The following is a 72,089-nucleotide window of genomic DNA, read 5'->3' as shown; positions in this document are numbered from 1 at the left end:
TTAAAATACAATAACTCTAAATTACTCTATATTGCAACCCACCCAAAATTTATAACCATCAAACTTCATTCCTCTTCAATGTGACATGAATTGCAACCTCTTTTGATAATTTTGACAACATTTTCTTCACATCTTCATTGAAGTATATTGTATGAATGATGTCTCTTGGTTCATATCATTCTCCACTTCTTCAAGAGGATTCGTCCTCGAATCTATTTGTGAAACTTTACTGCAAAACATAAGATATGAAAATACAAAGGCCCTCACAACAATCTCTCATGTGTATACACTCAAGGATTTTTTTTTAGGCCACTCTGTTTGCACTCATTTACACAAATGAAGCTCTCAATCTCACCTCTCAAAATTTAGAATAGAGCAAAGATTGAATTTTGAACTCTGGGTCGATTAAAATATAAAAACATGAAAGTAAATAAAAATCAAATTGAAAAAAAAAATGCAAAAGAAACATATATCCGATCTTGAGCCTGAAGCTCTGATACCAAATGATAAGATAAGGAATCAATACAAGGGGAATAAGATTCGGATTACCTTGTTGATCGAATATCTCAAGGCAAGAACATTGTTTGAGATTCGAATCACTCCACAAGCAAGATCGATCATGTCTAGCTTGAATGATTCTTTTTTATCAAATATCTCAACGCAAGAACACTTGCTTGAGATTCGAATCACTCCACAAGCAAGATTGATCACGTCGAGCTTGAATGATTCTACATGCAATCTAAACTACATAGAATTGCAAAGAAACTTAGCCATTGGCTAAAGAAGAGCACAAATGCTTCTTTTACTCTATTTTCCAAGTCTTCTTACAAATACAACATACATGGCTTTATATAGCCTCAAAATGAAACTACTAAAGGCATTCTAAGAGTTGTAACATTCCTACTTTATGGCCATAATTAGCCATTATGTAAATGTAACCGAAATTAAATAACAAGTCTTAAAATACAATAACTCTAAATTACTCTATATTGCAACCCACCCAAAATTTATAACCATCAAACTTCATTCCTCTTCAATGTGACATGAATTGCAACCTCTTTTGATAATTTTGACAACATTTTCTTCACATCTTCATTGAAGTATATTGTATGAATGATGTCTCTTGGTTCATATCAAGTTCGTAAGACCTTTTTCCCTAATAGCTGGAGCTGAAAGAAAAGATTTTGTATCCAGCATAGGGGTAAAACATTAAAAGAGGTTTTTCCCTAATAGCTGTCGCTGAACGAAAAGAAATTCTATCCTCCCCCCTATTTTGAGGGATAAAAGAGTCCATTTTCCCTGATTTCCCGGTATTTTTGGGGTCAAAGAGTTCCAAATCGGCTGAATGAGACTGATTTCACCCTTTTGAGTGTTAGGACCATTAATGCACTAATTCTATCCCCTGTCTATTTTTTGGGATAAAAGAGAGTAAAGGTAATTCATTCACTATTAAGGAAAGACGAAACGAAACTCAACATGAGAGTGAACTGGAAGTCAATCCTCAAGAGTCATTCTATCTCTCCCTTATTTTTTTTTTATTAAAAAGTCTATCTTTACCCTATTTTTGGGGATAAAAGAGTCCATTTTCCCTGATTTCCCTCAGGAACTCGACTGTAAAGACTAAAAAAACTAGATTCATCCTATCCTCTCCCTATTTTTTGGGATCAAATCGATGCTTTACCCTATTTTTAGGGTCATTTTAGAGTAGAGGTGATAAGCGCCTACAATGCTGGAATTTGCAAAGCTAGAGGTCCTTCTAGAATCCTTGCAAAACGTTCACAGAGAAAGCGAACTTAACGGATTGATTCCAACCAAGAGCTGGTTAGAAGATGAATGACTCTTAGATCGAACTTGGAATCTATGATGGTCACTCTTAGATACCAAGACAATTCACTCCATAATTAGCTTGATCAAAACTAATTCAATGAATCGGTTTAAACATCAAACCTAAAGCAAGATTTGAAAAAGAATAACACCAAAAGGGTATCAAGAAAACACAAAGGTTTTTTCTGTATTCAACCAAAATCACTCAAACATGAATATTACATGCCTTTAAATAGGCCTAGAAGATAACCCTAACAAAATAAAGTTCAGCCACCAACCACTCATAAATGCTAATAAATGCTATTAAATACAAATTGAAGAATATAAGGCAATTCATACAAACTATTAATAAATGCTATTAAATATAAAATGAAGCAAATAAGGCATTAATAATTTCCTTAATTGGTAATTCAACTACCAAAGGCAAGTCTTCTAATTACTTTCCAATATCAGCCACTCCATTATCTTCTTGATTTGATATGCGAATGCTATAAAGATTTTTGGGCACAAAAGTCCTTGTTTCAACCGGTACACTAGCTAGCTTTTGAAGATGCAATGTATAGGCCTCTTGAATCTTCTTAACCTTGCTTCTTGTAATCGGTCCTTCGGGTACATGCACGTGATCAGTTGTTGGATTCATATCAAGAGGTAATTCCGATGAGAATAGAGAGACTGAACAGGACGGACTATTACTGATTTCACTCTTTTCCTCTCCTGTAAACACTCCTTATTCATTCTTTCTCTTCCCCTTCACCTCCCCTGTCGGTTTCACAGCTTCGCTCCTGCCCCTCTCCCTCTCGGTCTCGCTCTTGAACTCTCCTGTAAACACTCAAAAAACAAAAATGATCTTATCCTCTGTCTATTTTTAGGGATCAAAGTCTACCCTTCCCTTATTTTTAGGGAGAAAATCCAGTAAAGGTAATTAATAAGTCAAGACTATCGAAGAATCAATTCGACTTAACTGTAAGTAAATCCGAAAGATTCCTTCTTTCACTCTTGAACTCGGTCTCGCTCTTTCACCCCTCTCCAACTCTGTAACGCTGCTTCAATTCCATTGCCTGAACCTGATGATGTCCCTTCTCCCTATTTATTCCTTCTTGAATGAACTCGGAGGTAAAGAAGTTGCTCTTTTCTTGAACTCGGTAATGAGGAAGGAAAGAGAGAGAAGCTCATGAACCTGAACCTGAACCTTCTTGAACTAATGAATCTATTCTATTGGTCTCACTACTGAGCCATTACTTATTTATTCACTGCTTCACTCCTAGACTATTTATTCTATTACTTCTTCCCCGGCCGGATTTCCCTCCTTAGCCTGGAACCTCTATTCTTATTCGCAGTAACCGAAGAAAGACTGAACCTCAAACCTACACCTCGGCTTCTTGATCTGATCTTGATCTTCTCGCTACTTACTCCTATTAATGATGCTTAAGCTTTTCCTCCATTCTATGACCTGACCTTATTTCATCAGGATGTAAAGCTATTACCTTCCCGACTCCTATTGATTCTGTTTCCTTATTCATCAAGTCTAAACTTCTTATTCATGAGACTTTACAGTGAAAGAATAGGGAGAAGAAATAGAAAGCAAAAGAGAAAGAACAGAAAAGAGACCTACAAGGATAGTCAGTCAAAGGTTCAGGACGAGAAAGAAAGGATATAACGAACGAACGGTGCATTGAACGATCCAACAGTCAAAAGAAAGAGAAACAGAAGGCGGGTTCGAAAAAGCAAGAATCGAATCAGATTGCAGTATTGAAATCATAGTCTAATTGATTGAAATAATCTATTCATCCATTTGACGTTCATTATCATTCTATACATAACTTGGAATTTCCTCTCACAGTCTCGCAGCTTCGCTCCTCTCCTTCACCTTTACAGTTAAGCATATTCGTTCTCTTCTTTTTCTCCTTCTTTCTTCTCAATTCCTCTTCTTGAGATATTTCTTCTTGAGATTTGGAAATGAAAATGAAAGAAAAACTCACACGTAACAAAGCGGCGACTTCGCTACTCTCGCTATCGGTCTCGAATCACGGATTTCCAAGAAGAGAAGATTAGTTAGATCATTAAAAAAAGGAAGACAAAAAGGAAAGATTGAGTAAGATGGATGCGCAGAAGAAGAAAATGAAGAAAGAGAGAGAAGCTCATGAACCGATATTACCTGACCTGAACCTATTTACCTTGTTCAAGAATAAATAGTCCCTAGTGAAAGAAGAATCCATGAATTAGCAGCTTGAGAGGAGAGTCAATTCAGTCAATCCTGAACCTTTGACTCGGCTTGCTGGGTTGGAAGGAAAGACGAAACTAAAGAAGAATTAGACTTTACAGTTCAAGGGAGAAGAAAATGAAAGATGAATGAGACTGTAAACACTCCTTATTCATTCGACAGAACTCAAACACTTGTCCCTCCTATTTATTCCTGCTTTATGACTCTCCCGAAACAGTCAAAGATAAAGACTCCTTTCCTTATTCATGAGAGTTGACTCCGTAACCAGATTTCCCAAAGTCAAAGGCAAAGAGAACCAACCTCTGCCCCGGAACCACTAGAAGTGAGTGTTTTCGCGCATTCACCTATCTATCGGTCTCATAATGGAATTGCCAGCCGCCCTTCTCCTCGTCGCTCTTCTTCTCCGCTCTCTCGTAAAAAATCTCTGTCTGTTTCATGTCTTCTTCCCTCTCCCAACCAGCCGCCCCTCTCCCTTTGGTCTCGCGGTTTCACCCCTCTCTCTGATTTTCTTGTCTGGTTACTTCGCCCCTCATATCCACCAACTATTACTTTGTGTCTCCTTATATATAACCTTTAGTGTCGGTAAGATATTGATTTATAGATTCTCCTTGCCCTATGCTCTTCTTTCTTTACTTTACCTTTCCAGTGTTTGTGAAAGTCAAGCCTAAAGATTCATTCTCGTTCACTGAATCACTATTGATATGAACCAAGAGACATCAATCATACAATATACTTCAATGAAGATGTGAAGAAAAGGTTGTCAAAATTATCAAAAAGATGTTTCAACTTCTTTCTATATTTTCCAAGTCTACCTTACAAATACAACATACATGGCTTTATATAGCCTCAAAAATGAAACTACTAAAGATATTCCAAGAGTTGTAACATTCCTACTTTATGACCATAATTAGCCATTATGTAAATGTAACCGAAATTAAATAACAAGTCTTAAAATACAATAACTCTAAATTACTCTAAATTGTAACCCACCCAAAATTTACAACAATCAAACTTCATTCTTCTTCAATGTAGCATGAATTGAAACATCTTTTTGATAATTTTGACAACCTTTTCTTCACATCTTCATTGAAGTATATTGTATGATTGATGTCTCTTGGTTCATATCATTCTCCACTTCTTCAAGAGGATTCGTCCTCGAATCTATTTGTGTAACTTTGCTGCAAAAAATAAGTTATGGAAATACGACGGACCTCACAACACTCTTTTACACAAATGAAGCTTTCATTCTTACCTCTCAAATTTTTTAGTAGAGCCCAGATTAGATTTTTTTTATTTTGGATCGATTAAAAACTAAAAAGATAAAAACAAAACAAATTGAAAAGAAACGCAAAGGAAACATATATCCGATCTTGAGCCTGAAGCTCTGATACCAAATGATAAGATAAGGAAATCAACTACAAGGAGAGTAAGATTCGGATTACCTTGTTGATCGAATATCTCAAGGCAAGAACACTTGATTGAGATTCGAATCACTCCACAAGCAAGATCGATCATGTCTAGCTCGAATGACTCTTGCTGATCAAATATCTCAAACACTTGTTTGAGATTCGAATCACTCCACAAGCAAGATTGATCATGTCGAGCTTGAATGATTCTACATGCAATCTAAACTACATAGAATTGCAAAGAAACTTAGCCATTGGCTAAAGAAAAGCACAAATGCTCTTTAACTATATTTTCCAAGTCTACCTTACAAATACAACATACATGGCTTTATATAGCCTCAAAAATGAAACTACTCAAGGTATTCCAAGAGTTGTAACATTCCTACTTTATGGCCATAATTAGCCATTATGTAAATGTAACCGAAATTAAATAACAAGTCTTAAAATACAATAACTCTAAATTACTCTAAATTGTAACCCACCAAAAATTTACAACAATCAAACTTCATTCTTCTTCAATGTAGCATGAATTGAAACATCTTTTGATAATTTTGACAGCCTTTTCTTCACATCTTCATTGAAGTATATTGTATGATTGATGTCTCTTGGTTCATATCAACTATACTTCTTTGATTTCCCTTAGCAAGTCTTTCATCAAGTCAAGACTCAGAAAATGAAAGAGCAAGATCAATTCAAGACTAAAGTAGGCTAGTAGTCTTACCGCTTTTCTCCGTAACCTTTCCAACTCTTCTTTCACAGAGGGAAAGACTGAACCTCACTCAAGCTAGCTAGCTATACTAAACCAGAACCTGAAAGCATTCCCTACTCTAGACTTACCCCAGAACCTGAAAGCATTCCCTACTCTATACTTACCCCCGAACCTGAAACCAGTCCCTACTCTATACTGACACTTCCAACTCCCTCTCTACTTGAACTTAGAACTCTATACTTATTACACACACTTCCTCCTCCCTACTCTCTACTTGAACTTAGAACTCTGTACTTACTCATTAAGCGATAGAATTTCTTTGATTTTAGCTCCAGCTATTAGGGGAAAACCTCTTTTAATGTTTTACCCCTATGCTGGATACAAAATATTTGATTGAAGCTCCAGCTATTAGGGAAAAAGCGATTACGAACTTTTACAGTTATATGGAGATACAAAAGATTTTCTTTCAGCTACTGCTAAGGTTCAGGATCAAGAGAAGTTAAAGAATGACTCTTGAGGATTGACTTCCAGTTCACTCTCATTCATCTTGAGGATTGACTTCCAGTTCACTCTCATTCATCTTGAGGATTTACTGACAGTGAACGATCATTAATCTTGAGGATCAGAGAAAGAAGAAATCTTTCGGATTTACTTACAGTTAAGTCGAATTGATTCTTCGATAGTCTTGACTTAATAATTAATGAATTACCTTTACTAGATTTGATCCCTAAAAATAGGGGGGAGGATAGAATTTCTTTTCTTTCAGCAGCTTTCCTTAGGGAAAAATCTCTTTTAATGTTTTACCCCTATGCTGGATACAAAATCTTTTCTTTCAACAGCTTTCCTTAGGGAAAAAGGTCTTTTAATGTTTTACCCCTATGCTGGATAGAATTTTTTTTATTGAAGCAGCTTTCCTTAGGGAAAAAGCTATTACAAGGTTTTACAGTTATATGGGGATAGAATCAATTTCTTAATGGTCTTTCAAGTCTCATTCAGAAAGAAATAGGTTACGGAGCGAAGCAAAGCAATGAGACAGAGTTGGATAGAACAGAAGATTAACCTATTTACCCAGTTTACTGGGAAAGAATAACAAACCATAACATCAGGGAATAGACGGGAAGGTGCGAAGCGAAAATCCTTTCTCTTTGTTTCCAGGAGAGTCCATTAGCCTATAGCCTATTTACCTCCTGAAAGAAGAAATAGGTGATTGAGTGAATGAGCTTGACCTTCTTCTCATCCAGCCGCTCTACTTACTTACCTCTAAAATAGCCAAAAATAGCCTTCAAAATAGGGTAAAGCATCAAAAAAAGAATCAAAGGTCTTTAGACGAGTTCAATCTGGCTTATTCTTCTTTCGTCTTTCCTTTCAGTTTCAGGATCAAGAACCAAACCAAACACGTATTCCATGTTACCGAGTTCAAGAAGTAATAGTCCGGGCAATAGAATTGAAACTGCTTTACCTTTACCTTGTTTACAGTTCTTCAAGTGATTGAGTTCAGTCTTAATGTTGAGTCTTCTTTAGCCCTTTCTTAAAAGCATAAGGAGAAAGAGAAAAGAAAGAGAAGCTGCCGAGGTTACTGTTCCAGTGAGAGAATCATCAATAGGTAGAGTAAGTAAGAAGAGGCAAGAACCTTTCACCTATTTACCCAGGGAAAGAAGGAGAGAATATGCGAGAATGAATAAGGAGTCTTACCTTACTCTTTTGCTTTTATCTTGTGAAAGAAGGGACAGGATTGAATATGCTCGGACAGGTGAATGAGCTTCTCTTTCATTTGAAGAGTCTTGACTTTCAGTTTCAGGAGCAAGAAGAAATAAGTTCAGTAGCTCAGTAGAGGGGGAATGAATAAGGAGTCTCCCTTCAAACACACACTTACAACTCTATCTTGTCTTGCTTTCGTCTTTCAAAGCAGCTAAGACAATGGAATTGTGAGACCTAAGAATGAGCGAAGCCGTGAGACTGTAAAGGAAAGGAGATGAGTGAAATCAGGTTCATGAGTTTACAGTTCATTCATAAATAGGTTAAGGGGAAGGATCAGATCAAGAATAGTCTTTCCCTTGTTCCATCAGTCAAAGGTTTAAGGTTTTCTCTTTCTTCTTTCCTTCCTAATTCATTTATTCTTGAATTGTAAAGAGGTTCCGGTTCAGGTTCAGGTTTTCGGTTTCGTCTTACCTACTCCACTAAAAGCTTTTCAGATCCTTCTTCTCTCTTTTAGTATTATAAGTCAATCAGCTATACTATCTTCCTTGCATCTTGGTATGGTACAAATCGATTAGGAATGAGCGTAGCGCAGTAGCTGTTGTTCTTGTGGTCTGTATAGCAGCATAGAGTAGTAGTGATCTCTTCTCACCAACTGTCTATCCATCTTCTTATTCTTAGTTTAGTTTTCCTCTTGTATGTCTAGCTATCTGTCGCATTATCTATCTTACTGTGTTCTGCGAGGCTCCTCGCTTCCTTAAGCCACCATTCAGGAGTGGAGGTTGAGTTGTCGGAGATCCGTTGAGGCGGAGACTAGTGCCTGAAGAAGAGGGAAAAGAGAGTTCAGTGTTTGCAGCCTTAAAGCCTTAAATCAGGGGGAAGGAAGGCTTTCTTACCGAACGGTCTTCATCCTTTTGGGCTAGACAAGAACTTCGTTGGCAAAATGGATCGGATTTGGCTGAAGCGATCATTGCTGCAGAAAGCATGGTAGATGACATGGAAAAACCTACTCGCACAAACAAAGGGGAAACCTCTTCGAGGCAACAAGACGGGGGGAGTAGAGAGTAAAAGAAAAGAAAGGGGAAGAACATGCTACCATACCAAAGAGCTGAGAACAAGCCTGGTAAACCTAACAAAGAAGAGGGAGGGGGTTGCGGTTGTTTCATTTGTGGAGGACCTCAAAGAGAAGAGCCCGTGACTGCCAAAATCAAGATAAATTGAGTGCATTGATCGCAGATGACAGACAGGGAGTTCCGACCCACTCACACATTCAGTCTTTCTTCTCCCTGATGTGATAGGGCTCTAAAGCCAAGTGCTTGCTTCAGTTACAACCCTCCATTGAATGGGGTGGGAAAAAAAGGTTCGAAAATCTAGGTTTTTGCACGAGTCCAGTGGCAATGAGGAAAGGAAGGACAACTACAGAAGCAGGTCAGCCTAAGCTTAAAGTCAAGGAAAGGCCCTGTTCCAGTATTGGAGGAAGCATGGCATAGAAAGCCGGGTATGTATGTCATGGGTTGTAGGGAAGAGGTAAGACGTGTACATGAAAGCAAGCGAGTGTAGAGCCTAGGGGTGTCCACGGATAAACCACTCCAAAGTGATAATGTCTCAAAACGAGGAGGCCATATGGAAACAAGCTGTAAAACTTCCAAGAGAAAGAAGATTGACCCAATCAAAGATCAAATCTCTTGACTCTTGATCTTCTACAAATTTCTCAGCCGAAGGAGCTCTCTTTGTCTATTTCGTAGTCTCCACCCAGTGATCTTTCCCATTTGTGACTCTATAATGCATTCTCCTGCTGTTTGACTCTTCTCCGGAGCCATTTCCTTTTCTTTGTCATCTTCAGTATTCCCACGCTTTGTACACCTTTCTTGCCTGCAAAGAATGTCACCCTGGTGATGCTTACTTCAGAAAGCCATTAGTCTCACTCAATCAGTCCCTCTCTTCTTCTTCTTCCTCTGCTTCAGGCGTGGGCAGAGCTTTTTATGTCTACCCTATTCTGTTTCTTGACGAACTCCACCGCATCTTTCTCATGCCCTTTCTCCTTCTCAAAACTATCTTCCCCACTGACTGTGTCCTTCCGTAGATGGGATTGCCTTGATGATCACCTCTAATGCGGATTCTTTCCCGGGTATGTATATGGGTCTACCAGAACTGTCCTTCGATGGGATTCATTCATCGCTGTGGAATTTGATAACAGTTTGACCCTTCGCTTGTTGACATCAATGGGATCTAGGTATATAAGCGAGTATCTTTGGCTTCCGTTAATGTTCTTTGTTGAAAGGGGGATTGATTTTACCAGTGGTAGACGGATAACGGTTTGGATTGAGTACAGAGATGCAATGAAAATGATCCGGGTGTGAATCGGGTACTCGCCGATTAGGCCTCCAAGTCCTCTTCTTCCCCAATTTACCTCTCCAAGTAATTAAAAGATTGAATGCGTGTTGGTTTCTCTGCCTCTAACGGACAGGGCTCAACAGTTCACATTGTTGATTGGTGGCAATTCCAGACCTTTGGGTTTCTTCTCTCGGTGATTCCTATGGATACCAAGAAAGAAGGGGACTCTTTTTTGTGCTATTCCGAGGATGAAAGCATCAATGCCCTTTCCCTTTGATCCTCATGAAAGAAGAAAAAAGGCAGTAGGTAGAGATGACTCTTGGATTGGGAGGTTTAGCTGCATTCCTTCATATTTGATCTTGCTGCAATCTCTTCCTGATAAAGAAGAAAAGACTGACGGTCAGAAGAAAGAGAGAAGGCCTCACATGTAGAGTTCAAACGAGTAGAGTACCCTCATCTCACTTGCGGGGATAAGATTAGCCCTTTAACATGTTTACGAAGACCTCCTACATATTAGAGAAAGGGGGTTCGATCGAAACAGAATTGTTGGTGAAGGTTCAGGATTGAATGAATTTACGAGACTGGAAAGTGAAGGTGATATGGAAATCAACCCAAGGGAAAGTATGGAACGGATTACCTTGATGATCAAGAACAAGAGTAAAGAAAACTCGTTTCTAAACTCGTGATTCGAATCACTCCACAAGAGGTTTGATCAATACCACTTGAATGACTCTACATGCAAGTTCTAAACACAAGAATTTGCAAAGAAAGTTTAGCTCTCAACAAAGCTAAAATAGAAATTCTATTCTCAATTCCAAAATCTGATGTCTAATCAAAGAAAAGAAGACTTTATATAGCCTTTACAAACCTTAACCTATGTGATACATAACTCCAAAATTAAATGGGCTAGTAAATGAGAAATACCCATAACCTCCATATTAAAATGGCTGGTTAATGGTGGAATATAGTAACCTATGTGGGTTACAATATAACCTTAACTCCTATATTTAAAACTAGCTTAAATATGAAAACAAATAGTTAAACTATAATTAAATAATGCAAATAATAAAATGTGCTTATTAGTCATCCTTGGACTATTGATAAATTCAGCGGAGTTCATTAAATGCAACTTAAAGTGCATTTAATTCATCTCTGTCTTGAAGCTCAACTTTGCATAACATATAAGGGAGGTCACCAACGTCTTCTAGAATTTCCTTTGATGAGTTCACCATAGCTTTAATATAACTATATAAGGTTTGTTGTAGCTTCTTGGCTCTCGTCCTTGTAATTGGACCTTGAGGTATGGAAATTCCTTGGTCGTTGTTCATATCATTCTCCCCTTCTTGAGAAGGATTAGTCCTCGAATCCAAGCCATCACCTACATCAAAAGGACTCAAATCAGCAACATTAAAAGTTGCACTAACACCGTACTTACCTGGTAAATCAATTTTATAAGCATTGTCATTGATGCGCTCAAGAACTTGAAAAGGTCCATCTCCTCGTGGTAAAAGCTTAGATTTTCTTTGAGTAGGAAATCTTTCTTTTCGAAAATGCACCCAAACCCAATCTCCTGGCTTGAAGATGACAATCTTACGTCCTTTATTAATTCGGGTGGCAACCTTGGAATTTTGTTTCTCAATTTGTTCTTTTACTTGCTTGTGCAATTTATGAACAAACTCAACCTTGGTATTTGCATCAAAATTACAAATTCTTTTGACGGTATAGGTAACAAGTCAATGGGGGTTAAAGGATTAAAGCCATAAACAATTTCAAAAGGTGTGCATTTAGTAGTGCTATGAACAACCCTATTATATGCAAATTCTATAAATGGCAAACAATCCTCCCAAGTCTTAAGATTCTTATCAATAATAGCCCTAAGCATAGTAGTCATGGTTCTGTTAACAACTTCAGTTTGTCCATCCGTTTGAGGATGACAAGTAGTTGAATATACGAGCTTAGTTCCTAACTTACCCCATAAAACACGCCAAAAGTGGCTTAAAAATTTGACATCACGATCACTAACGATGCTTTTAGGAATGCCATGCAATCGTACAACTTCCCTAAAGAACAGGTCTGCAATATGTTTTGCATCATCAGTTTTGTGACAAGGAATAAAATGAGTCATTTTACTAAATCGATCAACCACAACAAAGATGCTATCATAACCTTTCCTAGTCCTAGGTAAACCTAAAACAAAATCCATTGATATATCAATCCAAGGACCATTAGGAACTTGTAATGGGGAGTATAAACCATGTGGTTGAAGCCTAGACTTAGCTTGTTTACATGCTATGCAACGAGCACAAACTTTATGAACATCATGTGATATGAACCAAGAGACATCAATCATACAATATGCTTCAATGAAGATGTGAAGAAAATGTTGTCAAAATTATCAAGCAATTCATGCCACATTGAAGAGGAATGAAGTTTGATTGTTATAAATCTTGGGTGGGTTACAATTTAGAGTTATTGTATTTCATTATTGTATTTTAAGACTTTTAATTTACTTTAGGTTACAATTACATAATGGTTAATTATGGCCATTAAGTATGAATGTTACAACTCTTGGAATGTCTTTAGTAGTTTCATTTTGAGGCTATATAAAGCCATGTATGTTGTATTTGTAAGTAGACATGAAAATATAGTAAAAGAAGCATTTGTGCTTTCTTTAGCCAATGGCTAAGTTTCTTTGCAATTCTATGTAGTTTAGGTTGCATGTAGAATCATTCAAGCTCGACATGATCAATCTTGCTTGTGGAGTGATTCGAATCTCAAACAAGTGTTCTTGCTTTGAGACATTTGATCAACAAGAATCATTCAAGCTAGACATGATCGATCTTGCTTGTGGAGTGATTCGAATCTCAGACAATTCTCTTGCCTTGAGATATTCGATCAACAAGGTAATCCGAATCTTACCCCCCTTGTAGTTGATTTCCTTATCTTATCATCATGTCTCATTTTAGGCCAAAAAAAATGTTCAGACAGCATATCATAAGTTTTAGAAACTCCATGGTGTGCCATTAAATCACCTCCATGAGCTTCCCTCACAAGTAGCTCACGTATGGAACAAGATGGTATGCAAAGTTTGCCTTTTCGGAACAAAAATCCATCTAAAAACAAGTAATTATCCACAATGAGTCCTTTTTCACAAGATTCAACAAAAGGAGCAAAGAACATGTCATGTTGATACAAATCCTTTATGTGTTCAAAACCCAACAACCTAGCATTCAAAGTATTGAGGAGGACATACCTTCGTGATAAAGCATCGGCAACAATGTTCTCCTTACCTTGTTTATATCTTATGACATAAGGGAATGTTTCAATAAATTCTAACCACTTAGCATGTCGTCTGTTGAGTTTATTTTGTACTCTCAAATGCTTTAAACTTTCATGATCCGTATGAATAATGAACTCCTTAGGCCAAAGATAATGTTGCCAGGTTTGCAATGCACGAACCAAAGCATAAAGCTCTTTGTCATAAGTTGGATACCTCAAAGATGCACCAGTCAACTTCTCACTAAAGAACATTAAAGGTCTTTGATTTTTCATTAATACAGCACCTATCCCTACTCCACTTGCATCACATTCAATTTCAAAAGTAGACTCAAAATTAGGTAATGAAAGCAAAGAAGCAGAACTCAATTTTTCTTTCAAAGAATTAAAAGCAAGTTCTTGATCTTTTTCCCATATAAAGGATACATTTTTCTTAACAAGTTCATTCAAGGGTGAAGCAATTGTACTAAAATTCTTAATGAACCTACGGTAGAAACTTGCAAGACCATGAAAACTTCTTACCTCACTTACATTTTTAGGTGTAGGCCACTCTTTTATAGCCTTCACTTTCTCCTCATCAACCTCAACACCATTTAATGAAACTACAAACCCAAGAAAGTTAACTTTTTCCATGCAAAAGCTACATTTCTTTAAATTTACATACAAACATTCATTTCTTAAAGTAGTCAAAACATTGCGTACATGGGTAATATGATCATCTAAAGATTTAGAGTAAACAAGGATGTCATCAAAATAAACAACCACAAACTTACCTAAGTATTCTCGTAAGACATGGTTCATTAGTCTCATGAATGTACTAGGTGCATTAGTTAATCCAAAAGGCATAACCAACCATTCATAAAGACCATACTTGGTTTTAAAAGCTGTTTTCCACTCATCCCCAATATGCATGCGAATTTGATGATAACCCGATTTTAAATCAATCTTAGTAAAAAGACTACATCCATGCAATTCATCAAGCATATCATCTAATCTAGGAATTGGATGCCTATACTTTATAGTTATCTTGTTTATAGCCCTACAATCAACACACATACGCCAAGAACCATCTTTCTTAGGTACAAGAATAACTGGAACAGAACAAGGACTCAAACTTTCACGTACATACCCTTTAGCAAGGAGTTCACTTACTTGCCTTTGTATCTCTTCAGCCTCCTTTGGATTAGTCCTATATGCTGGTCGGTTTGGAATGGGCGCGCCAGGAATGAAGTCAATCTTGTGTTCAATCCCTCTAAGTGGTGGCAAACTACTAGGCATCTCCTCAGAAAATAAATCTTCAAACTCTTGCAAAAGCACAACAAAATCACTAGGCAAAGAAGGGTTAAGCATGTTAGTAAAGTAACAAGACCCCTTGCACATAAGTACAAGAATAGTCTGGTTAGAGAGCAAAACATTCCTAGCCTCACTTGATCTAACATACAAGCTTATTGATTTGGCTTTTCTCTCTTTTTTTTCTCTAGGCTGAGTGTTACTCTCTTGCTTTTCACTCAAGCTCATTTTTTCACTTGATTCTTTTTCAATCTCTGCTTTTGCATCAGCCTCTTGTCTTTTCTTTTCAAGTTTGCAATGATCAATAAATACATCTTTTGGAGACAATGGAACAAGAGTAGTTTTTCTACCATTGTGAGTAAAAGAGTATCGATTTGCATACCCATCATACATTACCCGACGATCAAATTGCCATGGCCTCCCCAGTAGTAAATCTCCAACATGCATGGATACAACATCACATAAAACATCATCAACATATTTTCCAATAGTAAATGAAACAAGAGTTTGTTGAGTTACCCGTACTTTCCCACAATCATTCAACCATTGAAGCTTGTAGGGTCTTGGATGTGGTTGTGTCTTCAAATTAAGTCTTTTGACCAGAATGGAACTCACAACATTGGTGCAACTACCGCTATCAATGACAACACTACAAGGTACAGATTGAACAAGACAACGAGTTTGAAACAAGTTCTCTCTTTGGTCTAGGCCGTCCTCCTTAATGTGGGTGTTTAGAGCTCGTCGAGTAACCAAAGATATATGTGTAGGGTCCTCTTCGCTAAACTCCTCACTCTCATCAGTTTCCTCATTTATGTCGTCATGTGCCTCGTCATCCGTAACAATTTCTCCCTCCTTGATGGTCATAATTCTTGCATTTGGGCAATCTCTACTATAGTGTCCTACCCCTTGACATCTCCAACACTTTAAATCCCTATTTCGAACATTAGACTTTTCTACTTTTTCTTTCCCTGTTCTAGAACTCTCCCCTTTCTCAAATTTAGCTTGAGGCTTCTCATTAATCTCTGGATTTCTATGCTTATAATCAATGTTCTTACTATCCTTTTTCCATGTAGAAGTAGAATTGGGAAAAGTTTTAGAAGAATACCGTTGAGATCTTCTTTGGATTTGCCTCTCGATCTTAATTGCAATGTGCAACAACTCCTCAATATTAGAATAAGGCTGTAAATCAGTCTTGTCTGCAATCTCTGTGTTTAACCCATTAAGAAACCGCGCCATGAGAGCCTCCATGTCCTCATCGAGATCAAGTCGATCCATCAATGTATCCATCTCCTTGTAATAATCTTCCACAGACTTGCGTTCTTGTTTCAATGCTTGAAGCTTTTGCGCCATGTCCCGTTGAAAATATTGTGGAACAAAACGCTTCCTCATGGACTCTTTGAACTCGTACCATGAATCAATTGATGCTTCAAGGTTTCTTCTCCTACTTGACATCAATTTATCCCACCAAATTTGAGCATATTGTTTGAATTGAGCAATGCATAACAGTACCTTCTTTTTATCACTAAAATTATGACAGTTGAACACCGACTCCACCGTTTTCTCCCATTGAAGGTACTCAGAGATCGGTTTTGCCATAAAACTTGGGAAGTTTTAATTTGATGCTCCCCACGTTACGATCAATTCTATCATCATAAGGAACTCGTTGTTGTAAATTATGATACCTTCTTCCATGGTCTCGCCCTCGCATCAAGCCATGACCAACCGCATGTGGATTATCCTCGTGATGATCAGAATTGTCGCCCTCATATGTATCGATTGAGGGCGTAGGTTGTGAATCCTCTGTCGTGCTTGATTTTGAATCTCCAATCTTCCTATTCGATCAGTCAACTCTTCTATTCCTCGAATTAGTCTTTCCATGGTTCGTTGTTGTGCTTCTCTCAATCGTGCATCAGTAATGTTAGTATTGTCGTCTGGATTTTCCATGCTACAAAAGAAAGGTAAAAGAAAAAAAAAGGACCTCACAAGCGCTCCCTCACGTGTATTCACTCGTAAATGTACTTCACTCGTGTTTAGCACTCAACACTCGAATCAATGTGTCACTCCCTTACAAACTCACCCTCACAATTGAGCACACACAAATCACACTCCAAAAAACAAATTGGGATGTGAGACAAGCTATGTTGTAGAGCTAAGTGCAATTCAATGTGAATAGACAGCACACTCAATACATAAACAAGGGTATTGAAGGAGCAATTCGAATAACGACAAAGAAACGAATTACAGAAAGAAAATGATTAAGGACTAATTTAGACGTAGGAACATATGAGAGTTACATATAATAATCAAGAGGAAAAAAGAAAGACATTTAACATCAATATGCTTTCTTTCTTTCAATGGTTTTTTTTTTTCTTCTTATTCGCAAAATCTAATCAATTTACCAACAAGAAAATTGATTTAGAAGATCTTAAAGAAGAATATAGTGTTGATAAGATGGAGATCTAACACTTTAAAGAACAGAAAAAAAAATGTATTTTTTTTTTTTTGTTATATATTTTTGTGATAGAATATGAACATTCTACACAAACTGAGAAAAAAAAAATAATAAGAGAATTAAAAGAGATAAGCGCAATGAAACATATATCCGATATTGAGCCTAAAGCTCTGATACCAAAATGATATGGAAATCAACCCAAGGGAAAGTATGGAACGGATTACCTTGATGATCAAGATCAAGAGTAAAGAAAACTCGTTTCTAAACTCGTGATTCGAATCACTCCACAAGAGGTTTGATCAATACCACTTGAATGACTCTACATGCAAGTTCTAAACACAAGAATTTGCAAAGAAAGTTTAGCTCTCAACAAAGCTAAAATAGAAATTCTATTCTCAATTCCAAAATCTGATGTCTAATCAAAGAAAAGAAGGCTTTATATAGCCTTTACAAACCGTAACCTATGTAATATATAACTCCAAAATTAAATGGGCTAGTAAATGAGAAATACCCATAACCTCCATATTAAAATGGCTGGTTAATGGTGGAATATAGTAACCTATGTGGGTTACAATATAACCTACTCCTATATTTAAAACTAGCTTAAATATGAAAACAAATAGTTAAACTATAATTAAATAATGCAAATAATAAAATGGCTTATTAGTCATCCTTGGACTATTGATAAATTCAACGGAGTTCATTAAATGCAACTTAAAGTGCATTTAATTCATCTCTGTCTTGATGCTCAACTTTGCATAACATATAAGGGAGGTCACCAACGTCTTCTAGAATTTCCTTTGATGAGCTCACCATAGCTTGAATATAACTGTATAAGGTTTGTTGTAGCTTCTTGGCTCTCGTCCTTGTAATTGGACCTTGAGATATGGAAATTCCTTGGTCGTTGTTCATATCACCGCGCCATGAGATCCTCCATGTCCTCATCGAGATCAAGTCGATCCATCAATGTATCCATCTCCTTGTAATAATCTTCCACAGACTTGCGTCCTTGTTTCAATGCTAGAAGCTTTTGGGCCATGTCCCGTTGAAAATATTGTGGAACAAAACGCTTCCTCATGGACTCTTTGAACTCGTACCATGAATCAATTGGTGCTTCAAGGTTTCTTCCCCTACTTGACATCAATTTATCCCACCAAATTTGAGCATATTGTTTGAATTGAGCAATGCATAACAGTACCTTCTTTTTATCACTAAAATTATGACAGTTGAACACCGACTCCACCGTTTTCTCCCATTGAAGGTACTCCTCTGGATAGGTTTTGCCATAAAACTTGGGAAGTTTTAATTTGATGCTCCCCACGTTACGATCAATTCTATCATCATAAAGAACTCGTTGTTGTAAATTATGATACCTTCTTCCATGGTCTCGCCCTCGCATCAAGCCATGACCAACCGCATGTGGATTATCCTCGTGGTGATCAGAATTGTCGCCCTCATATGTATCGGTTGAGGGCGTAGGTTGTGGAATCCTCTGTCGTGCTTGATTTTGAATCTCCAATCTTCCTATTCGATCAGTCAACTCTTCTATTCCTCGAATTAGTCTTTCCATGGTTCGTTGTTGTGCTTCTCTCAATCGTGCATCAGTAATGTTAGTATTGTCGTCTGGATTTTCCATGCTACAAAAGAAAGGTAAAAGAAAAAAAAAGCACCTCACAAGCGCTCCCTCACGTGTATTCACTCGTAAATGTAGTTTGTAGGAAATCCCTGGGGAGTGAAGGGATAGGTGGAACAAGAGGGGATGGAAGAACTACTGAAAGTCATCCATAAGATGGAATACCTTTCTGGCTATACGGAAGGGGGGATGGCTCATCAATCAGAGGGTGGAAATTGACTCCAATCGGAAGACTTTCTTTTCCATAGGGATTGCATACCCGGATTAATCACTTCATGGTAGAGAACACGAGGGCTGAGCGATGATCGACCTACCTCAGTTTTTCATCGGTTTACCCGCTTGCTGAAACCTCCCTCCATAGCCAATTGAATGGTTGGTTGGATAGCCACTTAACTGTTATGAATAATGAAAGATGAGGAAGGAAGAGTAACCCCTGTAGTCACATATTACTAGACTTCATCTAGCCCACTCCCCTCCCTATCTCTCTCGACCCATTCACCGGAGTATGTTGGGCTGGAATGCTTCTATTCCTATCCCATCCTTGATTTATGATCTCTGGGCCTTCCCGCTATCAGTCCTAGTGCAAAAGCATATGACTGCGGAAGACTTCTTTCCCCCCTCAAATTGATAGGGGTAGGAATTCCTATCAGAGTCTCGAAGGTCATTTTGTCATCAGTGGAGAAGCATGCGTGATAGGGATACTCCTGTCTGTATGCTCATGTTCTGGCTTTCAAAAGACGAGTAAGTGCCGTGGGTGGAGGTGTAAGGGAGTTTCGGTAACAAAGCCCCCGGATTTCAAAGTGCAACCCTACCCTCTCGTATCTTTTCCCTATCTAAGCTATATCAACAAAGCCAACTAGAAAATCTGCTTGTCAATTCATTCTTGGTGTAATACTAACTCTACAATGATTTGTGTCAGAATTTTGCACTGATTAGGTGTGAGCTAACAGGGCTAGGGCTCATCTGTGTGTATTTGTCTCGAGCTTCTTGAACGAGGTAAAGCATGAATTGACTCTCCCTGAACAGTAAAGACTATCGATGAATGAGAGTGAACTGGAAGGAAAGAAGAAAGATGCATTCCCCGGAACTGTCAGTCAATCCTCAACTCCTTATTCATGAGAGTGAACTGTCAGTAAATCCGAAAGAGAAAACCGTCACCTTTATTCCCTTCTCTTATTGAAGGAGGTAAACTCGGCGAGCAGCTTCGCACCTTTCCGATTCATTCTCCTGTAAAGACCAACAAGAAATTCATTCTCTCTCTCCCTGATTTTTTTGATTCAAAAGTGTATCTTTACCCTATTTTGAGGGAGAAAAGTGTATCTTTACCCTATTTTGAGGGATAAAAGTCTATCTTCTGTCTATTTTTAGGGAGAAAAGTGTATCTTTACCCTATTTCAACAGTAAAGACTATTTATGACTGAGAGTGAACTGGAAGGAAAGACGAAAGCGAAAACAAGATGAATTCGACTCAACAGTCTGTCAAGACGAAACGAAAGAAGAATTTAATTAAACTTTACAGTGAAAGAAAGAAGGGAAAGAGAAGGGAGACGACACTATCGATGAATGAGAGTGAACTGGAAGGAAAGACTCAACAGTTAGTCAAGACGAAAGACTCAAGATTCGTCATCGTTCACTGTCAGGAAAGACTATCGAATAATCAATGAGAGAGAACTGTCAGTAAATCCTCAAGAGTCATTCTTTAATTGATCTTGATCCTGAACCTTAGCTGCTTTTCAAGACTCAACTCAAGATTAATTCTTTCTCTTCCCCTTCACCTCTCCAACTCGGTTTCACAATTCCATTTCCTTCGCCTGTCGGCCGCTGCTGCAGCTAATTCATTTACTGAGACTCTCCACTCCAGATGAATTGGAACCCCTGGCCCTGTACTATGACTGATGAACCTGAACCTTACTGTAAACAAAGACGAAGACAGAGTTGTAAGTTAAAGAAGGGAGAGGAAAGAGACAGAACAGGAAGAGAAGCGACTGAACCGGAAGTCAATCCTCAACTCCTTAATACGATAGATATTGCCTTTACAGTCTTTGAATCAATGAAGACGCTTACTTTCCCGTCGAGTAAATTCAATCGAAAACAAGTACAACTCCGGAACAACCTTTGACGATATTTCCCGAACTTGACAGGATAGTAAAGAAAAGCTAATTGATTGAAGAATCCAATGAAAGATTCATTCGCCGGAACAGTAAGGAAAGAAGAAACATCAATTATCCTGAACCCTTACTGGCGGTAAAAGAAAAGAGAATTGAAAGACTCAACCTCAAGCTAGCTACTGAACCTGAACCTTCAAAGACAAGGTCAAGTCGAAAGGATGGAAGAGAATGCGGCTTCTTCCTTTTCCTATTTATGAATGAACTGTAAACACTATCGATGAATTCTCCTTCACTCCTCCGCTTTATTTTGTCTCACTGTTTCACTCCTCTCCCTCTCGGTCGAGCTGTTTCACTCCTCTTCTCGTCTTCGTTGCTTCGCTCCTACACCTGAACCGGAACCTTAGACGATATTACCTGATTGTGATTGAAGAGGGTAAAGAGGACGACTATTTATTCTTCTTTTCCGATATTCCCTGACCTTCTGATATGAACAACGACCAAGGAATTTCCATACCTCTAGGTCCAATTACAAGGACGAGAGCCAAGAAGCTACAACAAACCTTATACAGTTATATTAAAGCTATGGTGAGCTCATCAAAGGAAATTCTAGAAGACGTTGGTGACCTCCCTTATATGTTATGCAAAGTTGAGCTTCAAGACAGAGATGAATTAAATGCACTTTAAGTTGCATTTAATGAACTCCGCTGAATTTATCAATAGTCCAAGGATGACTAATAAGCACATTTTATTATTTGCATTATTTAATTATAGTTTAACTATTTGTTTTCATATTTAAGCTAGTTTTAAATATAGAAGTTAAGGTTATATTGTAACCCACATAGGTTACTATATTCCACCATTAACCAGCCATTTTAATATGGAGGTTATGGGTATTTCTCATTTACTAGCCCATTTAATTTTGGAGTTATGTATCACATAGGTTAAGGTTTGTAAAGGCTATATAAAGCCTTCTTTTCTTTGATTAGACATCAGATTTTGGAATTGAGAATAGAATTTCTATTTTAGCTTTGTTGAGAGCTAAACTTTCTTTGCAAATTCTTGTGTTTAGAACTTGCATGTAGAGTCATTCAAGTGGTATTGATCAAACCTCTTGTGGAGTGATTCGAATCACGAGTTTAGAAACGAGTTTTCTTTACTCTTGATCTTGATCATCAAGGTAATCCGTTCCATACTTTCCCTTGGGTTGATTTCCATATCATTTTGGTATCAGAGCTTTAGGCTCAAGATCGGATATATGTTTCATTGCCCTTATCTCTTTTAATTCTCTTATTATTTTTTTTTTCTCAGTTTGTGTAGAATGTTCATATTCTATCACAAAAATATATAACAAAAAAAAAATTACATTTTTTTTCTGTTCTTTAAAGTGTTAGATCTCGATCTTATCAACACTTTATTCTTCTTTACGATCTTCTAAATCAATTTTCTTGTTGGTAAATTGATTAGATTTTGCGAATAAGAAGAAAAAAAAACCATTGAAAGAAAGAAAGCATATTGATGTTAAATGTCTTTCTTTTTTCCTCTTGATTATTATATGTAACTCCCATATGTTCCTACGTCTAAATTAGTCCTTAATCATTTTCTTTCTGTAATTCGTTTCTTTGTCGTTATTCAGATTGCTCCTTCAATACCCTTGTTTATGTATTGAGTGTGCTGTCTATTCACATTGAATTGCACTTAGCTCTATAACATAGCTTGTCTCACATCCCAATTTGTTTTTTGGAGTGTGATTTGTGTGTGCTCAATTGTGAGGGTGAGTTTGTAAGGGAGTGACACATTGATTGGAGTGTTGAGCTAGACAACCACGGTTCATCGCTCGGAGAGAAAGAATAGAAGCAAGCATTTCCCGTTCAGTCGGTAATGAATCAATACGCAGGGAAACTCTCTCTCTCCCATGATGGGAATGGCAAGTTTCGTACAGGCTCATATTGGGTGTGGGTATGCTCCTTCCATAGGCCACTTTCCAGAAGGTCTTCAAGGTAGATATGCTCTTCTTCTCAGAAAGACCATACATACCTTTTGGTCAGGGGGCACAGAAGGGAGAGTGTGCCGGGTTTCAAGCCTGGTTGCATGTGACTGAGTTGGGAGAGGGGGGGGGGGGGGCGAATAGATCCGCTTCACTGCAAAATTGCATTTGTTTTTCCTTCTTTTTCTAGTAAGATTGAAATATCATCCTTCGAGAATCTTTAATCCTCATCTTCGTCATGCTATGAATATAGGTAGGCAAATCACGCCATTTCTTTTTCAGAGTAGCGGGAATCTGATATAATTCACTTTCACTTCTCCAAGCATCTTTTTCGATTCTTTTCCCACTTTCTTGTTGTTAGCCAAAAATAGAATAGAAGAAGATTCATAATTCACATTAATTTATTACGTCCGCTGTCCTCAAAAAGAGATTGTTAGCAAGCAGCACTATTACTAATTTCCGTTCGATAGGTTCCCTTCCCATTCGGGGGCTGAAACCAGCATTTCGCCACATGCATCGTGAATTGGATCAAGATCACCAGCTTCTTAATTGGATTTGGCTCTCGAATTGACTATTGAAAAGGAGGTGAGGTGATGGCTCTCTTTCGACCATATGCATCTCGAACCTGGTCTCCAACCGGCATAGAAATTGGCCCAGCACTCGAGGGGCCCCTACCCGGTCTCAAGAACTCGAGCGGTCTTTATAGTGGTAGCCGATTCAGATTGTATAGCTGCTGGGAAGCATAAAGATCGATCCATGTCCAGATTGCAACGCATTAAGATGTCAATGCCCAGTAGTGAATGTGTTCCCGGTGGGGCGGCTATCGTCAGTGTTCTAGTACAAATCATATCTCTATCTTTTTCAAAGCACGTCAAGACCAAAACAAAATGTAATAATCATAGTGCTTGAATTTTCTTTAATAGTTTGGCTGGGGTGATAAATAAGTGAGTGAATCTCGATCTCTTCTAGCTCTTCTAACTCATACTCTCACGGTTGTCCATGTCTCTAAAAAGAATATAGAAAGATCTCCCCCAAAGTAGTTTGCATATCTCGAACTACCTGTTGATCCTCGTATAGATTCTGAATGCTCTCATAGGGCTGCACGGAAAGCTTCCTTAAGACCGGATCATTATAGATTTGGTACCAATCGTGACATTTGAGAAGCTTGTCTATGACTTGCTCTAGCTGACTCTGATGAGACTGATTGCGCTTTTTACTAGTGTCTACAATTTGTTAATTATTTCTTCGTCTAAGTATTCCCCCCAGACAGCTCCTTATCTTCTTTGAAGAGATACAACCATATGGGAGCCCAGGGTGAAATTGCACATCGAGTGCTCTGCCCTCCCACTCGGTAAAGCACGAATCTTCTTAGTGGTAGTATGCTTGGAGGCATTCCTGTTGAATACCCCCGCATTCAGGTGATACCCACCTTCACTATGTGGTTCCTTTGCCACTAGAACGGCCCGGCTGTCGAATAGTTGCCTAAGTCTCTCACCAACTCCTTCTTTGTGGTAGGTCTTCTATCCGCATGAGTGTTAGCGTAACAAGAATGAATTTCTTGATTGGGGTGCCCCTTCCATGCTTCCTTCCTTCATTTGTCTGTGCTCCATCTCTACCAATAATGAAAGAAAGAGGTTTGTCCTTCCTGCGTCTGCTTGCTACTCCCACTTTCTTCTTTGTGATTGCCTTTACAAAGTACACGTCATTCATTCCTTTTGCTCTCGAGATCCTAATGCCAACTGCAAGATAACATCAGAAGCGTCAATGTAGAGTATAATAGGTGGAAGCTCTTCTCTATGTACTTGTAGTTGAGTAAGGACTGTAAGCTTCAAGTCCCTTCTGACTTATCCTCTTTTTTAGAACCAAGAAGATTTGCCAATCATGAGGAGTTGAGTCTGATTCTTCGCCTACCACTAATAGAATAGCTTCGTCCGGGAAATGCGTCCCCTTACTAATCAAATCAAGCTCATAGTCACGGGCGTGGTCTGCTCCTGCCCCTTTGCTTTACTCATTTAGGGCTTCTGGGTGACGTACACAATATCGAACTCTGAGAGTCACATCTGCCACCTTGCCCATGAAGGCTGGCTTTTCAAAGAGATACTGAAGCGGGTCCATCCTTGCAATCAGCATGGTCGTATAGTTCAAGATGTAGTGGCGTAGGCGTTGCGAGGCTCATGGTTGAGCACAACCGCATTTTTCTAGAACCGTATACCTTGTCTCTCATAATTAGTGAACTTCTTGCAGATCGAGTATATTGCTCTTTCTTTCCTACCTGTTTCATCGTGGTGACCAAGGACAGACACAACTCATGGATCCTTTCATTACTTACAGATGCATCAGGAGAGGTCGACCAGGCGTTGGCGGTACCAGGATGGGAGGATTGAATAGAGATTTCTGCACTTTGTTCACCTTTGGCAATGCTCCTTCCCTGTGTCTATCTTTTCTTCAAGAAGGCGGGGTCTTGCCCAAGACTTGTCGATCATGTCATCAACATAGACCCACATTTCCCCTTGTTCATTATATCATGAAAGAGCACAGTCATGGCTCGCAGGTAGGTCGCCCCGGCATTCTTTAGACCAAAGGAGGCATCACCTTGTAACAGAACGTACCCTTCTATCTGATATGGTGATAAACGCTGTTTTCTCTCTGTCTTCCTCGGCCAACTTGCTTGATCCGGTTATATCAAGAGAAAGCATCCATAAAGGACAGCATCTCATGTCCAGCGGTCTTGTCCACCAGAACATGTGAGGGGAAGAGGAAAATCTTCTTTTGGGCTTGCCTTAGGCGTCTTTGGACTCAGGGAACCAGCTTTCAAATTGAGGGAAAAACCAATCGTTCGAAGCGTGACCATCCAATTGAATCTCGTTACCCCATGTATTTATTCTTAGTTAGTTAGGAACCTGACTCGATAGCGCAGGCACAAGACCTTTGATTGCAAACAAAGAATAGCGAGACCGCATATAAAAAGGTATGGAACCCAAGCTGACCTTATTATTATTCAACAAAGGGGAAGGTTTGAAAAAGGGTAGTAGGTGTAGGTCTTTCCAGCCTCATTAATGCAATGGAACTCAATCACTTTCAGAACTGGCCTTGGAAGGAAATCTTTATTCAAATCATATAATCTTTCAGAAGCTGGCATCGCTAGTGGACTCCTCCTCGTCGATAGCCAGCAGTTGCCGGAAGGGACTTCCTTGCCTTCAGCCTAGCCGCCTTGCCCGCCCTTTCGGACTACCTTACTGACGGGCTTGCTTTCCTGCCTTCGGCCTTCAGAGGGTATGCTCTAGTTGCTGCTGGCAGCTCTTAGCTGAATGCCTTGCTTCGCCCTACAGCTAGTGGAGACACCGACTAATAAGATTGACGAGAGGAGAACACATGTCGTGGTCGAGACAAATGATGATTGTCTTACTCATCCTTCTCTTCTTTCTAGGCCTGGACTAATGCTTCCTTATGTCCGCCATTAGCTTAAGGCTAGTGTAACGGAGGGCTTCCTCGCAAGAAGCTTTATAGTCAGGGACAGCTTGTTTGCCTTTCTTCTTTCTTTTCCGTACGCTTGTTTGCCTTTCTTCTTTCTTTTCCGTATGTTAGGGTCGTTCGGGCGTAAAACCGAGTTGCATACTGGGCTGGGTGAAGCTTAGTCCTTCGGACCTTTCAATCTCGCAACTTTAGTAGCTAAGCGCTCGCACGCTTTAAGGGCAGTTTCAGGTATTGCACTAAGAAAGACTCCTGCCGTTGCTAAAGGTCAGATTTTCACTCAATTTCTTTCAAATTGAAAAAGAAGAGGAGCAAGCAAGATAAGGCTTTTCAGGCGTATCGCGCAGGAGCTCGAAAGCTGCGAAAAAAGTAGAGCTGTGAAATCGCTGTGGTGAGGTATTGGATTGGAAGTGTTCAACGAATCGAGAGAAAGACAAAAGAAAAGAAAAGAGCACCGTGCTATACTGGCAGAGCTTCTGCAAAACGAGGTAGGTATAGGTAGCTTTCGCTAATGAGAGATGGGTTTGGGGATTAGGTCTCCTATTTCATGGAATTAGTTTGATCTTTATTAGTTTCTTTTTAAAGCTGCATTCTCCTTCCACTTTGATTGAGCTCGACCCCATTTTAGAATCATGGAAGACTCTCCAACCCAGAGCAGCGAAACTAACGACTCTTTTATAAAGTCAAGTAGAATTAATTACCTACTTTTACACTCATTTGAAAGCTGAATGAGATAATAGACTTACATCACCTTTTTCTTCTCTGATTTCACTCTAAAGCAATTATGAGACTGACTGAACCGACACCCTTTTCTTTTACCGATGGAACTCTTGAATAAGGGGCTGAGGATTGAATGGAATCTCTTGTAAACTCAATCACTACTGAACGAACTTGATTGAACGCGAGGTAAATAAGAGGATGATTCTTGACTACTCTCCGGTAAACAAAGAAAGATGAATGAGACTGAACCACTTACTTCCCCTTTTCCGATATTCCCTGAACTTATTGAACTCGGGTAATTGCTAAGTCAATCCTCTTGATGAATGAAACAGTAAACACTCAAGAAGCATGATCCTTCACTCCTCTCCCTTTGGTCGAGCTCTTTCACTCGTGCGCCTCTACACCTCGGGCTCACCGCTTCGCTCCTCTCCCTTTACTTACTGTCGAGCTCTTTCACTCCTTTGTTGCTTGCTTGCTTTCACTCTTGCCCTGATATTACCTGACCTGAACTACTGAACGCACCTTCTTGATCTTCTCCTCCTTCTCAAATGAAAGATTCGTTAGACTGTAAGGACCATTGATGATTTAGTCGATGCTTTCCCTTATTTTTAGGGCTATTTGAGAGTATAGGTAATTCCATATATTAAGTCAATCCTCTCCCGCGACACCCTTTTATTGATTTAACTCAGCTTCGCTCATTCACAGTCAGTTCGTGTTCGTTCACCTTTCACTCTTTGTAAACTAAGACTCAACTCAAGCTTTATTCATTCTCGTTCACTACCTAACTTGTCCCTCATTGAGCTCTTTCACAAGGTAAAGCCGAAAGAAGACGGATTTCACTCTCCCTTCACTCTCAGTCAATCCTACTTATGAATGAGACAGATGTAGTAGACAGTAAGATAAAGAAGAAGAAGGAAGGGCATTCTCTGTACCCTATTTATTTCTTCTTTCTCCTTGTTTACCGGATGGATTTCTCTGTAAAAGATCAGTACTCCTTATTTAGGACTCCCTCTTTCTTAATTATCCTTACTTAACTACTTGACTCACCTTCTTTGACTCGGGGTAAAGCCTATGAAGTAGCTCTCTTGCTTTCCTTGGATTCTGTCTTCAAATTCAAGATTAATTCCCCTTCCGTAAACTATCTGCTTCTCAAGCTCCTTCCCCTATTTCTTCTCGAACGGTAACCGTAAACTAAGACTGCCCGAAAGATGAATTAGAGTTTCGTAACTGAACTCAATAACTAAATCACCTATGGCTCCTCTCTGTCTGTCTTAGCCTTTGCTTTCTAGCTTTTTCTTTTATTCCCGCGGATTGAACTGTTAACCTATTTATTCAAGAACTGTAAACTAAGACGAAAAGAAGTCAAGAATGATCCCTGAATTCCTAGACCTATTCAAACACTCTTTTATTTATTTACAGGAAAGTCAAGAAGAAGGATTAATGAGACTAAACCCTACTGTAAACAAAGACTCCACTTCAAACCAGGACTCTTCTTTTCCTATAGATATTACCTAACCTTCCCCTTCTCTTTCTTGAACTGATCTTGATCCTTTCTTGCTTGTCCCTATTTCTTATTCTAACACTGGTAAACTAATGAACTACTGAAGAACTGAACTCGGGCTGGCTCCTTCATTCCCGTGAACCTTTGATTGACTATACTTCCCTTCTCTTACTCTTTGTTATTCAAAGTCAATAATGCCATCAAGGATATTCAATTAATTTACTCTATCTATCTTTGATTGATTGAACTGTAGTAAACGAGGCTGGCTGGCTGAACTGCTTTTCTTTCTTTACCTCTTTTGGTAATTATGGAATTAGGTGTTTGTTTAACTCGGCTTCTTTCACCACTCTTTCATTAAGGAGGAAGTCAAGGCGAACCATTCTTTCTCTTTTACAGGAACCTTTACTCTCGCGAGTTGCTTTGCTGCTGCACCCTATTTATTATGGAACTCTGTAAACTCAATAACTAAATAACCTAAACTGCGCGGCTCTAACTCTAAACTGCTTGGTTGGTTGGTTCCTAAACTACTTAGTTGGTTCTTTCTTCCTCTTCCTTCCTTAAAAGGGTTCCTTCACCTGACTATACTATGTCCGGTCAGTTCGTTCTTGTGTTAATTTATTCGACTGTAAAGACTATTAAAGGCAAACTAGAGTATCAGCTCCTTAACTCATTCACCTGTCGGTTTTCCAATTCCATTCCCTGAACCGGAACATCTCGGTTTCCCAATTCCATTCCCTGAACCCGATGTAACTCGGGAATTCTCTTCTCAGAAGTCTGAAGGAAGAAAGCAAGAGAAGAAAGAGGAATGAATTATCTATCTATCCCTTACTTAGACAGTGGAAAGAAGAAGAATGAAACTTGACTACAGTTATGCATCAAATGAAAGAAGAAGAAATTCAGGAGTTAGCAGTCAATTCATTCCATCGTTCACCTTTCCCTGATTGAACTTGGTAATTAGGAAGTCAGGAAGGAAAGACTGAATGAAGATGCATTCCCCTTTACTAAAGAAGAAAGAATCAAAGAGAAATAGAAGGCTGCTCAAGCTATTCCATTGCGCCTGCCCCTTCTGGCTACTTTACCTGAACTTTCTGTAACTGATCTTTTCGCCTCTCCCTATGTTTCCCTTCTTTCACTCTGGAATAAGGTAATAGGTTTTTGGTTTGGTTCTTTCTCCTTCTCCTGCCATTGGTAAACTCGGTTGAACAAGGTCAATAGGCTGGATAGGATGAGAAGCTCCTTCGCCGGTCTCAGAATTCTATTGCCTTCCCCTCGGCCGGTTGATTGATCTGATCCTTCACTCTTGACTTTAGGACCATGAATTAAAAAAAGCACTATCTTTCCCTGATTTTTTCGATAAAATGTTATTCTCTCCCTATTTTTCGGTTTCATTGCTCTGCTCCTCTCCCTCTCGATCGGGTTGCTCCGCTCCTTCACCTATCGGTCTAGTGGCTTCCTTCGCTCTTGAACCTGACGAGAATGAAAGGAAAGAAGGTAAAGGAAAGAGGAATGGAATCAAAAAACACAAATTATCCTGACGAGAAAGAAAGAAGAAGAAACCAAAAAGAGAAAGCCGAACCAACCCCCTTTTTACCCTTTTCCTTCCTCTGCCTTCACTGTCAAAGAGAAGAAGGAACTACTCATCATTCTCCTTTTCTTTCTATTTATTCAATCAATTAAACAAGAACTCTTTCTTTCTTTCACACTCACTGTGTAACCTCAATCAATCACTACTGACCCTTCAGCCAGCTTCTGTTCTGATTCATGATCTTTACTTTAACTACGGATACTGAACCTACCTGCCCCTCTCTCTCCTCTCCCCTTTACAGTCTCACCGCTTCGCTTCGAGTCGAGCTGCTTGCTTTGCTTGCTTGGCCCCTTTCCCTTTCTTTTACTCTTCCTGCCTGTAAGAAAGATAGATGTATTCTCTGCTGCCTGCCGACTGTTTGTTCTCCCTATGTATTCTTTCTAATGGACTTGACTGGACTCTCCTCTCTCTCTTGTAAACTAATTAAGCTTTTCCTTCAAAGAAAGAAAGACTCTTTGCTTGCCTTGTTCTCGCATATTCTATGAATTCTCCTTCACTAACTCCTACACCTGCCTCACCATCTGTCCTAAGATGAGACACAAAGACAGGGGAATTCTTGCTCAGACAAAGCTACTTTTTTCTTGAACCTTACATGAGCTACTGATCATAACTTCCTTATTCAAATTTCGAAGCGAGTGTTCAAACTTAACCATTGAAGACTAGCCCTTTCAACCTGTGGTTTGGATGGAAAAAGTATACAACAGATACATTCATTGATTCTTACTAGCTCATTCCCTTCCCCTTTGTGCTTCCTTCTTCATTTGAAGCCGCGTTCTTACTAGCTTTGTCAGTACCTTGAGTTGATCTACCAAGGCGAAGTTCTTTCATTCCTTTACCGAGCTACGGATCCAGGAGCTTCACGCGCTACTATTTGCTATAATAGCTATCTATTCTATAAGAAGGAACAAGCTAAAACGCTGACCTTTGAGACTGAACTTCGATGCCCTCGCCTGACCCCCCTTCTCTTCACGAATAAAGCAAGCTCTCAGTCTCCACTTGGATAAGCGGCATTGCCGTTCTTATCTTAAGTTTAAGTAGAGGTTTTGTTTTCTAAGATTGGGAACATAACTTATACGCTTCAGGCGAGGAAGCAGATATGCCACCAACGGGGCAAAAATATCTATTCTAGTATGTATGTATATTCTATAATATTGCTAAAGTCAAGAAGTTACTGTGCAGGGGCGGAATAGCCAAATTAGCTTTCAAAAGGGCTTACCTCGCCCGATACCATACCTTTATTTTTTTTCACTGTGTGAGAGTGCTTTCCCCTTTTTGATATCCTCTTTATCTGCTTTTATGGTCGATCTTTCTTGTCCCAACCATTCTTCTTAGTCTGAGTTCCGATCACAATAAGAAAGGAGAGAATATTGATAACAAAGTTTTCATCTTGTTGATTCCTAGGCCTAGTGCTTCTTCCTCTATGCCGCCTATTGCTACTAGTGGGGTAGGGTTAACCTGCAATATGGAACCCAGTCGTGCCTGAAAGAAAAAGAAGAAGATGGAAAGATGTCTTTCTCACAGCGTGGAAAATTACATCAACCTTGATTTCATTCACGTCGGATGTCACCGAAGACATCACATCTTGTGTTTTCCCCTTTGGACACTTCCACGATTTCCTTCTATAAGTTGGTTTCCAGCCGATCAAGAATCTATCTTGATTTAGATATTTAGAAATCTGAATGAATATGGATAGATGCCCACATCAAGAACTTGCCACAGAGAGAATGAGTTTACAAGAGAGTCAATTCAACAATTATTAGACATAGGTTTAGGAGTTAAGGAGCTGATACTCAAGTTTTCCTTTATAGTCTTTACAGTCGAATAAATTAACAAGAGAACTGACTGGAGTAGTATAGTCAAGAAAAGAAGGCGAAGGAACCCTTTTATTTAAGGAAGGAAGAGTAAAGAACCAACCAAGCAAGCAGTTTAGGAACCAAGCAAGCAAGCAGTTTAGAGTTAGAGCCGAAGGGAAGCGCAATTTAGGTTATTTTATTTAGTTATTGAGTTTACAGAGTGAAAGAAGAAATCGGGTGCAGCAGCAAAGCAACTCGCGACAGTAAAGGTTCCCGTGAAAGATAAAGATGGTTCGGCTTGACTTCCTCCTTAATTCAAGAGTAGTGAAAGAAGCTGAGTTAAACACCTAATTCCATAATTACCAAAAGAGGTAAAGAAAGAAAAGCTGTTCAGCCAGCCAGCCTCGTTTACTACAGTTCAATCAATCAGAGAGAGATAGAGTCAATTAATTGAATATCCTTGATGACCTTATTGACTTTGATAACAAACAGTAACAGAAGGGAAGTATAGTCGGTTCAGGGGTATGAAGGAGCCAGCCAGAGTTCAGTTCTTCAGTCGTTCATTAGTTTACCAGTGTTAGAATAATAAATAGGGACAAGAAAGGAGAAAGATCAGTGAAAGAAAGATAAGAGTAAGGTCAGGTAATATCTATAGGAAAAGAAGAAGAGTCCTGGTTTGAAGTGGAGTCTTTGTTTACAGTAGGGTTCAGTCTCATTAATCTTTCTGATTGACTTTCCTGTAAATAAATAAAAGAGTGTTTGAATAGGGGAAGGAGTGAAGGGATCATTCTTTCTTCTTTTCGTCTTAGTTTACAGTTCTCGAATAAATAGGTTAACAGTTCAATCCGCGGGAATAAAAGAAAAAGCTAGAAAGCAAAGGCTAAGACAGAGAGGAGCCAGAGGTGATTCAGTTATTGAGTTCAGTTACGAAACTCTAATTCATCTTTCGGGCAGTCTTAGTTTACGGTTACCGTTCGAGAAGAAATAGGGGAAGGAGCTTGAGAAGCATATAGTTTACGGAAGGGGAATTAATCTTGAATTTGAAGACAGAATCAAAGGAAAGCAAGAGAGCTACTTCATAGGCTTTACCCCGAGTCAAAGAAGGTGAGTCAAGTAGTTAAGTAAAGATAATTAAGAAAGAGGGAGTCCTAAATAAGGAGTAATGATCTTTTACAGAGAAATCCGGTAAACAAGGAGAAAGAAGAAATAAATAGGGTACGGAGAATGCCCTTTTGCTTCTTTATCTTACTGTCTACTACATCTATCTCATTCATAAGGAGGAATGACTGAGAGTGAAGGGAGAGTTCATTCAGTCTTGTTTCGGCTTTACCTTGTGAAAGAGCTCAAGAAGGGACAAGTTAGGTAGTTCACGAGAATGAATAAGGCTTGAGTTGAGTCTTAGTTTACAAAGAGTGTGAAAGGTGAACAAACAAGAACTGATTGTGAAGGAGCGAAGCCGAGTTAAATCAGTAAAAGGGTGTTGCGGGAGAGGATTGACTTAATATATGGAATTACCTATACTCTCAAATAGCCCTAAAAATAAGGGAAAGCATCGACTAAATCATCAAAGGTCCTTATAGTCTAACGAATGTTTCATTTGACAAGAAGGATCAGAGAAAGAAAGAAGGTGCGTTCAGTAGTTCAGGTCAGGTAATATAAGGGCAGGAGTGAAAGCAAGCAACAAAGGAGTTAAGGATCCATCCTGCTTCTTGAATGTTTACTGTTGAATGAATCAAGAGGATTGACTTATTAATTACCCGAGTTCAATAAGTTCAGGGAATATCGTCTTTGGTTCAGTCTTTCCTTACAGTTCACGATCAGTGATTCTTGTTTCGTCTTTACTGTTGAGTTTCATTCATCTTTCTCTTTGACAGTGAATAAATAGGAATAGGAGAGGAGGTTAGAGTGAAAGAAGGATTTCAGGAGAGAAGCTTACCTTGTTCAATCAGCGAGAGTCAATTCATTAGCTGCTTTACTTTACCTCAATAAATGAACGAATAAATAGGGAGGGGATAAGTAGTTCAGGAGGTTACCTCGAACAAGAACTTCAGGGAATCGAGAGAGAGAGGTGAATAAGCTGATCTTTCTTTCAGTTGTTCAGTCTTAGTTAGTTTACAGTTAAGGAATCAATAGGGGAAGGGAGAGGATCAGAGAAAGTCAGTTAAGTCTCATTTCTTCTTCTTGAGGATTTACTGAAAGTGCACGAGAATTGATTCTTCTTCATCTTGAGTGTTTACTGGTCAATCCGGTCAGGTAATATCAAGTATAAGGTTTGAGCTTGAGTCTTGTCTTTCAAAGCTAGCTGCTAATTCCATTTATTATAGAAGAGTAAAGGAGAATGACTAAAGAGTCTCCAAGATTTATTTTACTATAAACGCGGAGAAGGTAGAGGTGAAGGTTTGAGGTTCAGTCTTTCCTTTCTTACCAGAGAGTAAAAGAGTGAAATCAGGTTGTTTAGGTTCAGTAGCTAGCTTGATCATTAATCTTCTCTTGCTTTCTCTTCAGTTACTTAGAATAACAAGGGTGAAGTAACAAAGGGTTTGCGGTTCAGTCTTGACTTCCTTAATTACAGATGAGAGACCAGACAAGGATAGTAAGAAGGAGCTGATCATCCAGTCGCTTGACCGTACGGAGTAAAAGAGTGAAAGAAGAATCGAATCCTCCAGCCGCTTTACCGAAAGAGTTCCATCAGTCTAAGGTTTAAGGTTGAGTCTCATTCATCTGACGTGTTTACAGTTCGTCAAAGGAGAAGATCCTGAATCAAAGGAAAGCAAGGATGATAAGCGCCTACAACGCTGGAATTTGCAAAGCTAGAGGTTCTTCTAGAATCCTTGCAAAACGCTCACAGAGAAAGCTAACTTAACGAATTGATTCCAATCAAGAGCTTGTTAGAAGATGAATGACTCTTAGATCGAACTTTTCTGATACACAGAAAGAGTATCAAGAAAACACAAAGGTTTTTTCTGTATTCAACGAAAAAATCCCCCAAACATGAATATTACATGCCTTTAAATAGGCCGAGAAGATAACCCTAACAAAATAAGGTTCAGCCACCAACCACTAATAAATGCTAATAAATGCTATTAAATACAAATTGAAGAATATAAGGCAATTCATACAAACGATTAATAAATGCTATTAAATATAAAATGAAGCAAATAAGACATTAATAATTTCCTTAATTGGTAATTCAACTACCAAAGGCAAATCTTCTAATTACTTTCCAATATCAGCCACTCCATTATCTTCTTGATTTGATGTGCTAATGCTATAAAGATTTTTGGGCTCAAAAGTCTTTGTTTCAACCGATACACTAGCTAGCTTTTGAAGATGCAATGTATAGGTCTCTTGAATCTTCTTAACCTTGCTTCTTGTAATCGGTCCTTCGGGTACATGCACGTGATCAGTTGTTGGATTCATATCATCCCCCCTTTCTTTAAAAGGATTTGTCCTCAAATCAAATTCTTCGTTCTTTCTAGACAAGAACTGAATATTGTTTTCTTTTCCCACTTTTTTTTTTCTCACCTTTACCTTAGTTTCTTCTCTCCACTGTTGTTCTTCAGATTCTTTTCTTTTCTTCTCTAATTTCAATTGGTCACAATGTACTTTATATGGAGACAATGGAAGTAAAGTAAATTTCTTCTCACATAAAGTAAAAGTATACTTGTTCATCAAACCATCAAATGTTACCTTTCTATCATATTGCCAAGGTCGGCCGAATAAGATGTCCCCCGCATGTATTGGTACGACATCACAAAGAACTTCATCTTTATATCTTCCAAGAGTAAAAGAAATAAGAGCTTGAGAGTTCACCTTAATTTCTTCTTTGTTTGTTAACCAATGAAGTTTGTATGGTTTTGGATAGGGATGGACAGAAAGTTGAAGTCTTTTTACAAAGAAGCTGCTTAATTTCTTTGTTTGAGTAATCAATCCCTCTGGCTGGCTGGAAATCCCCACCCTTCCTTATTCACACCGTTTCGAACACAACGAGTGAGTACATTCCAAAGTAACTGTGACTCAGGCATCTTTACCCTTGGCCATGAACCTCCCTTGTATTTTTTATTCACGCAACTCTTCTATTTTCCTATCCAAAAGGAAAAAAAAAGAGAAGTTGGTAACTCTCAATCAAATAGAAAATCTAGTCTACTAATACACGGTTTTGCATTTAAGTATCTTGCTTGTATAATACTGTTGCCCTAGCCATCACATTTTCATTTTCGTTCTCACTATTCAATTGGAACCCCGCGCCGAGTCCAAGTTTGACGGAAGTTGAATCCAGTTTAGTTTGATTCTTTCTCTTTTCTAACTTATTCTTTCTAAGTCTAAAAACTCTCAAAAGAAGGGGAAGTGGATTAGTCACAGCTATTTTCTTGTTTTTCTAATCTTCTTCACCGGGGGGCAATAGCTAGAATGAAAAAAATGGGAATACCACCGCATCCGGGAATAAACGATTGATCTCGATTAATAGACCCGCTAAAGCCCCGAACCATATAGTACTTACTGCCGCACGGAGAGATATGTTTTTAGATCTCGCATTGAAACCCCTCCTACTTGATATTAATTTGTAATACATATAGGTAGGTATTACCATCAAATGTCTATATAGTGAATAACCGCTTGTTATGTCTTTGTTATTCTGAATATATGACACTAAAGAGGAAATGGCAAGATAATTTGTGTATCTATCCCAATGGAGGAAATCAATCCAAAATGTGGAAAACAAGATAGACAGACAGAGATTCTCTACAATGAGACTGTAGACCAATTTAAAGGGATGTAGCGCAGCTTGGTAGCGCGTTTGTTTTGGGTACAAAATGTCACGGGTTCAAATCCTGTCATCCCTACCCCTATTACTTATCTTCTGAACAGTAACGAGGAAGAAATTGAGATCCATAAAAATAGAACATACATATAACAAATCAATCCTTGATTTTGCTTTCAGTTTCTCATATAGAGTTGCATTTAGTTTGATAATAAAACGCTCTACGTTCAGTTCGGTAGAAGGCGCCCCCGATGTCGTAGGTTCAAATCCTATCGTGATTCGATTGTTGTTGTTGTTAGATCAAAATTAGACTGAAATCATTCAACAGAAATCACAATTTGAAAGTAGTAGGTCCAGCAAAAAAAGCACTTTTCATTAATCAAAGAAAGGCCCAACAGATCCACACGTCTCTATTGTAAATATGATGCGGTCACAAATAATCCAGCCAAAGGAATAGGAATTAGACCTAATACGATTCCAAATAGAAAAACAGAAATCATTTCCATTTAGTTGAACGAGGAACAAGGAGAGGGAGAGGGAAAGGGAATATCTATCCCGCCGCAAAATCTTAATCGTGCCCATGAATCTCACTAGGAATTGGAAATTGAATTGACAAGGTAAGGTAAAGAACTCCACAATATATAGAATATATGGAATACCACGGAAACCTTTCCTCCCTCTTTTGAACATTCAATTAATTGAAAGAAAAGAAAATAAGTCGTATCTTATTCAGACCGATAAATAGAGCTGAGGTTAGGGGGAAATCAAACTGCTAGTAGAAAACCGAAATAACTAGTTATAGTGGGTAGGCATGACGAGGCTAAATGAAATACATTCTTTTTATCCATATGTTTATAAAGCAATCTACTACTTCCCTAAGTTTCTATTTTTGAAAGATATGCGGATGGATAAGTCAAAATACCAATTTCATTTGTGGACTATGAGAATCCCTTTCCTGAATTATTAGAAACCAAAACCAGTCTCACATTTGACCCAATCTTCGCTGTCTAGCCCGAAGCCAATAAACGAGAGAACTCTGACTACTACTAATAGTACATACTGGAATTTGCATCATTTTCTATTTCATGGTACATGATTATACATCGACAAGCAAGAAGAAAAGAAGAAGAAAGAAATTCTCTAGCGCTGAATTTAGAGACGGATTGTGAAATTGCTTTATTGTCTCAGAAGAAGGATAGCTATACTCGGTATACTCTCTCTCAATCAAGACGCTCTGGGTACTAGATTGACGATCACCCAAAGATGCCATTTTCCGTTCATTTTCATTTACTTATCTCATCCTTTATGGAATCCCTCTTTTAACTGTACAAGAATATGTAGAGGCATGTCTGGAAGCACAGGAGAACGTTCTTTCTATTATTTATTACCAGTAGAAGAAAGAGAGAGACTGCGTCATTCATTGCATTACTATACTTGTTCTATTCATTGCAGGTTGGTTATTCGTCAACACGGGGTTAGCTTACGATGTCTTTTTCAGCTCTCGTCCAAACAAACAAGTATTTTACAGAGAGGCGACTAAGGAATTCCATTAATCACTGGCCGGAACAACTCGATGAATTTAGTAGATCTTGTTAGGAGGAACAAATGATGATAGAGAAAACCTATCCCATTTTGACAGGGCGTTGGCTGTTCACGGACTAGCTGTACTTACACCTACCTTTTCCTTTTTGGGGTCAATATAAGCAATGCAGTTCACGAAAAACCTAATATGAATGAGAGAGCTACGGCACAATCAAGCCCTCCACGAACAAAATGGTGAATTGAATCGTACCAGTCTGGGGATTCTTACTGTTTGACTTCTTTTTTCTTCAATGTTCAGATGAGAAGCAAAAAGTCAAGGAATTGGAATTCTCTTATCCCACCCATTCGGACAGATATCATCTCAAAATTCTCCATGACTGTTTATGTCTGCCGCATGACCACTTGATGAAATAGGGTAAATCCCCGAGACTACTAGAAGGATTCCTTTTTACCTGATAGGTACTGTAAAAGGTATTCCAGTGATCGGTTCAATAGGTCTTTGCTTTTTCCGTTCATATTCCGGATTGGGGGCATCCTTGTAGTAATCCTATGAACTGGGTTGGACCTATTTCGATTCAAAATGAGAAAAGAACCGGGCAGCAGTAGGAGCCCTAAAGAGGAAAGAAAGGGGCAGGAGCACTCGACCCTTTATTAAATGCAAAGATTTTGTTTACCTCCCTCCTGTAAGAAAGAAGAATCAGTTTCGAATAGGACCCGAAAGGCAGGGGTGAGTGCAGTAGACGTTTGAAAGACTATATATATAGAACTCAAATCTTTCATCCCTGTTTCGAAATAGAATAGAATAGGCTGTCTGTGGCGAGACTCCTATTATTGCAGTTCTTTACCCCGCCTCCAGTCACCCCTGTGTGGGAGGGGTCATGCTTGGAGACTGATCATTTGTGGGGAATCAAACTATCACGCAACTTGCATTCCGGTTTCACATATCGAATGGGGGAGTTACGGTTTTATAAGGATTCACTATCCCTGGCATAGCAAGGACTAAAGAAAGCAGAGTTGCACGGAAATTGCCTGCCGGACAGACTAAGTGAGTCTAATTCAGTTACTAATTTATGCTGATCAAATGCCTACCTTTTTTCAGACGCCTTCTCTTTAGCTTTTCATTCATTACAAACAAAGTGATTGAAAAAGACAATTCCTTCTATACTGCTTCCTGACGAATGATTCATAGGTACGGATTGCCTGGTCTTCCCTGCCTGCATCCGATCGACTCAGACCTACCAGCCCTGTCTACAGGATCTCATTCAATAGATCCAACCCACCCATTTTAAGGGTACCGAGAGGAAGGAGCGAAGCAGCAATGAGACCATAAAGAAAAGGTGAATGAGCCAGCCAAGCAAGCAGTGAGACGAGAAGAGCATTTAATTGACTCAACTGGAAAGCAGAGGAGAGGAGAGAACCAGCGAGACTTATAGTTGTAGAGGGGAATGAGGTCAGGGAATACACCTTTACCGAGACTTGAAAGTCCAGTTACATTTGAATGTGGATAGGATCTAGCCTAGCCTTACGAAAAAGAAGAAAAATCAGGTAAGGAGAAAGAGAAGACACCTTCTTTACAGTGGTTGAAGGGAAAGAAAAGAGACAGACCCGAAAGGATAGGTTCAGGTTCAGCAGGAATCGGAAAAGGAAGAAGACGAAAAGGAAGATAGAGTTTACTCTTCTGAAAGTTATTGAGTGAAGGAGAAAAAACCAAACAAAGTTAAGGAAGGAGTGAAGGAGATAAGGAGTCTGAAACCAAAGCTAAGGAGCGAAGGGAAGGAATAGAGGTTCAGGATCATGAGTCTTGAGTTAAGTCTTGACTGACTATTCACTCTCATGAATAAGGAGTCTTTCCTATCCCCTCTTTCTTGAACTGTAAAGGGTAGGTTACGGAGTGGAGCTCGTTCACTCTCATTAATCGAGAGTAGAGGCTTTCCTTTCAACACTGGATGAATAAGGAGAAAGATCAGTTAAAGAATGAATCTTGAGGATTGACTTCTTAATTACCTCGGCCCTAAAGACCTCGATTTTCTCCCTCAAAATAGGGTAAAGATAGACTTTGATCCCTAAAAATAGGGAGAGGATAGGAGAATTCTTATTTTTTGAGTGTTTACAGTCGAGTTCCAGAGGGAAATCAGGGAAAATGGACTCTTTTATCCCTCAAAATAGGGGGGAGGATAGAATTTCTTTTCTTGAAGCTCCAGCTATTAGGGAAAAAGGTCTTACGAACTTTGACAGTCATATGGGATAGAATTTCTTTTCTTGAAGCTGAAGCTGTTAGGGAAAAAGCTCTTTTAATGTTTTACCCCTATGTTGGATAGAATTTCTTCATTAATGGTACTTACAGGATCATGAATAAGGAGTTGAGTCTCCTTCTCTTTCCCTTCTTTCTTGAACTGTAAAGTCGTCTTCTTCTTTCGTCTACCTTCTTTCAGTCTCTACTTTAGCGAGTCCGGTTCAGGTGAAGTAGCTAGCTCTTTTTCGGTTTCGTCTTTCAAAGCTACTAATTCATTCTAGAACTGTAAAGGAGAAGTAGCGAAGGGAAGTCTCAAGAGTGAAAGCAAGAAGCTCGACGAGAAGAGGTTCCAGAGTCAGTAGCGAGACCAATAGGGAGAGGAGGGAAATCAGGTTCGTTCACTAGTCAGGTTCGTTCAGTAGTTCTGTCGAATTCACTTCTTCTTTTCTTACAGTTCCCGTTCCTGAGTAAGTAGCGAGACTCTAAAAGGGAGGATTTCAGTCATAAGGGAAAAAGGGAATATCGGTGAAGGATTTCATGACTAAAGTAATCAGGGAAGGTGTTAAGGTTCAGTAATTATTTCGTTTACCTCGTGAAAGAAGAAGTAGGATCAGGAGTCTTTCTCTTGTCTCCCTTCCTGAACTGTAAAAGATAAGAGAGGGTGATAAGATAAGGAACCAACTACAAGAGGAATAAGATTCGGATTACCTTGTTGATCGAATATCTCAAGGCAAGAACACTCGATTGAGATTCGAATCACTCCACAAGCAAGATCGATCATGTCTAGCTTGAATGACTCTTGCTGATCAAATATCTCAAACACTTGTTTGAGATTCGAATCACTCCACAAGCAAGATTGATCATGTCGAGCTTGAATGATTCTACATGCAATCTAAACTACATAGAATTGCAAAGAAACTTAGCCATTGGCTAAAGAAAAGCACAAATGCTTCTTTTAATATATTTTCCAAGTCTACCTTACAAATACAACATACATGACTTTATATAGCCTCAAAAATGAAACTACTAAAGGTATTCCAAGAGTTGTAACATTCCTACTTTATGACCATAATTAGCCATTATGTAAATGTAACCGAAATTAAATAACAAGTCTTAAAATACAATAACTCTAAATTACTCTAAATTGTAACCCACCCAAAATTTACAACAATCAAATTTCATTCTTCTTCAATGTAGCATGAATTGAAACATCTTTTTGATAATTTTGACAACCTTTTCTTCACATCTTCATTGAAGTATATTGTATGATTGATGTCTCTTGGTTCATATCAGAGGGGCATATCGGGGCAGGAAATGGAATTGCTTTACCCAGAGGTTCAGTAGCTAATTAATGAATTGACTCTCATGGAAAAGGAAGGAAAGAAAGAATCGGAGAAGGAATCTTGAGTATTGATCTTTTACAGTTCAATCTGGATTTCATATGCTCGGACAGGGGAAGGAGGTGACAATGATGAAAGAAGGGAAGTATCGGGTCGTATAAGGTTACGGAGTAAATTGTTTATTCGCTGCTCTTTCTTCTCTTCGTTTACAGTGAATCAATAGGGAGAGGAAAGAAGGGAACAAGGAGTTAAGTTAAGGAGAGGGACGAAGACCTGAGACCCGTAGGGCGAAGAGGTTCAACCGCGAGACCAAAGGGAGAGGGTTGAGGTTTCGTCTTAGTTTACGTTTACTCTTCAATCAGGAATCGGAGAATGAATCGGCCAGTTTACCCTGCCTGTTCATCAGTTCAGGTCATAAAGTCAAAGAAAGGTGAATGAGCTAAAAGCACACCAACATCATTCTAATCCAAGCCTAGTTGTAGAGGAAAAGGAAATAGAATTGTTCAACCGAGAGGTGAATGGCAAGGAGCGAAGGGTGAAGGTTCAGAAGTCATAGTCCAGGGCCAGCAGTTCCAATTAATCTACAGTAGAGAGTAAATGTAAATGAATTAGCTGCAGCAGCGGCCGACAGGCGAAGGCAATGGAATTGTGAGACCGTAAAGTAACATGCTTTAACCTATTTATTACTGAGTGCAAAGAATAGAATAGAAGAGAGTATCAGGTTCAGCCGCAGCATTCTCTTACATCCCTTTGTTTACTGTCGAGTAAAAGAGTGAAGGTTCAGTCTCTTTCCTCTCCCGGATTGACTTGTGCCGCTTCAGGGAATAGAAGGTCAAGGGGCCAAGCAGCGAGACGAGGAGTGAAAGAAAAGAAATAGGAAAAGGATGGATTGATTTCATATCCGAGTTCAGCAGTTTACAGAGCTCAATCAGTAGGAGTAGGAGTAGGAGTTTAGTCTTTCCTTCCAGAGTTCCGCTTTCTTCTTTTCTTTCCCTGAACTGTAAAGGAGAAGTAGCTCCGGGAATAAGGTTACGGAAGAAGGTGAATGAGTTGGAGATAGGTAAAGGGTCAGTCAGTCAGGTCATATCGATTCAGGGAAGGGAATATCGGTGTCAGTAGTTCTGTCTGACGAATCGGAAGGTAAATAGATAATGGGTCAGGAGTGAAAGCAAGAAGGTTAATGAGGTTACTGTTCATAAATAGGTTCGGGGGAAGGCAATGGAATTGTGAGACCGAAGGGCGAATGAGCTAATCTTTCTTTCATTTGAAGAGTGTCTTTCAAAGCTGCTAAGGAGAATTAATAGGAAGGAGTCTTTATCTTTTACTGTTCAGGCAATGGGTGAATCAGTCTAATTCAGAAAGAGTCTTTGGTTACAGAGTTCCATCAGGGGGAAGGAATAAAAGAAAGAAAGCTAGCTCAGTCGGCTAAGACAGAGAGGAGGTAACCAACACCAGCTTTTGAAAGAGTTAAAGAAGGGAACAAGGAGTGAAACAGCTCGACCAAAGGGAGAGGAGTGAAGGAGTAAAGGGGAAGGAGCGAAGGGAAGTCTTCTCATTCATCTTGTTCTTGTCTTGCTTTCGAAAGGATAGGTGAACCAGAATGAATAAGGAATTGGGTGTTTACTGTTACGGTTCCGGGGCAGGCTCATGAGCAAAGCAACTTGACTCGAAGCGGAGTGAGCAAATCTTTCTTTCATTTGGTTGAGTCTTGAAAGCGGAATCCAATTCAATCAAAGAGAAGAGAACAACAATGAATAGGTTACGGTGAAGGATCCATAATCGAGAGGTTATTCTTTCCTTACTGTTCTTGATCATTAATAAGTAGGTTCAGTAGTTCAGGTCATATCGGTTCAGTCGAGAAAAGCTGCTAACTCATTCATTTATTCAAAGACAGTAAAGGATCTCTCTCTCATTCTTCTTCTTCCGGTTCAGGCGCTTCTCTTCCTGTTCTTTCATTCCCTTCTTCTTCTTTTAGTGAAGTAGTTCAGTCTCTTTCCTCTCCCTCATTGAGTTCAGTTCGTTCACTCTCATTCATAAGGAGTAGATAGAGTCAAAGGTTCTTCTTCTAGCTTTTTGACCTAGTAAAACCCACCTGAGTTCAAGAATCAATATCGTATTAGGGGGACGGACAGGGTATTAGTTATCTATAGATACTAATTATTAGTTCTCTCTCTTAGGGGGGAGGGAAGGAGTTATCTTTCTTACAATTCTCTCTCTTTCTTTCCTTCCTGGTCAGTCTCTCTCTGTCCTTCCAACCCAGCAGGCAAGCAGGTAAGCAAGTTCCTTCCAACCCAGCAGGCAAGCAAGCAAGAAAGGAGAAAGAAGTAATAGTACTGCCTGTCCCGTAAACTCTCTCTCATAAGGAGTTGAGTCGAGACTGACTGTTCACTCTAATTCAGCTTTAGTTGAGTGAGTCTTCCTGCCACCTGCCTGTTCCTTTCCTTCCAACCCAGCAAGCAACAAGCAAGCAGTTCAAGCCAGCCCAGCCTAGCCTAGCCTGTCCCATAAACTCTCTTCTTTCCTCTTTACTTGAGTAGTCAGTCGGCCAGGGAATCAATATCGTAGGGGCAGGAGTTAGTTATCTCTCTTTCTTTCTTTCTTATTTCTTTCTTAAGGAGCTTCTTTACTTACTCTTTTCATTTAAATCAATTCATTCTCTTTTCCTTCTAGCTAGTTCTAATTGTAACAAAGAAGGAGAGGAGCGGGACGGGAGCTGCATGCAAGGAATTGACTCTCTTCTCTAAACACAGTAACTAGGTTCCGGTTCTGGTGAATGAGCTAATCTTTCTTTCTCGGCAGGTTCCGGTGTTAGAAGGTGAAGGAAGGTTACGGTTCATGAGCGAAGCCCCTTTACCCACAGGGGAGGTGAAGGAGCGAAAGTTGTGAGACCGAGTTTACGAGGCGAATAAGCGAAGCTGCTTTACCGACAGGGAAAGGAGTTCCATCAGGAGGAGAAGGAATATCTGATTTTGCGCATCTTACTCAATCTTGAGTTTCTTCTTTTCTTTACTCGACTGTAAATATAAAGGGAATATCTGATTCTTCTTTCATTCTCGTCAGGTTCAGGATTGAATAAATTTAGCTTGACCTTGTTCAATCAGGGAAGGTTCCGGAGTTCTTTCTCTTTTCTTTACTCCACTGTAGAAGAAGAAAAAGGTATTGAAGATAGAAGTTGAATCATGAAATACAAACAACCACGTAACAAAGGAGAGGAGTTGATCACCGCTTTACTGAGTTTACTGTTCAAGAATCAATAGGTGGTGAAGTAGCGTAGCTCAGGGAGATAGAGGGGCAGGATCAGGTAATAGCTTGACCTACAGAAAGAAGGTCAGGTCAGAGAGTAGAGGAAAAGAAAAGCTGAAGGAGAATTAATAGGAGTAAGTAGAGAGAGGATCAAGATCAGTTAATAAAGAAGAAATAGATAGGTTCAGGATAATCTTTAGTATTTCTCTTTTACCGTTAGTTCAATTAGGGAGAGAGAGTCAATTCAATCCTCAGCTGCCGAGTGAAAGAGTGAAGGGACATGAACGATGATGAATCTTGAGTCTTTCCTTCCTGCCTGTAAACTCTCATTCTTCTTTCGCCTTTCCCTTCTTTACTGTTCAAGAATAAATAGGTGAAGGAAGGTCCGAAGCGAACATACTTTCATTTGTTTACAGAAGAGTAAGCTCAATCAAGGATCAGATCAAGAAGCCCAGGGGAGCGAAGGCTGCTCGACCAAGAGGTGTAGGAGTGAAAGAAGGTTCCGGTGAGGGAGAGAAGCAGATAGTTTACGAGTTCAATCAGTCAAAGGAGAATGAATCTTGTTGAGTCTCATTCATCTTCCTGTTCTGTCTCTTTCGCATTACCTAAAAAATGAAACTTGACAGTCGTCTAGTATCAATTTCATAATCAATGGTTCTGTAAGGAAAAAGAGTGAAAGAGTCTTGTCTCCCTTACACTGTAAAGTCTCATGAATCGAGAGTCTTTGTTTATAGTCTCATTCATCTTCCATTTCCTTCTTTCTTTCAGATAGGTGTATGAGTGAAGGAGTGATTGATCATTAATAAGTAGGTAGAGGATCAAGATCAGTGTTTGAATAAATAGGTTCAGGTGCTCAGCTATTCAACCCATAGGGAAAGAAAAGAGACCAATAAATAGGTTCAAGATAATTAATCGGAAAGGTGCGAAGCTGCGAGACACACACACAATCAATCACCCAGGTTGTTACAGTGAAAGAAAGAAGAAATAGGAAATAGGTATAGGTCATGTAATCAAGTATAAGGGGAAGGAGTTAAGTCCAATGAATCTCTTTTCTTTCGTCTTAGTTTACCGTTCAAGAATAAATAGGTGAATGAGCTTTACCTTGGGAAATCAGAGAGAATGAGTCAATTCATTAGCGTCTTTCTTGAGTAATTATTGAATAAATAGGTGAAGCAGGGGAAGGAGAGAGAGAAGTTCGTAAACTCTGGAGTCTTTCTTACAGGAAGGAGCGAGAGTCAAAGAGTTAAAGAATCCTATCAATAGGAAAAGGAGCGAAGACGAAGACAGAGTGAAAGAATAGCTTTCCGAGTGCTTGAATCAATAGGTTTCGGAGTTCAGGGGCGAGGCCGTGAGACCGATAGGGAGAGGATCATTCTTCTTTCCTCTTGACCTTCCCTTTTTCTTTCATTTTCTTCTTCTTTCAATGAATGAGATGATGATGATTCTTCTTTCACACTGTTCAGTCTCTTGTCTTGCTGGAGTCTCCCTTTAGTCTCCTTTCTTGTCTTGAGTTGAATCTTGACTCGAAAATGACCTCTTCCATCAAAGGGTGTCGGTTGAGGAGAATTAATAAGGGGTATTTCCAGCAGAATCAAAGGAAAGCAAAGAGACCTAAAATAGCTTTACCGTTCAAGAAGGGACAAGTGATTGATTGAGTGAACGATCATGAATCGTGAAAGAAGGTGATTGATAATTCTTCTTTCTTCTTCTTTTCTTACAGTTCAATCCGGTGAAGGAGAGAGAATGAATCCTGAGTATTGATCTTTTTCATACGATGCGCCTTCGGGGAATACAATCCGTTGTGTCGTAAGTGGAGTGGGTTGTTGCAACCATTGTTCTCTTCCTTAGAGAAGCTGATAGTTTACGAGGTTCAGGTTCAGTAGTGATTTCGTTTACCAAGTGAAAGAAGAAGAGAAAGAAAGAACAGAAAAGAGACCGAAGGAGAGAAGCCGAGTCTTTGAATAGTTCAACCCGAGTGAAAGAAGTAGGATCAGGATAATTTCTTAATTAATCAAAGGTGTAGGAGTGAAGGCAATGGAATCGCTTTACCGAGTTCAATCCGTCAAAGGTTTAAGGTTGAGTCGAATGAATGAATAAGGAGTCTTGTGCATTACCTCCTTCAAGAAAAGAGAAGAGACCCAGTGAAAGAAAAGAGCTACTTCACCACTTTACAGTTCAAGAAGGGAGACTAAAGAAGCAGCCGAGGTTCCGGTCAGGTTAATAAATCAGGTAAATAGGTAAGCTAATGAATGGACGAACTGACTCTCCTTTACAGTTCAAGAAGGGAGAGGTGAATGAGCGAAGCAAGCCGGCCGAGGGGCAGGTTTGAGTTCCATCTGGTTCAGTAGTTCACGATGACGAATAAGGAGTGTTTACAGTGAATAAATAGGTGTTCCGGATTTCATTCATAAGGTAAATAGGTTCAGGGCAGAAAAATGAATCTTGAGTTGAGTCTTTGTTTACAGTTCCATCTGGTCAGGGAATCAGGTCAGGTTAATAAATAAGGTAAAAAAGGAATAGAGGAAAAAATAGTCCTGGTTTGAGGTTACGGTTCTGGTTCAGTCTCATTCAAATAGCTTTACTGAGGGAAAGAGTTCAAGCAAGAAAGGAGAAAGGGCAGTTCAAGAATCAATGGGTGAAAGAAAGTATGCTTTACCTTAATCAGGTTCAGGAGAAGAGAATGAATCTTTCCTATTTCTCTTTTACAGTGATGGGGGAGGAAATGAACCATAACTTCAGGGAGGGAATAGATAGAGGGGAAGTAGTTCAGGAGCGAAGCTGTGAAACCGATAGGTGACGGAGTGAAACAGCTCGACCAAGAGGGAGAGGAGCGATGCTGTGAAACCGATAGGTTCAGCAGTTTACCGAGTTCAATCTATCTGGTTCAGGAGGGAAAGAAAATCAGATCAATAATGAATAAGAAGTTACGTCTTGACTGACAGTGAACGAGAAAGAATGTTGAGGATTGACTGACAGTGAACTCTCATGAATCTCGAGGATTTACTGACAGTGAACGATCATTAATCTTGAGGATCAGAGAAAGAGAAAGAAAGAATCTTTCGGATTTACTTACAGTTAAGTCGAATTGATTCTTCGATAGTTTTGACTTAATAATGAATGAATTACCTTTACTAGATTTGATCCCAAAAAATCAGGGAGAGATAGAATGAATTTCTTGTTGGTCTTTACAGGAGAATGAATTGGAAAGGTGCGAAGCTGCTCGCCGAGTTTACCTCCTTCAATAAGGGAAGGGAATAAAGGTGACGGTTTTCTCTTTCGGATTTACTGACAGTTCACTCTCAGTCATAAATAGTCTTTACTGTTGAAATAGGGTAAAGATACACTTTTATTCTCAAAATAGGGAGAGGATAGGAAAATCTCCCTAAAAATAGACAGAAGATAGAATGAATCTTGAGGATTTACTGACAGTTCACTCTCATTCATCTTTCGTCTTTACTGTTTCAATAGGGTAAAGCATCGATTTGATCCCCAAAAATAGGGGGAGGATAGAATTTCTTTTCTTTCAAAAGTTTTACCGAGGGAAAAAATGATTACGAACTTTGACAGTTATATGGGGATAGAATAAATTAGCTTGAAGCTGCTTTCCTTAGGGAAAAATCGATTTGAATCTTTTACCCGTGGATACAAAATCTTTTCTTTCAGCTCCAGCTATTAGGGAAAAAGGTCTTACGAACTTTTACAGTCATATGGGATAGAAAAGAATTTATTGAAGCTCCCGCTATTAGGGAAAAAGGTCTTTTAATGTTTTACCCCTATGCTGGATAGAATTTCTTTTCTTTCCTATGCTGCTATTAGGGAAAAAGCTCTTTTAATGTTTTACCCCTATGCTAGATACAAAAGATTTTCTTTCAGCGGCTTGACTTTCAACACTTGAAGGTGAAGTAGTTCACTCTCATTCATTCAGAGTCTCCCTTCTCTTTCCCTTCTTTCTTTCACTGTAAAGTCTCATTCAATTCTTCTTGAGTTTCGTCTTTCAAAGCTGCTAATGAATGAATTTACTCTTTTCTTCCGGTTCAGTCTAATTCTGCTTTCTTTCGTCTCCCTTCTCTTTCCCTTCTTTCTTTCACAGTAAACTCGGATAGTCGGTTTCGGTTCAGTTCTGGATTTCATTAATTTCCTCTCCTGTAAGAGGGGACTTTCTCATGATCTTACGAATCTACAACTCTCTTTACTGAGCGAGACTCTACTCAGATCTAAAGAATTTGCCAAAGAGCCTGAATCTAACTAGTTATTTATATAATTTCTCCTTTTCGTTCGACTTAGGTGGGTGGAGCAATCTTCACTCTCGACAGAATATAAAAGAGGTTTTTCTTTCTTCCTGTGTAGACACCTCAACGAACTCATGTGGACACTCCTTAGCCCCAGGACAATCTCTCTCTCAAATACTAATGTTGGTAAGATAGATGTGAGTTTTTCTTTTCTTTACTGATTCCCCTCTCAATGAAATTTGCCATGTTGCACTAAGTTACTTACAGATGTATGCATGTAGTCCGAGAACACTTTGGGATGAACACCCATCCGAACAAGTAGGGTCAATAGTTTAGCATTTAAGCTGTAACATTTAGCAACAACAAACAAAATCTTTAACCCAACAAGTGCTCTCCGAACCAAGCTAGATAGTTTTTCCTATCACTAGGCTCACCAACCAACCTGGACTTTGATTTTTCTTATTCCTACCGGATATCAAAACCATAAGGATTGTTTCCAGCCATGAGTTCCCATATGACTGACATAAGCGCTCTTTCTTGGGGCCATTCCATTAAATCTTTGGAAGGTCGGTATTTGATGGTCGGCGTGGCGATAGGCTTCACTTCTACGACTGCCTCCCCAGCCGTTGCAAACACTGAGCGAGAACGATAAGGGGCGCACAAACAATGTCGTTGCGCGGGGATGCGATTCGCCAAGCTGGGGCAAACAAAGCCGTCCGGCCCCCCATTAGGAATGCGAAGGCCTTTACACTTCCTTCTCAAGGAGACCCGGGAAAGAAAGAGCTATGCTATTGACTGACCCTTTCGTAATGACTTCGAATCAATAGGCCTCTCTCTCCTTTTTTCTCAATTTGTTTGAGGCGAATAGAGAATGAAATGCAGAAATAATAGGGGAAGGGTTCCAAACCTTTAGTTTTTGAAAAAGGATATATCGAGCCTACCGAAGTACCAAAGGCTTGAAGTAGCGTAGAATCAATCTAAACCTTTTGACCAGTAGGTGTAGCAGTGGGTAGGGCTTTCTTTCGTTCTTGATAAGATAAGGAAATCAACTACAAGGGGGGTAAGATTCGGATTACCTTGTTGATCGAATATCTCAAGGCAAGAACACTTGATTGAGATTCGAATCACTCCACAAGCAAGATCGATCATATCTAGCTTGAATGACTCTTGCTGATCAAATATCTCAAACACTTGTTTGAGATTCGAATCACTCCACAAGCAAGATTGATCATGTCGAGCTTGAATGATTCTACATACAATCTAAACTACATAGAATTGCAAAGAAACTTAGCCATTGGCTAAAGAAAAGCACAAATGCTTCTTTCTATATTTTCCAAGTCTCCTTACAAATACAACATACATGGCTTTATATAGCCTCAAAAATGAAACTACTAAAGGTATTCCAAGAGTTGTAACATTCCTACTTTATGGCCATAATTAGCCATTATGTAAATGTAACCGGAATTAAATAACAAGTCTTAAAATACAATAACTCTAAATTACTCTAAATTACCCACCCAAAATTTACAACAATCAAACTTCATTCTTCTTCAATGTAGCATGAATTGAAACATCTTTTTGATAATTTTGACAATCTTTTCTTCACATCTTCATTGAAGTATATTGTATGATTGATGTCTCTTGATTCATATCACATAGGCCCCTTCTTTTTTGTATGAATGGGGTTCTTTTTCCGGCGCTTTCTGATCTACGGTCCCTCGTAGCGAGGGGTTAGGCAGGTAGTATGGGCCCTCTGACTTCCAGCTATGTGCTGTGCGGCTCCCGCGAAGCGAATGAAAGGAAGCTGGCGGAGAAAGCTCGAGGCGGCTTATGTAGTGGTCGGACGGCAGAAAGCTCGCTAAGCTTCGCTTCCCTCTTCTCTCCTTCCCTTTTTCAATGAAGTGGAAAGTCTTCCAGCCTCTTTGATTGGTAGGCGGCCCCCTATTGATTGAATTCAGATTCCATTCGATGAATCGGGGTAGACGCTTTGATTAGGCCTGACTTTACGAGAGGCTACTTCTATCTAGCTTCTATAGTCGCCCTTCTACTTTAGTGTAGTTGTAGTTTGTATTGGTACTGAATGAACATATCAAACAAAGGCAATCAGTATAAGCCCTTCTCCGGCCAGGGAAAAGCAGCGAACTCTAGAAGCTAGGGCTTTATTCACCTTTGGCCACGAACACTATTCTGTTCTCAGCGGAAACCCGCCTTAGAGATTGAACGTCGACTTATCTTATGGAACGGCCCCCTTATTCAACCAACCGAAATCAGCCTTTGGTACAAGATGTTGTAGTTAAGGTTTGTAACCCTTGCAACTATGATAGAAAGTCGTTTGCTTGTTGCCAAAAACCCCTGAGCCTTTCTTTTGAATCAAAGTGTAAGTAGGTCGGGGGAAGCTAGCGTTTATACGACAGCTCTGCTTCCTCGTCTTGCTTCTGGCAAAGCTTCGATTCGACTTTGCTTGCTTGCGCAAAGACTGAAAGTCCTTTTCGCTCAGTCCAAAAGCTTCCCGAAAGATCAGATCCAACGGACGTAGGAAATCCCGCATATTGAGCGCAAACGATTTGATATGTATAGAGAGATCCCATCCCCTAGATGACGATTCATTCCATGGATTCTGTTGGGGCAAGCTCATCCAAATGAATCATTCTTCTGGTCTCTCTTCGCTCCCCGCCCCGAAACTGACCTAGAGCACAGCGCCAATTCGCTTCGCGCGCAGGAAGGCAACGAAGTTCAGTTCATGAGACCGCGGCGTAGTGGAGCAGTCGCGACACGAAGTTCCTTACCTTAGCTGGATCTCGCTGGTGCCACCTAAACGGTAGGTAACGGATGTGTGACGTTTGGAGTTGTCGTTCGTGGACCTGTCCCCAATGGAAGAATGAGTGATCTGTTCCCCTGCGGATCATGGCCTTACCATTTGGTCCCCGATTGGCAGCGGGGGATTCGGAATAGCAGCTCCCGTTCGGTTGCGCTGCGCGTTCCGGACACGTGTTAGCTGTAGGAATTATGGTTCCGAAAGTGACTTCGTTTCGCCAGTTCAGGCTCAACTCCTCGCTTTACGTTAGCGGACCCACAGGTCGGGCCGGGGCTCTGCGCTCTTTCTTTCTGTGTGGGACGATGCCGGGGAGAGAAGGGAATGCGTCGAGGCGGTGAACAACAAGACTACAACTCAATGTTTGGCTTTTCCCTCCACGAGATGACAGTGCATTGGACCGATTAATAAGAGAACGTAGCAGGCCTAAACTTGGGCGCTCTCCGTACAATGTAGACTCCATCAGATACATATCGATTTCTTTCAAAGAATAGATAGAAATAGGGGGGGATTGATCCTTATTATTGACCCCTCTCGAGACATTTCGACTCTTTTGATCTATCAGAACAGATCAGGCTATCTATCAATCGATTTGAAAATAGCACGTTCATTTCCGCCATAATAATAAGCAGACGAAGTAGCTAGAAGAGAAGCGTCAGCTTTTAGCCCTTTCATTCTGATTCACGAAAGAATTGGGAAAGCCAAAAGATTCGATTCTGACTTCGTAGAGCTGGTGCTGCTGTTGCCTGCGCGTCGGGCCGTCCCCCACTCCCCCTCCTGTCCTGGGGCGCTAAGGGGCTTTTGTTTTTGGAACAGACGGCAGTGTTTTGCTGACGCCTCGAATCAAGCTTTTGTTGCGACATGCTATGTTTTCTCCCCCATTGCTAGTAGGTTGATGGGTCGCATGCCCGACACACATGTTTTTGCCTTGTGTGTCCATAACTCAAAATTGGTGACCTAACGGTCGCCGCCCGACTAAAGATACCAATAGTCACCAGATTCATATGGGCTACTGAGGAGTAAGCAATGATCTTCTTAAGATCGATCTGTCTTGAAGTGGTCAAGGAAGTATATATTATAGCAATCGCGCTTAGAGTATAAATGAAAGGAGTGGCACAAAGTGTGGCTTCGGGAAACATGGGTATAGAAAATCTTAAAAACCCGTGGGTTCCAAATTTTAAAAGAATTCCTGCCAAGATGACGGATCCTGCCGTAGGTGCCTCTACATGAGCTTCGGGTAACCAAATATGAACTGGTACCATAGGCACTTTGACAGCGAAAGAGGCGAAAGAAGCAATCCATAGAAAGATTTGGCGCCGCTCACTAAATTCAGTGGTTAATGAGATTTGTAAATCGGTGGTTCCTGTTTGGAGAAGAATCAACAGAATAGCTAATAGCATAAAAACAGATCCCAGTAAAGTATAAAGGAAAAACTGATATGCTGCCTTGATCTTTCTTTGTCTCGAACCCCATACCCCTATAATAATGGTAGAGTCAGGGGTGGCCCCAAAGCGGAATTGACCGATGGTAGTTGGTCGAAGCTCCAGTAGGTAGCCACTCCCTTCTCAGGGAACCGTACGTGAGACTTTCGCATCATACGGCTCCGTCCCGAGCTTCCTCGGCCCTTGTCATTAGACCACTATCTATGCATGTATTTTCAGCCTGGACTCTCGAATTGAGAGTACTTTATTAAATTACCAAGTAGTTTTTGATTGAACCTAGATTGGCTAAGCTAGCCTTCGTAAACCCCAGCTAAAGAGCTAAAGATGGAACCTGTAGTGTAATTTCCTTCTCCTTCATCTATTAAATTTCCCGGTGTTGTAAAGGCATCATGCCCTGCCCCCTACTTACTCAACCTAGTTGCAACTATTGGATTCACAGCCTGTTGAAGCTCCTAGAGCAAGTGCTAGCATTTCACCTGTAACTATTGAATTGACTGAAGAAGGCGGATTTGAACCTCTAGTAACTGTATCCGGGGCTAAGGGCTGACTTTTCATTCCTATTCTGATCTTTCTTTGATGGAAAGCTTTTAAACCTCTAGTTATAGACTTCCCTGAAGTTAGATGAGATTAGACTATCGGCAAGAAAAGCGACTCCTTACTAGTTGATATGAATTCAACTGCTGACCCTTTGCATGTACCCGAAGGACCGATTACAAGAAGCTAGGTTAAGAAGATTCAAGAGGCCTATACATTGTATCTTCAAAAGCTAGCTAGTGTACAGGTTGAAACAAAGTCTTTTGAGCCCAAAAATCTTTATAGCATTAGCATATCAAATCAAGAAGATAATGGAGTGGCTGATATTGGAAAGTAATTAGAAGACTTGCCTTTGGTAGTTGAATTACCAATTAAGGATGAAAAGTAATTAGAAGACTTGCCTTTGGTAGTTGAATTACCAATTAAGGATGGAAAGTAATTAGAAGACTTGCCTTTGGTAGTTGAATTACCAATTAAGGAAATTTATTAATGCCTTATTTGCTTCAATTTTTTAATAGCATTTGTAGTTGGTGGCTGAACTTTATTATGTTAGGGTTACCTTTTAGACCTATTTAAAGGCATGTAATACTCATGTTTGGCGGATTTTGTTGAATACAGAAAAAAACCTTTGTGTTTTCTTGATACCCTTTTGGTGTTATTCTTTTTCAAATCTTGCTTTAGGTTTGATGTTTAAACCGATTCATTGAATTAGTTTTGATCAAGCTAATTCTGGAGTGAATTGTTTTTGTATCTAAGGGTGACCATCATAGATTCCAAGTTCGATCTAAGAGTCATTCATCTTCTAACCAGCTCTTGGTTGGAATCAATCCGTTAAGTTAGCTTTCTCTGTGAGCGTTTTGCAAGGATTCTAGAAGGACCTCTAGCTTTGCAAATTCCAGCATTGTAGGCGCTTATCACTAGTTACTAGAAGCTTGATGCTACTTAAAGGCAGAATTTCCTCTTGTTGAAGCTTCTTCTGGTTCACCGGCTGGAAATGAAATGGGTGCGTGCCGGAGCCTGCTTTTTTTTAAGCCTGTAAGTAGGCAAAGGAAGAAGGGCAAGAAGCTTTTCGGGAGAAAGAAACTCCTCCACAACATTCCAAATACCTAGGGAAGCAGCTATACATATTCTTTCTAGGAACCAAGTATTCAATCCTTGTGTACTTCGTTAATTCCCTTGGCTTCGGTATAGAGAAGAAAAAGAGAAAGAAGCAGCACTCTTATCGACCGTTCATGGCATGACTGGCTAGCTTCAAATAAAAGAAAGCCATGTTGTACACATCATAGAGAAGTTTTCTCTTAGCTCACAAAAAGCAAGAACTAAGTAAGCAGAAAATTCAGAGAAGTTTAGCCAGCCTATTCTACAATGTCTCAATTCGGTTATATATATATATATGGATGATTGATCTTTGTTAGCTGCTTTGGGTATAGGGTCTTATCGAGCTGCTCTTTATTTCATTGGATTATCATGCTTATTCTAAAGCTTTGTTGTTTTTAGGATCTAGGTCCATTCATTATTCACTCGATGGAATCGGTTGTTGGATATTCTCCAGATAAAAGTCAGAATATGGTTCTTATGCGGGGGTTAACCATGTGCCAATTACAACAAATGCTTTTTGATTAGGTACCCTTTCTCTCTCTTTGTGGTATTCCACCCCTTGCCTGCTTTTGGTCCAAAGATGCAATTCTTAATGATAGTTGGTTGTATTCACCGATTTTCGCAATAATAGCCTGTTCCACAGCAAGATTAACAGCATTTTATATCTTTCCTATCTACTTACTGACTTTTGAGGGACATTTAAACATTTTCAAACAGTGGAAAAAGAATTCTCTCTATTCAATATCATTATGGGGTAAAGAAGGATCAACAAAGAATAAACAAACACTTTCCCTTCTTATCACTATTAACTAACAATGAATAATAATCAAAGGTCTGATTCTTTGGGGAAAAAAACAGCATATCAAATGGACAGTAATCTAACAAAAATGATGCGTCCTTTTGGGTGTGAGTATTCCCTATTTTTGTACTCATACTACTTTTGCGTATCCTTATGAATCAGATAATACGATGCTATTTCCGATGTTTGTCTTATCCCTATTTACTTTCTTTGTTGGAGTCAGAGGAATTCCGTTCACTCAATTCAATCAAGAAGCTATTGAGTTGAATATATTAGACAAATGGTTAACTCCGTCTATAAACTTGTTACATGAAAGTTCAACCGATTCTGAAAATTGGTATTGGTATGAGTGAAAAATGCAACCTTTTCTCTCAGTATAGCTTATTTCGGAATATTTATAGCGTCTTTGCCCGCTTATTCATCATTACTAAATTGGGTTAGGGTCATATAATCGTGGTTACATAGATGCTTTTTATAGAATATCCTTACTTAATTGGGTGGGGGCATACATAAGAGTATTAGCTGAATTCACTTCTTTTTTTGATGGGGAATTGATGGAATTACCAATGCTAGGGAGGGGTATTCTGAATTTCTTTGTCGAAGAAAGTATGAAAATAGTCACAAGAGGGGAGTTCAAACCAAAAGATATCTTTTTCGTCTGGATCTAAATCTAACAGCATTTTCTCAGTTTCTTTAGTTACATCGTCCGGGCAGAGGTTAAGAAGTTTCATAAACAGGTCTTTTTCTCTTTTGTTTGATAGCGTGTCCTTTTAAAGGAGAATTCATCCTTTCTTTTTTCCTTTCCAGGCAATCTGTCATCTTACGTTTCATCGATTTTGTCCGGATCCTCCTTTTCTTCCGAAACAAAGGGAAGGAGAAGTATCTTCTTCGGTAGATCCTCTTCTTCCTGTTTAGTCCCCTCCGTTTCTTTCAGTTTCTTTCTTAGTTAGAATGGGTTCAGGTATTCTCCACAAAAAAGTATATAAGGTAAAGAAGAGTCGTACTCTATATGTCGCATTGTTCAGGAGAAAGAAGAAGAAGAAGAACCTTTCGAGAGGGGACAGGAGAGTCAATTCATGACGGAAGGAAGGAACCTGACCCGGAACAAAGAAGGGGGAGTCAATTCATTAGCTTAACTCCGTCACTCAATCACCTATTTATTCTTGAACCGTACTACAAGTGTCTTCGCTTCGCTCCTTAGCTGCTTTGAAAGCCGAAACATTAGCTGCTTTCCAGTCGAGGAACAAGAACAGTAAACACCGAACTCTTTATTCATGAGAGTTTACAATCTTGAATCAATAGGAATAGGAAAAGGAGCAGGATGAGATGAGAAGAACCTATACAGGAGAGGAAATAAATGAAAGCGAAAACAATTCCATTACTGGACCCCGCCCCTCTCCTTTCCAGTCGAGCTGCTTCTTCGCCCCTCTCCTTTACAGTCGAGCTTCTTCGCCCCTCTACAACTCGTTCTCGTGTCTTCGCCTCTTCGCCCCTCTCCTTTACAGTCGAGCTTCTTCGCCCCTCTACAACTCGTTCTCGTGTCTTCGCCTCTTCGCCCCTCTCCTTTACAGTCGAGCTTCTTCGCCCCTCTACAACTCGTTCTCGTGTCTTCGCCTCTTCGCCCCTCTACAACTCGTTCTTGTGTCTTCGCCTCTTCGCCCCTCTACACTCGTTCTCGTGTCTTCGCCTCTTCGCCCCTCTACAACTCGTTCTCGTGTCTTCGCCTCTTCGCCCTACGAGTCTCAAGGCTTCGCCCCTCTCTATTTCCTATTGGCCATTTCAGTCGGTAAAGCATATTCAACATTCATTCTTATTCACCTTCTTTCACAAGCCTAAAAAGCGAACCTTCTCTCTGTCTTAGCCAGCCTTTCTAGCTTTTTGTTTTATTCCCTGCTGATGGAACTCTCTAACCAAAGACTCTTTCTTCATTAGACTGATCCTACTAAACTCACTCTTTTACTCCCCATTTGTCGGTTGAACCCATTGCCTGAACAGTAAAAGATAACTACCTACTCCTTCCTATTCATTCTCCTGAGCAGGAAGTCAAGAAAGATCAGCGAATGAACTGCGGAACCGGAAGGAAGAAATTCCGGGACAGGAAAGTCGAAAGAAGAATGAGACTGATTGAACGAACTCTTTTCCTCTCCCTTGTCAAATACGAAAGCAAGACAAGATGAATGAGACTTTACAGTGAAAGAAGAAATGAAGGAGTTAGCAGCTTTTCAAGACTCAACTCAAGATGAAAGTTCCCCAGCTCTGGATCCTCTGCTTGATTGTCCCTATTTCTTCATTTCACGGTAAACTCAATCACTACTTACTCAACCTCAACCCTTTTCCTTCACCTATCCAACTCGGGTTGAACTATATCTTTTCCTTCACCTTCCTGAACTGTAAACAAGGTGTATCTCGAATCTGTTCTTTCGTTCTCCTATTTAACTAAACTGTAACCAAGGAAATAAATCATTATGAAATCCGTAACCTCTCCAACTCGGTAAAGGGGCCGATAATTAGCTGCTTTCCAATCGAGCTACTTACTCCTACACCTTATACTTGATTACGAACCCATTTATGTATTCTGATTCTTTCTTCTGCTTGAAAGACGAAACAAATGAAAGAGAAGCGACTCTGAACCTGAACTCTGGAACCTATGGATTCTTTCTCCGTCACCTATCAGCTTTTGTCGACGGACGCCTTTCACAAGGGTTTCACTATTCACGGATCTTTCTCTTTTTCTTTCGTTCTTTAAGTTTGTTTAAGTAAGGAAGGAAAGCTTTTTTATGGGAATATTACTATAACAGTGTGCAGTTATTGTATTGTTCCTTATTCGAAGGAAGTGATTGTTCACCGATATTACCTGAGCTACTTCATGAAACCCTTCCCCTTCACCTATCCTTGGAGGTCTCTTCTCTGTTCTTTCCATTCACTATTTAGTTGAACAATTCCATTCTCTTCTTTCACTGAGTCTTGAACCTTTACAGTCGGGAAAAGAAAAGAGATTAAGCGAAGCGACTTCCTTCACCTGACCCGGAACAAAGAAGGGAGGAAGTGTTGAAAGCCGAAACTATCAGGGAGAGGAGAGTCAAATGAGAAGAAGGTAAAGCGACTGACTGAACCTGCCCCGATATGACCTTCACTACTTCATGAAAGACTCCTTATACTCGATTCCTATTTGTTATTGAAGGAGGTAAACAGGATGATCTGAAGGTCAAGCTATTCCATTGCCTGAACTGTAAGCACGTCAGATGAATGAGAGTGAACTACTGAACGAGGGAAAGACTATTCTTTCTTTCTTTCCCGAACTATAAACAAGGGTAATAGGCTGGATTGGATGAGAAGCGACTGAACCGTCACCTATTTCTTCTTTTTCTTCTCTTGATCCTAAACTCAATCAATCAATCACCTATTCTCGTCTTCTTCCTGAACCTCTTGAACTCAGGAAAGCTATTCTATTGCCTTCACCTGTCCTTTACTTAACCTACTTCTTCTCCTTCACTCTCGATGAATGAGAGACTGAAGCAAGACAAGACTCATTAGACTGATCCTACTGAACTAGGTAAAGCATATTCAGATGAAGTAGCTCTTTTCTTTCACAAGGGGGGCAATAGGTGATTAAAGTCAAGCTTATGAATGAGAGTTGCCTCCGGAACAGGAACAAAGAAATCCGGGCTAGTTCTCGAAAGTGTTTCATTGAAAGACTCAACAAGATGCATTCTTGTCCCTGTATTATTCATTCACAGTAAACAAGGGGGGAAAGCCAAGCCGCTCCTTCTTCCCTCTCCTCTTCGAGTCGGTAAAGCAGCTGTATGAGAATCAAGGAAAGCTATTCCATTGCCTTTACTTCGGAACAGTAAGAAAAGAGATGAATGATCTTTCTTTCACTCCTCTCCCTATCCTATCGGTCTCATCGCTTCTTCGCTCAATCACCTGTCGGTCTCACTCGCTCCTTCATTCACCTCGGCTTCTTTCGGCTCCCTTCTTGAACTGTAAAGTGGCTTCGCTCCTCTTCTAGTCTCGTGGCTTCGCTCATTCGCCTCATAACCTCGGACTCATCGCTTCGCTCCTTCAACAGATTGAACAAGGCCAAAGAAAAAGAGAAGAAAAGACTCCTTATTCATTCAATCCTTGAAGCACAGTAAACAAGGTCGCTTCGGTCCTCTTTATTCAAACACTCGCTAAATAGGTTCAGTAGCTCTTTCACTCGGGAAATCCGAAACTCAAGATTCTTTCTACTTTTTTCACTCTGTAAAGCATATGAAGTTGAAGTAGCAGTTTTCCTTTCTAGGATTTGCAGTGAATCCACCAGTTAAGTATTCATGCATTACGATAGGAACTCCCAATTCTAGAGCAAATATAGCCCTTTTCTTCAGCATTTCTTGGCATCCGCAGTAGCATTGTAGACATTCATAAACAGCTCTTACCATAACCATAATGAATTCTTAGCAGATAATCCCAATTTAGGTTTAATACTACATCCCAATAGAAGAGGGCAGGGCGACCATACTTGTTCAACTTATCTCTTTCTGGATACCATGAGGCAGTTTGAATATAAGCAGTAAGGATTCACAAATACTCCAGACGTAGAGCACGCAGAGCCTTGAAACCAATTAACCACAATGGAAATCAGTTAGTAACAGAACCTTTCTTTCTTCAAAAGGGTCTACTAGTAGGGGATAAGCAGCTAGATAAGCAATATATTTCTTTTCTTCTCCAGCAGGAACAGGCTTCCATAGCATCGTCCTTTGTAACGTAACGATCAAGACTGGTAAGCCCATCGGTCTGTCCACACAGTTAGTTGTCCATGTACCAGTATAAGATTCAGCAGCAGCTACAGCGGCCCCTGCTTCCTCGGCTGGAAGGAACTCCCGGTTGAGTGAGGAGTTACTCGTAATGCTGCCAAGATCTTAATCTCAGTATCTTAGGTTTCATATTCAGGAGTATAATAAGTCAATTAATTTAGAATCTTTAACACCAGCTTTGAATCCGACACTTGCTTTAGTCTCTGTTTGTCATGAATTCATCATTCTCGCAACAACAAGGGATAGTAAAGAAAAGAAGAAGAATGAGACTGAAGACGAAACGAAAGATTCTCTCCTCTCTTCTTTACAGTGGTTGAATAAATTCAGGGACAGGAAAGAAAGATCAGCTACTAAACTGGAAGGAAAGATGAATTAGAGTTTACTCCTATACCTCTCCAACAAATGAAAAGATGTTCGCTGCGCTACTGAACCAGAAGGAAAGAAGAAAGCAAGACAAGAACAAGATGAATGAGAGTGAACCTCCTATAAACTATCAGCTTCTATTCTATACGGAACCGGAACCAGATTGAACTCAAAGACAAGGTAATTTGGAAGTCTATACTCCTTTCCTTATCAATGAGACTCAACCTTAAACCTTTTCCTGAACCTCTACAACTATCATCAGGTCAAGCTCCGGAACAGGAAGGAAAGACGAAACGAAACTCAACATGAGAGTTAACTGTCAGTCAATCCTCAAGATTAATGATCGTGAACTACTGAACCTGAAAGTGTTGAAAGTCAAGCCGCTGAAAGAAAATCTTTTGTATCCTATATAGGGGTCAAAGTTCGTAAGAGGTTTTTCACTAATAGCTGGAGCAAAAAGAAAAGAAATTCTATCTTTCCCGTATTTTTGGGGTATTTCTCTTTTTCCCTTAATAGCGGTAGCTGAAAGAAATTCTTTTCTATCTTTCCCGTATTTTAGGGGTATTTCTCTTTTTCCCTTAATAGCTTCGGCTGAAAGTTAAGAAATTCTATCTTTCCCGTATTTTTGGGGATCAAATCGTCCATTTTCCCCTATTTCCCTCGGTAACTCAACTGTAAACACTCAAAAAACTAGAAAAAAGTCTATCTTTCCCGTATTTAGAGGGATAAAAGTGTATCTTTACCCTATTTTTGGGGATCAAATCTAGGTATTTAGGGCAGAGGTAATTAAGAAGTAGAAGTCAATCCTATCGAAGAATCAATTCGACTTAACTGTAAGTAAATCCGAAAGATTCCTTCTTTCTCTTTCTCTTCTCCTTTCTTTCACTCTTTCTTTTACTGTAAACAAATTCAAGGATGTTCGCTTTGCTCCTTCACTCCTTTATCTTTCTCCTGATGGAACTCGGTAAAGAAGTAGCTAGCTAATGAATTGACCCTCCCTTGACCTTTAATGTAATGAGCCAAAGAGAAAGAACAATAGATATAGGTTAAATCACGGACAGAATGGAATATGCTTTAGTGAAAGAAGGATTTCATATGCTCAACTGGAAACGAACGCCAGGGACAGTAAAGAAAAGAGCCCGAGGCGAGGTTACAGTCTTTTAAAGGAGAAGAGAAAGAGAAGCGACTTAACCCCTATTACACCTTCCCTTATTTTATGACCTTGCTTGCCTTATCTCAGCTAGAAGAAGAAGATATTCTATTACAGGAGAGTAAGTAAATGAATGAAAGATTTGATTTGCTCATGAACCCATATTACCTGAACTACGGAACCTAAACCTGAACCTGCCAAGGAAAGACTATCGACGAATGATTTCACTCCTCTCCCTATCGGTCGAGCCGCTTCGCCCCTTTTCCTATTTCTTCTTGACCTTGGTAAAGCTATTTGTTGAAGACCCTTTCTTTACAGTAAATTCCTAGTGTTTATTAGATCAAACTTAAGAGCTGTGGAACCCGACGAAAAGAGAGAGATTCATTCGCCTTAACTACTTCCCCTTCACCTCTACACCTCGGTTGAACAATTTCATTGCCCTCACCTTCAGGGTAAACTGGTCGATTCTTCTTTCACTCAGTAAAGCAGCAAAGAAGAAAAAAGAATAAGATTTCCTTCAAAGACTGTAACCGACGAAGAAATTGAAAGATCAGCTCAATCACCTTAGCTTCTTTGATATTACTTTCCCGTCACCTATGTTCTCTTCTTTCTGTTTTCTGTAGGTAGGTCTCTTCTCTTCTTTCTTTACTTCCTTCCCCGTGATATGACCTGACTGGGCTACTTCCTGACCTGAACCAATAGATATTATTACTTGACCCTGAAGAAGGATTTGCTGCTCTGGTAAACGAAGAGAATGGAAGAAGAAGACATAGAATCAGATATATTCCTATAAAGTCAATTCATTAGCTACTTCCCCTATTTAGCTTATTCATTCAATCCTGTAATATAATAGAAAGCAAGACAAGATTCATTCGTCGGAACAGGACTATTACTGATGAACTCAATGACTTGTCCCTTTAAACACTCCGTACGTAACCTTTTCCGATATATATGACTGACCTTACCTTGCCTTTCTAGCTTGAGCATTGTTTGTTTTATTCCCTGATTGACCAGTAAACACTCTCAAGATTAATGATCTTGAATACTGAACCTCTACAACTATCTGCTTCTGTCCTGCCGTCCCTATGTCTTTCTATTGGTCGAGCAGCTTGCTTCATTCCGTAACCTTAGCAAATCTATTATTTTACCTGATCTACACCCCGATATGACCCTAACTTTCCAGTCGATTAAATGAATGAAGAAGAAATGAATTAGCAGCTTTGAAAGACTCAACTAAAGATTCATTCTCCAGTAGTGTTTGAATAAATGAAGGGAGAAGCAAATGAAGGAATAATTCTCCTAACCCTACTACTTTACCTTTACAGTTGAGTAAATCAATTAAAGCTCCTTTCTTTACAGTTCAAGAAAGAGTCAATTCATTAGCTACAGATTAGTTCGTTCTATCAAAGAGTGAAACCTGAACCTGAACCGTGGTGGTGCTCTTCTACAGCTTCTTCGATAACAGCTCCTTTTTCCCTTCGGTCTCTCTTATCTTTGTCCTCTCCCTCTTTACTGACTCATTCACCTTTCTTTGACGGATTTCCCTCGGTAATATGGAATAGATGTTTTCATCCCTGGATTGAAGAAAGATTCATTCTACTCAATAACTTTATGATAAGCGCCTACAATGCTGGAGTTTGCAAAGCTAGAGGTCCTTCTAGAATCCTTGCAAAACGCTCACAGAGAAAGCTAACTTAACGGATTGATTCCAACCAAGAGATGGTTAGAAGATGAATGACTCTTAGATCGAACTTGGAATCTATGATGGTCACTCTTAGATACCAAGACAATTCACTCCAGAATTAGCTTGATCAAAACTAATTCAATGAATCGGTTTAAACATCAAACCTAAAGCAAGGTTTGAAAAAGAATAACACCAAAAGGGTATCAAGAAAACACAAAGGTTTTTTCTGTATTCCACAAAATCCCCCAAACATGAGTATTACATGCCTTTAAATAGGCCCAAAAGATAACCCTAACAAAATAAAGTTCAGCCACCAACCACTAATAAATGCTAATAAATGCTATTAAATACAAATTGAAGAATATAAGGCAATTCATACAAACTTTTAATAAATGCTATTAAATATAAATTGAAGCAAATAAGGCTTTGCAAATTCCAGCATGGTATTGCATATCTTCTTGATTTGATATGCAATACCATGCTGGAATGTGCAATGCCTTATTTGCTTCATTTTATATTTAATAGCATTTATTAATAGTTTGTATGAATTGTCTTATATTCTTCAATTTGTATTTAATAGCATTTATTAGCATTTAATAATGGTTGGTGGCTGAACTTTATTTTGTTAGGGTTATCTTCTGGGCCTATTTAAAGGCATGTAATATTCATGTTTGGGGGATTTTGGTTGAATACAGAAAAAACCTTTGTGTTTTCTTGATACCCTTTTTGATATGAATTCAACTGCTGACCCTTTGCATGTACCCGAAGGACCGATTACAAGAAGCAAGGTTAAGAAGATTCAAGAGGCCTATACATTGCATCTTCAAAAGCTAGCTAGTGTACAGGTTGAAACAAAGTCTTTTGAGCCCAAAAATCTTTATAGCATTAGCATATCAAATCAAGAAGATAATGGAGTGGCTGATATTGGAAAGTAATTAGAAGACTTGCCTTTGGTAGTTGAATTACCAATTAAGGATGGAAAGTAATTAGAAGACTTGCCTTTGGTAGTTGAATTACCAATTAAGGATGGAAAGTAATTAGAAGACTTGCCTTTGGTAGTTGAATTACCAATTAAGGAAATTTATTAATGCCTTATTTGCTTCAATTTTTATTTAATAGCATTTGTAGTTGGTGGCTGAACTTTATTATGTTAGGGTTACCTTTTAGACCTATTTAAAGGCATGTAATACTCATGTTTGGGGGATTTTGGTGGAATACAGAAAAAAACCTTTGTGTTTTCTTGATACCCTTTTGGTGTTATTCTTTTTCAAATCTTGCTTTAGGTTTGATGTTTAAACCGATTCATTGAATTAGTTTTGATCAAGCTAATTCTGGAGTGAATTGTCTTGGTATCTAAGAGTGACCATCATAGATTCCAAGTTCGATCTAAGAGTCATTCATCTTCTAACCAGCTCTTGGTTGGAATCAATCCGTTAAGTTAGCTTTCTCTGTGAGTGTTTTGCAAGGATTCTAGAAGGACCTCTAGCTTTGCAAATTCCAGCATTGTTGGCGCTTATCATTTGGTATCAGAGCATTTGGTCGACGTTCTTTGGCCGCTCTAGAGGTGAAATATTTTTATTGTTATTTTTTTTGTATCAATTTTTTTTCTCTCTCAGATTATCGAAAAAAAAAAAGAAAAAAAAAATCAGTAGAAAAAAAAATCAGTTCTGAGAGAAAAAAAAATATATATTCAGTTCTTATCATTTATTTTCAAGCTCTTGATCCTTGAGATACTAGTCTTAGCTTGTTAGAATTGATCGTTGAATTGGTTATAATCAAGCTTAGAGCAAGATTGCACCAAAAAAAAAAAAAAAAGCCAGCCTTTACATTCTTGACCTAGTACCAAAAGCCTACCTTTGAGTGTTAAACACGAGTGTCCCTGAGTGAAATTTTTGTGAGAAGTGTGGAGAGGTCCCTTGATAAAAAAATGTCACATAATTGAGAAGCAGTACCACCAGTACCAGATCTTAATACAACCATTCTTCAAGCAATTCAAGGTATGATGGAAATGATGATGGAAGATAGACAAGAAAGAAGGGCGCAACAACAAAGACAAGAACGAACATTACAAGAAGATGAAGATATAGTAGTACAAGAAAGACAAGTTGATGGTAGATGGAGAGGAAGAAATAACCATGCAACTATTATGCAACCTAGAAGGATGGAAAGAGTACATGAAGATAGAGATGGAGGCGTTAAACTCAAAATCCCACCATTTTGTGGAACGGCAGATTCTGAGGCATACTTGCAGTGGGAAAGAAAGATAGAGCATGTGTTTGATTGCAACACCTATAGTGAAAATAAGAAGATGAGACTTGCTATTGCCGAATTTACCAATCATGCTGGTGATTGGTACCAACATCTCAAATCTGAGAGAAGAAGAAAAGAGGAGGATCCAATAGAGACATGGGAAGAACTTAAAGAAGCCATGAGAAAAAGGTATGTTCCAAAACATTATGAAAGAAATTTGAAAACTAAATTGCAAGGTTTGAGGCAAGGAACAAAAAGTGTGGCGGAATATTATCAAGAGATGGAAACTATGATGGAAAGAGCAAATGTTAGAGAAGAAGAAGAAGATACCATGTCTAGATTCCTTGGAGGTTTGAATCGAGAAATTGCTCATCTTGTTGACAGAAATCCACCACCATATCTGGAAGACATGTATCATTATGCTCTCAAAATTGAAGACCAATTGAAGGAAGAAAAAGAGCATTCAAAAAGGTACACATCACGAACTAATACCTTTTCAAATTCTAAAACTTGGAACAAGGATAGTTTTGTGAATAAAAATGAATCAATGTCAACAAAAGAAAAGTTTGTGGCTGCTAAAAGAGTGGAGGCTGAGAGTTCCATTGGTAAAAAGAATGAAGCTTCAAAGATGGTAAAGGAGAAGTCTAGTTCTATTCAATGTTGGAAGTGCAAAGGGTTTGGACACATGAGCAAAGAGTGTGTTAATAAAAAAGTTATGGTGATAAGGAATGGTATACTTGATTCAGATGATGAATGTGAGGATCATGACTCACAGCTTGTGGAAGAAATCGCAGCATATGATGATGAGTATGTTGAAGAAGGCAATTCCATATCTTTGATCACAAGAAGGGTACTCAATGTTCAAATCAAGGAAGAGAAATTTGAAGATCAAAGGGAAAACTTGTTCCACACAAGATGTTTGGTCAAAGGAAATCCATGCAGCTTGGTGATTGATAGTGGAAGTTGCACAAATGTGGTAAGCAGCTTCCTTGTAAAAAGACTTTAACTTTCTGTCCATCCCCATCCAAAACCATACAAACTTCATTGGTTAACAAACAAAGAAGAAATTAAGGTGAATTCCCAAGCTATTATTTCTTTTACTCTTGGAAGATATAAAGATGAAGTTCTTTGTGATGTCGTACCAATGCATGCGGGGGACATCTTATTCGGCCGACCTTGGCAATATGATAGAAAGGTAACATTTGATGGTTTGATGAACAAGTATACTTTTACTTTGTGTGGGAAGAAATTTACTTTACTTCCATTGTCTCCATATGAAGTACATTGTGACCAATTGAAATTAGAGAAGAAAAGAAAAGAATATGAAGAACAACAGTGGAGAGAAGAAACTAAGGTAAAAGAGAGAGATAAGAGTGAAAAAAAAAGAGAAAAGTGAGGGGCAAAGGATGAGTGAAAACCAAGAGAGAAAAAAAAATGATTTTGAAGAAAAGAGAGAAAATGTGAGTTTGGTTATAAGAATGGGAAAAATGAGGAATATGTTAGCCCAAGAACCAAAATTTGTACTTATGTGCAAAGGAATGTGTTTAGCAATGGAACCAAAAACTGATGATGCTTTGCCAAGTGCTTTTAAGTCTCTTTTGCAGGAATTCAATGACATATTTCCACATGAAGATGCATGTACGGGGTTACCCCCTCTAAGAGGGATTGAACACCAAATTGACTTCGTACCTGGGGCAACTCTTCCAAATATGGCTGCCTATAGGACCAATCCCACCGAGACTAAGGAGATTCAGAGACAAGTGGAAGAACTCATGGATAAAGGATATGTTAGAGAAAGCATGAGTCCTTGTTCAGTTCCTGTGATTTTGGTACCCAAGAAAGATGGCACGTGGAGGATGTGTGTTGATTGTCGAGCCATCAACAAGATCACGGTAAAGTATCGACACACTATTCCTAGATTGGATGACATGTTGGATGAATTATATGGTGCTAATCTGTTTTCAAAAATAGATCTTAAAAGTGGTTATCATCAAATTCGAATGAATGTGGGAGATGAGTGGAAAACGGCTTTCAAAACAAAGTTTGGGCTTTATGAGTGGCTCGTTATGCCATTTGGCCTTACAAATGCACCAAGTACTTTTATGAGGCTAATGAATCATGTTTTGAGAGACTATATTGGAAAATTTGTTGTTGTATACTTTGATGATATCCTTGTTTACTCAAAAAGCTTGAATGATCATATTTTGCACGTTAAGAAAATTTTGTTTATACTTAGAGAAGAGAAGCTTTATGCCAACTTCAAAAAGTGCAGTTTTTGTCTAGATCAAGTCAACTTCCTAGGGTTCTTAGTTGGAAAGAAGGGAGTACAAGTTGATGAAGAAAAGGTAAAAGCTATTAGAGAATGGCCAACACCCACAAATGCAACCGAGGTAAGATCTTTTCATGGTTTGGCTAGTTTCTATAGGAGATTCATTAAGGATTTCAGTAGTATAGCATTACCATTGAATGAACTTGTTAAAAAGCATGTGAAATTTGAATGGAAGGAAAAACAAGAGAATGCATTCAATGAACTGAAAGATAAATTAACCAATGCACCTTGTCTTGCTTTACCTAACTTTGATAAATCTTTTGAAATTGAATGTGATGCAAGTGGGATAGGCATAGGGGCTGTTTTAATGCAGGAAAAAAGGCCAATCATGTTCTTTAGTGAAAAGCTTAATGGAGCACAACTCAACTATCCGACTTATGACAAAGAGTTATATGCACTTGTGAGGGCTTTGCAAGTTTGGCAACATTATTTGTGGCCAAAAGAGTTTGTTATTCATACGGACCATGAAAGTTTGAAGCACCTCAAAAGCCAAACAAAGCTAAATAGGAGACATGCTAAATGGGTGGAACTCATTGAGACGTTTCCTTATGTAATCCATTACAAAAAGGGGAAGGATAATGTGGTCGCAGATGCATTATCAAGAAGGTATGCTTTATTTTCTTCCCTTACTGCAAAAATTCTTGGTTTTAAACACATGATTGAATTGTACAAAGTTGAAAAATCTGAATTTTATGATGTGTATATGCAATGTTTAGAAGGAAAACATGTGCAAGATCATATGGTGTTTGATGATATGCTTTTTAGGAAGGGTAAACTTTGTATCCCTAGATGTTCTATTCGAGAGTTACTTGTGAAGGAGGCTCATGGGGGAGGACTTATGGGACATTTTGGAGAATTTAAAACATATAGCATGTTGTGTGAACATTTTTATTGGTTGAAAATGAGGAAAGATGTGAACAAAGTATGCAAGCAATGTTTTAAATGTAAGGAGGCTAAGTCTAAGACACAACCACATGGTCTTTACACACCTTTAGATGTTCCTAGTGAACCATGGGTTGACATTAGCATGGATTTTGTTCTAGGATTACCAAAGACTAGAAGACACCATGATAGCATTTTTGTGGTGGTTGATAGGTTTAGTAAGATGGCACATTTCATTCCATGTAACAAAACAGATGATGCTACCAATATAGCTAATCTATTCTTTAAGGAAGTGGTTAGATTGCATGGTATTCCCAAAACCATTGTTAGTGACAGGGATGTAAAATTTTTAAGCCATTTTTGGAAGGTTTTGTGGGGAAAGTTGGGAACTAAGCTTCTATTTTCTACAACATGTCACCCCCAAACCGATGGACAAACTGAGGTCGTTAATAGAACATTAGGAGCCTTACTTAGGTCACTAATTTCTAAAAATCTTAAGTCTTGGGAAGAGACTCTACCTTTTGTGGAATTTGCATACAATAGAGCATTACATAGTACCACTCAGTGTTCACCGTTTGAGGTTGTGTATGGATTTAATCCTTTAACTCCTCTAGATTTATCGCCTTTGCCACCTAATATGTTTGCTAATGGTGCAGCTTCTTCAAGAGCCGAATACATAAAAAAAATTCACAAAGACATAAAAGAAAGAATTGAAAACAAAAATAAAAAACTAGTCACGCGCAAGAACCAAGGAAGAAAGAAATTGATTTTTAAACAAGGTGACTGGGTTTGGGTCCATCTACGAAAGGAAAGGTTTCCAAGTCAGAGAAAGTCAAAACTTCAACCAAGAGGAGATGGTCCTTTTCAAGTACTAGAGCGGATCAATGACAATGCATACAAGCTAGATCTCAGAGGTGAGTACAATGTAAGTTCAACTTTTAATGTGGCTGATTTGACTCCATTTGATGTAGGGAATGAAGACCTTGATTTGAGGACAAATCCTTTTAAAGAAAGGGAGGATGATATGAATTCAACTGCTGACCCTTTGCATGTACCCGAAGGACCGATTACAAGAAGCAAGGTTAAGAAGATTCAAGAGGCCTATACATTGCATCTTCAAAAGCTAGCTAGTGTACAGGTTGAAACAAAGTCTTTTGAGCCCAAAAATCTTTATAGCATTAGCATATCAAATCAAGAAGATAATGGAGTGGCTGATATTGGAAAGTAATTAGAAGACTTGCCTTTGGTAGTTGAATTACCAATTAAGGATGGAAAGTAATTAGAAGACTTGCCTTTGGTAGTTGAATTACCAATTAAGGATGGAAAGTAATTAGAAGACTTGCCTTTGGTAGTTGAATTACCAATTAAGGAAATTTATTAATGCCTTATTTGCTTCAATTTTTATTTAATAGCATTTGTAGTTGGTGGCTGAACTTTATTATGTTAGGGTTACCTTTTAGACCTATTTAAAGGCATGTAATACTCATGTTTGGGGGATTTTGGTGGAATACAGAAAAAAACCTTTGTGTTTTCTTGATACCCTTTTGGTGTTATTCTTTTTCAAATCTTGCTTTAGGTTTGATGTTTAAACCGATTCATTGAATTAGTTTTGATCAAGCTAATTCTGGAGTGAATTGTCTTGGTATCTAAGAGTGACCATCATAGATTCCAAGTTCGATCTAAGAGTCATTCATCTTCTAACCAGCTCTTGGTTGGAATCAATCCGTTAAGTTAGCTTTCTCTGTGAGTGTTTTGCAAGGATTCTAGAAGGACCTCTAGCTTTGCAAATTCCAGCATTGTTGGCGCTTATCACTTTTGGTGTTATTCTTTTTCAAATCTTGCTTTAGGTTTGATGTTTAAACCGATTCATTGAATTAGTTTTGATCAAGCTAATTCTGGAGTGAATTGTCTTGGTATCTAAGAGTGACCATCATAGATTCCAAGTTCGATCTAAGAGTCATTCATCTTCTAACCAGCTCTTGGTTGGAATCAATCCGTTAAGTTAGCTTTCTCTGTGAGCGTTTTGCAAGAATTCTAGAAGGACCTCTAGCTTTGCAAATTCCAGCATTGTAGGCGCTTATCAGTAAAACATAACATATTCTACATTTAATATCAATGTAGAATTAAGGCAACAATAATGCAGTAAATTATAACACAATCAATGGTGTAAAAGTCCAATTATGAGTTATATTTTATAATGACCAAGCAATAACAACATACACAATCAACGACATTTCATTTTTTTTTATCTTAAGCAAGACATACCTGACGGAGACGGGGCATCAACGGTGGGACCATGGAACATGCCAAGCCTACATCGTAGTCTAGTCTACAAGATCTATAACCTGGCTCTGATACCAACTGTAACGACCCAAAATTTTCTACTTAATTTAAGGTCGCTACTGTATACATACCATAAACATTGAATGCGGAAGACTTCATTTAAATTCCATAAAACATAACCTTTAACTTAAAAACACAGCCATGGACTTACGTGTTTCGAAAATATCTTTAAAACGACACAACAAAAGACCCGAAATAAAATAAATAAGCGTTTAAGTTTAAAACATCCTATTCTATCCTAAGTCTAAGAAAATGA

At 39.1% G+C, this 72,089-nt stretch overlaps 1 non-coding gene and 1 pseudogene across 1 annotated transcript; both read left to right on the top strand.

Annotated features, from left to right (window-relative positions):
* Positions 1 to 36,772: 36,772 nt before the first annotated feature.
* Positions 36,773 to 36,846, top strand: TRNAP-UGG (transfer RNA proline (anticodon UGG)). Its single transcript has one exon. It is a non-coding gene; the product is annotated as a tRNA-Pro (tRNA).
* A 1,010-nt stretch (positions 36,847 to 37,856) lies between these two features.
* LOC147790757 (uncharacterized) lies at positions 37,857 to 38,497 on the top strand (annotated as a pseudogene).
* Positions 38,498 to 72,089: the final 33,592 nt, after the last annotated feature.

The sequence above is a fragment of the Cucurbita pepo genome, chromosome 10 (genome assembly GCF_057944985.1).
Source record: "Cucurbita pepo subsp. pepo isolate OVF chromosome 10, ASM5794498v1, whole genome shotgun sequence".
NCBI lineage: Eukaryota > Viridiplantae > Streptophyta > Magnoliopsida > Cucurbitales > Cucurbitaceae > Cucurbita > Cucurbita pepo.
Note: the sequence above shows the minus strand (reverse complement) of the source record. Positions and strands in the feature narration are given on the sequence as shown.